Below are 72,089 nucleotides of genomic sequence, written 5' to 3' on the forward strand. Positions count from 1 at the left end.
TAGGCACCCGACACAAAGACATGGATCTCCAAAATCATGGTCAAACCTCTTTCTTCACATCATACCCTCAGCAATGTGGGAGATGAATGTTCCCCCAAGGAAAGATGACACCATCATAGGGCCATCTCTCTGATAGCATGCGCAGCCTCCAAGCAACCTTGTTCCAGGGCCACGTTCTGGGGAGGGACGGTTGGGCTGCCTAGAGCGAACTAAAGCCCAAACACTGTTATGCGGGGAGAGGAAAGTTAGTTCCTAAGACCACAGGTATTAAAGCTGCCTCACAGGGCAGGAATTTAAGCAAAGATCATCTAGTGCCTGTAGAATATTGCAAGCACAACCCAGGGGTCACTGTGCATCCTGAAGCAACGCTGAAACATTAACTAACCATGGAGAAACTGCAGTGAGTTTCCCAATACCCAACATGGAAAAATGCAGCAACATCAAGAGAAATGTCACACAACCAAAAAAACATGCAAGATGCCCATTGCTGCTCAAAACACTCGATAAATAAATCTGTAGGTCAACGAAAATTTTGTGTTATACTAGACCTGGCAGAAACTCAGGTCTGACACATACAGCTACCTAGCAGGGGTCACAAACTGCCCCCCCCCCTTGCAGCTATCACCACCTGTCTAGTAACTGTCATGCTGAAGCTATGAAGACATAAAAAGTGCATCTAGCCAGTCACCCATAAAGCACTGAGCCTTTCTGGCAAATGCGTGAATTCCACTGCCAGGCCAGGAGCCAGCTCTGGCAACCGCAGCCCTTGGATTGACTGATATGGCACCACAAGGTTTGGTCTTTCCTGCAACAAATGGGAAAGCAAGTGCTGTTCCTTGCCTCCTCTGAAGGCTACTAGGAGAGCTTGGTGAATACTTGACTAGTGGTCTGCCAAGAGTGACGGTCGATCCTTGCACCTGCTTACGCCAGAGACCAACTGTGCCAATTGAGAATTGACACTGCCTCCCTGTAAGTGCATAGCCCCATACTCACTGTAGGTCACAGACCTGGGATCACCAAGTGAATACCAGCATTTCACTTATCCACTACCACAGATATGGTGCTGCTCCACCCACACTCCTCACCCAAAGCAGGGGAAGGGGAGTTTTCTTTGCAAACCGAAGCACGGGGGGCCTTCAGAACAACAACATACATGAGAATAGAGAATAACACAGTGAGAACAGTCCTACCGTCTCCCTACTCGCTGCAACCACAAGGTAATATGAGGGGGCATCCACAATCCAACATCTTCACGCAGTGCTCACTCCTTAAGTCATGATGAAAGTGCTGGCCTGTTGACCACGTGCACTGTTCACTTCTTCCATTGCCTATTCCATGTGTTTCGCCCTCTGCAGGTTGAGGGTGAGCCATCCAGGTCCATTCACAAGCCTGATCAGCTCTCATGCTCAGCCCAGGAGGAGTTCTAGGGGTGCCGAATAATCACTACACCTGGGTCTGACCTCTCCGGCCAAGTCCAAACCCATTATTGACTGAGAGGAAAATAATAAACAACATTCTGAAACCCACAATGCAAAGCATCATGGACAAAATCTTAATGAAAACAAGAGTCCACGTTTACCGGCCTCGCACAGTTCAATGACCGGAAGGACAGACAGCAAAACAGGTGGTTTATATGACAGGACATGTGCGTTATAGCCCGGTTATGAGAGGGAAATGTCATAAAGAAAGTTCAGAGAATTTTAGGTAAAGGGCTCTGTTGGAAGGCAGATTTCCCTCATGAGTCACCGTCTGCACCAGCTACAGGACACCCTAAACTCACTCGTTACTCATCCTAAATCTATGACTATCAACTCCACTCTCACAGCTAATCACCTAGCGGAATACCTTTCTACAAATATTTCCAAAATTAGAGACTCTCTACTGACCTTCCTCACACTCCTTCCTCTTGCATGTTACACTCTGCCTACTCTATCATTTCCCTCTGCCTCTATCTCCCACTTCAGTCACACTAATATTGACAAAGTGCTATCTCTACTGATGAAGGTTAGCCCCTTGTGTGCCCCATCTCATCCTCTTGCTCCTCAGCTAGTCAAGCTTATTGCCTCTTTAGTGGCCTCTCACCTCGCTGAACTCTTTGCCCTGTTCATTGACTATGCTTGCTTTCCCTCTCTTTTCAAAACAGCCACAGTCATCCATCTCCTAAAAAAGCAAGGGGCTGACCCAAAACTACTGGGTAACTTTTGCCCTGTGCCTCTCCTTCCGCACTACTCCAAAGTGCTTGAAAGGGTGGTGTTGTACCGTCTTACCAATTTCTTAGACATCCACACCCTCCAAGCCATGCAAGCAGGTGTCCCTTCTTGTCACACCAAGGGAACCTCTCTCATGAATATGTCCAACATCATTGCCTCTGCTAAGTACTCCAACCTATCCTCTATCCTTATTCTCCTTGATCTGTCTACTGCCTTTGACACTATTGATCACTCTGATCTCCTTAATACTCTCTTTTACCTTGGGATTAGTGATTGAGGCCTAGCCTGGATTGAATCCTACATTGAACCTCACCAATTCTCTGTCTCCATGAACAACAACAACTCTCATCTCACTTCTCTATCTGTTGGTGTTCCACAAGGCTTTGCCTTGGGTCCTCTCCTCCTTACCCTCTACACCGCTGCTCTTTGGACACTAATCTCCTCCTTTGGGTTCTTGTACCAACTCTTCACAGACAACTACCAAATACACCCAAACCTTCTTCTCTTTTTCTGAACTCTCCTTTGATCTCTCTATCAAAATTTCCAACTGTCTCTCTGCCATTAAATATTGGATGGCTTTGCACTCTCTGATGTTAAACTCTTCCAAAACTTCCCTGCCAAATGCACTCTCTGATCTCTTCCTCTTCCTCTCCAGTTCTGACCTGACACTCTCCCCTATTCTTCTTCAACTAGAAACCTTGGCATCATCTGTGACCCTTCTCACACCTTCTCTACTTTAATCTCCAAAACTGCAACAGCAGCTGGCCTCAACTTAATAAATATTAGAAAAATCAGTCACCTCATTCCTTTCAACACTGCTAAGCATCTCATAACCACTCTTGTGTTCTCTAAACTGGACTACTGTGCCAGCATTCTCTTTGGTCCCCCAAAATGTGCTTTCTGTCTTCTCAACAAGATCATTAATTTTGCTACCAAGACTCTCTTTGAACTCCCTCACTTCACACCTACTTCACTGGTACCGTCACCAGGCTAGATGGCTGATCATGCAAAACAGGGCCTGATTTAATTGTCTTCTCCTGGTTCACAAATCTATCCACAGCAGGGCCGGCTCATCTAGAATGGGTGTGGGGGGTGTCGACCCACCGGGTCTTCGTCCCCTCTCACCCATTATGGAGGAGCCAGCCCAGTAAAGTGAGAGCACTCCCTCAGCTGTTTTTTTCAGCTGATGGAGTGCTCCTAACTAAAAGGAAAACTTTGTTTCCCTTTCACAGTTAAATGTCCCCAACCTTGAGCCTTGCAAGGTCAATGAGCCATGCAAGACCTTGATTGGTGCATAGTAAAGGCTGGCTGGGGAACTGCACATTTGTATGTGCAATGAGGTGTGCATGTATGCTTGTGTATTGAGTAAGTACATGATGGATGTTCATGTGAATGAAACAGAGTGCTTGGTGTGCATTTTGTGTAAATGTGTGAGTTTGTATGTTTATTATTTAAATATGTGTATCGCTGTTTTTATGCTTGTGTTTGAGTGAGTGTATGATGGATGTCTGTGCGAATGAAACAGAGAGTGCTTGCTGTGTGTATGTTGTGTAAATATGTGCGTTTGCATGTTTATTATTTAAATACGTGTATGGAATGCATGTATGCTTGTGTTATGAGTGAAAGCATGATGAGTGCTTGTTTGAATGAAAGAGTGCTTGCTGTGTGTATGTTGTGTAAATGTGTGTATTTGTATGTTTATTATTTAAATATGCATATGGATCTGTGTATGCTTGTGTTATGAGTGAGGGCATGATGGGTGATCGTGTGAATGAACGAGTACTTGCTGTGTGTATATTGTGTGTGTATGTTGTGTAAATGTGTTTGTATGTTTATTTATTATTTAAATATGTGCATGGATGTGTGTATGCTTGTGTTATGAGTGAGTGCATGATGGATGCTCATGACTGTGAATGACACAGCAAGTGCTTGATGTGTGTGTGTGTGTGTGTGTGTGTGTGTGTGTGTGTGTGTGTGTGTGTGTGTGTGTGTGTGTGTGTGTGTGTGTGCGTGTTTGTGCTAGTCGGAGACGATTTTGGCGAGTGGGAGTATGAGGTTTGTACAACAAAGGCATTTTAAAAATACCTTTGTTGCACAAACCCCCACCCCACCGGCCAAAATCAGCTTTCTGTCTGAGGTGCTATGGGGCCCAGGGGACAGGAATGCTATTTTTTTTACAGGACATCTGTGATAGATGTCTAGTAAAAAAATACCCTACCCGCGCCCCTGGTCCCCCAGCACCTTGCATACACACATAATCCTGTTGATTGTGTATGTGTTTGGTGCTGGGGGACCAGGGACATCTATGATATATGTCTAGTAAAAAATACCATACCTGCCCCACTGGTCCCCAGCACCTTGATACACACATAATCACTTTGAGTGTGTGTGTGTGCATTTGTTGCTGTGAGGCCACAGGGACATGCATGGTATCTTTTACTGGACATCTATAATAGATGTCCAGTAAAATAAAAATACCATCTCTGCCCCCTGCTCCCGCAGTGCCTGGCATACACACATAGCCACATTGATTGCGTGCATGCATGAGGAGCTCGGGACCCAGGGGACAGGCATGTCATTTGTTTACTGGGCATCCATGATAGATGGCCAGTAAAAAAAAAAAACATGCCTTACCCCAGTGCCCCCCAGTGCCTTGCAATCACACATAATTACCATTACCATAATTACCATGACATAATTACATTAATGTCATGGGTATCAGGCAGGTAGTTTGGGCAAGCTGGGTGGAGGCTTGGCAGGCCTGGCACACAAAGAACCCATAACAAATCCCTCCTTTCATTCCTTCCTAGTGTTTGTAGTAACGTCCTGGTTACCACTTCCTGTTGCCAAACAGGAACACTCCTTAATAATCATGGACGAACAAGGATCCCCCTTGCAACTGGTAGTTTTGAGCTGCATGATGGCCTTAATAAGTTCTGGTTCAGAGTTGGGTGAGAAATTAATGCAATCACATGTAATTATGTCACAACGTGCTTCTGGATATTTATTTAGAGTGAGTTTTCTTAGCTCAATACTTTCTTTGATTTCCTCCAGTTTACCCATCATAGCTGTCTGAATATTGGAACACCAAGCCTCGTTTTTCAGCAGTGGTTCTTTATTTGGTCCTTTTCGATTTTCTTGTTCTTTTAAGATTTTAAATTATGATTCTGTCATCAAAAGTCTCTTTCTTGAGCATCAGGATCGCGATTTTATAAATCCTGAATGCTTTTTTGTATATTTCCAAGCTTGCCAAATCCCAACTTTTTCTCCAGGCATAAAAGTACTCAATTTTTTTAGTTTTACGCCCCTAGACTTAAACGATTCACCAGCCACCACTGATCCATAGTAAGGTGCCACTGTATCTATCATTTTCTTTCCAAATCTACAAGCATTCTTGTAATCTCTGCTCTGCCTCCTCAACTACCCTTATGGTTCCTTGCCCTCCCTGTGCTTCCTCTAGCTTCCTCTCCTTTTCTCTTCTTGCTCCACTTGCATGGAATTCTCTTCCTCCAGACATCAGAGAAACCGTCCACAAAGATTTGATCAAAACCAAACTAAAAGCCTACCTCCTGGCCTCTGAGTTACCCTCTTAATTCGCCGCTCATCTGCTTTCTAAAATGTTTACCTCACCCCTAGCCTGCCTCTGTTTCTCACCTCCTCTGCCTCCACTCTAGCACTTCAACCATCACGGTCACATCCCGAGCACATCTGCACTAAACATTTCCAATGTTGGTTGTCCTTAATCTATGTATTTCCACTTATATTTTGTCCCCGGTGACTGTTCCATTCGCTCCCCTCCACAACCATGTCAGAATGTCCCTCAAACTCACCCCATTGTCAGAAGATCACCTCTTCACATCAAATCTGATTTCTTATCTATTGTATGTTTTTTTGTGATCAAAAGAGCGTTGTTCATCCTGTATATAAATAAATAAAATAAATAAATACATGAGTGAATACTGGGATGGAGAAGAGGGACATAGAGGTAATGTCACTCAGCTGAGATGGCTTTAACATGCAATTAAACTTTGTATACTTCTTGAGTCTATGAATCCGCGGTCTATGTAACTAACTCAAACTGATGCAATACAAACACTGACAAGATATTCTCGATTGTGACAAGTATGCGGCAGTCATAGAACCCACCTCCCTTACAATCTTTAGTGTGAACTGTGGCTAGAATTCAGACCATGTTTCTTGTCTTTTGGTACTGAGGAAATTGCTTCGCTTGCATTGGACCTGCAACTATTTGTAACGACCATAATTCATTCTAATTACCGTGGGCCACTGAGATAACACATTCCACCCGGTTTGCAGGATTTCCAACGCAAACACATTAATTCCGTGAGGCATTTATATACTTATCCTCATTATGTCTGAGTGGCACCATAACTCTATAAAATTATACAAATTGCCTTGAAGGTACACAAATTACACTCAAGGCTTTCAGCACCTGGCACCGCTCTCTTAGTTGCACAATATAATCATATTAGTGTCCAAGCCAGTAGGAATGCTGTTTTTTTTTTTTGGTGTAGCCTTCAATAGGCAAAGCTAGATGGCCCAAGCAAGTGTTATTTCAAACAAACGGCATGGCAATTGCGCTCATACATGCAGCTTCACCAGCGAGCAAATGACTGTAGAATGCACCTCTTTATTGCAGATACGGAAGTTCTATTTGTTATTTATTGCTGTGAAGGTTAATGCTTATCATGATATATAAGTGGCTTCCCTGGTGCACATGATGAATATGGTTGCATCATGTACTAGTCTTTAAAATCCACCAAAGAAGGAGATGGACTCTCATGGTATATTAATAGATGTGGTCCATTGAAAGCTGGTACGGCGATAGGGCCCTTCAACTTTTTTAACTGAAAGGGGCCTCGAGCCTCAGGGGGCCCCCAACAACTGGCCCCAGGTTGCAAGTCAGCAGTCTTGTAACACAGAAATATATTACTTTACATATTACTTTGTGAGGGCTTTAAATGTGTGCTTTGCTGTGCTTGGCTTACAAGCTGCATTTGGTAGAGCCCTCCCATCCACCACTTCCCTCAGGGTAATCAGAAGTGTTATCACTTTGTTGCCTTTTAACACCAGTTCCTCCACATAAACCATTTGCTGTCAAAGAAGGATGTATAGCTTTGCAGTGGGCAATTCGTGTTTCAGCTCCCTCATTATAATCAGCAGCTATTAACTCCTGCTCTATTTCTTTGTCTCCATTAAAATGTATGCACCCTGTGGGTGCCTCAGACTATTTTCTGCTCTAAGCATGGGGGGCCCCCGACCATAATGTTGAAATGTAGCCTGTTTGTCGAACCTAGAAGATGTTCTCGGACAACCAGCCTATTGCACTTGGTAGACTTCAGGGTAGCATGTCCATAGTGCCTAGAAAAGTCTACAAAGGTAGCAGGCTTTTTCTTCCCCACAGAAGATCGGCTGACACAGCGACATCAAAGATAAGCTCTATCCAAGCTTAAGGTATGTATAAATGCACCACGTTGGCGGGCATCTGTCGCAGTCACAGCTATCCATCCATGCACTCTAGAATGCAGCTTCGACCATGGCAAATGTGGTCTAACTGGTCACATAATCGCTTCACACTGAAACACCAGACTTGCCTCAACACCTCTGCCATTGGAATACAGCGACAACCTGTGACAAATTTCGATCTAGCTGGGTACATATCAAGTCTCCTGCACTCCTGCACTAGAGTTCTGTCGTGACCTCCCTAAGCACCCTCCCACGTGCCTGACCTCTTGGGTTGCTTACTGGATCCTAGCCATCCCTCCTAAGTCCTAATCCTGGCCAAATGCACACACGCATCTTAAGCCTTCTCTTAGAACTTTCCCATACCTGCACTTCGTCCCAGAGGGTGTTCTTACTACAAAGCGCATTGAGGCCATACAAATGGGAAAATGTGCTATACAAATGAATGCTACAATAAAATGCAATACAAATGAGCCCCTACACATCTTCAGCCTGGCCTGATCAAAAGTACTGCATGAGGTCAATATACCCTTATTGTATACTTTCTTTGTACCCATACAGCAGTCAACACCATTAGATCTCGACTCATAATTAGTTGGTATTTTGAGATACAACATGTTTCTACCGTTGCCACCCGTCTCATGAAAGACCGTGCAGCTGTTCACTGCCTAGCCTTCCCTACTCAATTCACCCTGCATCCCTGGAAGGCCTGGTTAGCCCTACAGTGTAGGGCTGATTGACAGATTGAGAAAGAACACTGGTGTTTAACTGGGATGCATTTGGAAATGTAGAGGAAGAAAAACAAAATTGAGCATAACTAATTGAAACTCCAAATTAATTTCAGTTCAGTGGCTATTAGTCAATAAATCAAAACATTTTTTTTGTTCAACCAATGATAGTTATTACAAAGCATAATACGAATTTAAAAGCCAAATACACATTTTTTTCATAAAACAGATAAAACATACACATATTAAAAAGGGATACATTTTAAGACCCTATGCACGTCTGAGGGAGAGTCATACACACATGCAACCGGTTCTCATCCTGATCCTCCCTGCTTGCTTTAAATGAGCCACTACAAACACAACCTTCTCTTTAACTGACCTAGAGGCCCACTCCATTGCTTCACAAGTGCACCTGAACCCAGTCTTTTTTGTATAGGTTTCGGCCATTTATTCCTAGGGGCCGAGTAACGTGGCCATAAAAACAGGAAATGCGCTGTTGTCTTCCTTAATGCGCCACATGCAAAACATCAGCCGCTCACATTAGATCCCTTCCACTCCCCCACCTTCTCTGCCAAGGGCAATGAGTCAAGACAAAATCTAATATAAAAAACCCTCATATTGGTATTTTTCATTTTATCCAGATATTTTTCCCTACCCATGCACTTACAAATTTGTCATTATGCCAGTTTTCGTCCCATTAATAGTTATATGTTTTTGGTGGCAAGATTCTGCGAAACCCTTAATTATTAGCCTCAGAAAATAGTGTTTGAGAGAGAATTACGGATTCATCTGCACAAAGCAAGATCGGTTCTGATTCAGTGCCCATTTTTGGGGGTAACCTCCCTTACGCTGGAGACATGAAACAACATTATTAATAAAAAAGAATGAATAATGTTGGGGCAAGAACACACCCTTGCCTGACATCTTTAGAAATCACAAAGTCTTTGGTTACCTGACCCTGATGACGTAAACAAACTCTGCCTCTTGTATTGTAGTGAAAGGCCTAATTAGCTCAATCAACACAGTGTCCATACTTTGAGCCCTCATAGTGTGCCATAATATCATCCTATCAACTGTATCAAAAGTAGCTTTAACATAATCTAAACCTTCATATAGGAATGCTTACGAAGTGACACATATTTCATAATCAGGAGCATTAGACAAAAACCCTGTTGAATGGACCCCCCCCCCCCCCAACGAAACCCACCCTTGGCTGGAATGATCATGTTAGCATAAGTCTCCCATTCCAGGATTCTAGCCAATATCACCTTTGAGAAAATGCTCCCTGAAAGTCCAGAAGGGAGATTGCTCTGTAATTGGCAGGGCCATCCCTATTCCCTTTTTTGAATATAGGCACTAGCTCTGCCATTTTCCAAGAGCCAGGGATGGCCCCCAAACCATGTTGTCTCAATTTAAAAGGTCTGTTGGAATTCCATCGGGTCCTGTTTATCTAGGGCCTCCCCAAACTCAATGAGAAAGAAATCGGGAACATAGAATGAAACCGTGTTCGTAATAACCTCCTCCCTTGTTTTGCTCCCCTAGTGTAGGATCAGATTCACCTCTCTTTCTGAGCTACCTAATACCATGCAATTATTTGACTTCCAGGTCTGGCTAGAAATGTTACTATTTAGTCTCGGAACATGGACCTTCATACCCCATGTAATCAAGGCCCAAAAGGACCTAGGGTCCTTATTCAAAATCGCTTGGTCCAGATTTCTCCAGGCTTTTATCAAATGCTGGGTCTTATTATTTTGTATAAGCTCCCTATACTGCCTCCTTACCATACGCAAAAGCAGGTCATAGGTTGGCCTTCTTTTGAAAACCAAGTTGTAAGTATAGAGTGCAAGGGGTATTAAGTGGAAACCCTTGCGATGCATATCCACCTCATTAAAACAAAAGGACTTACAGCAAACAATTTCAGTATTTATTTTCGGTTACATTTATTTCGTACTAATCACATAGAAACCATAACAGTCTTTATAATAATTGTAACATTTGAGAACAGAATAAACAGAGGAAATATATTCTGTTGGCTTGAATAGTGTCATCCAGACATGTCTTTTTCATATGCATCTACTTGCCTTCAATCATGGGTAATTGTCTGCTGCTGTATTTCCTGCAAGACTGGGCATTGCTCCCTATGTCATTACAAATTATATTAGCCATTCATTATTATGAGCAGCAGGGCCACCTTAAGATCCATGTCCTCTAAACACAAACACCCACAAGGCCCTGACTCAACAACTCAGTCATTCCCCACATCTTCCTATCTCTTCAATCCTTTATGAAAAAACAATGCAAACTCTCGTGACCAGTGGATCTACCGCCCCTTCTTCAACACTCTATTTGCACACGGAAACCTAGAGAAATTAGTCTACCAAAACGTTTAAGAACACATTGAGAAGAATAATATGCCTGAATCACTACATAGATTTAGATCAATGAGGCAGAAAATAATGTACACTTTAATGCATATGGGACACACTGGGAAATGAAGTTTACACGGTTACACCAAGTGCATTCAACCATTGGAATATCGCAGTGTCTTTTGACACCACCTGCCACAAAATACTTCTGGAAAAAAGTATGGATACTGGAGAGGAGGAAGCCCCCTCTGCAACATGATATCCTTCTTGTTGAATAGGATAGCGACTACTTACATTTCTACTTTCACATACACCCCCCAACAGCAACTTTGGAGTACCTCAATAGACCACCGTTTCAGCATTTTTTTAAATAGCCAGGTTACTTAGCTCTTGAAAATCATGAACAATTCAGGCACCCCTTTCTACAACTATAGGCCCCCATTTCTACAACTATTTGGTCAATACTCAAACGATCAACATGCTTATGGAAACCTCAAACATAAATGTACCTGGCCTCTGCAAATACCTCCCACGTTGACTCATGGATGAAGACAAAATGACTAAAACTCAAGGGAGGAGCAGTAGAAAGAAGCTGGAGTGGGAGCTGGAAGGTTGGCAGTGGCATAAGCAGAAGCAGCAGCGCACAAGGCTGGCAGTTCACAAGGAAGTGTGACAACAGAAAGGACCCTGGAGCAGAGGAAAGGCAGATTTGACCTGCAGGCTCTCAATTGGTCCTGTGCTCACAAACTCTGGCTGCGGCAGCATTGGAAAAACTAGAGTAAACAGGCAGTCTTTCCAGGTACGACTAAATGCTGTGAATGCAGAAGTAAAGTTGTGCATTCATCCCAAGGCCCAAGTGAGGAAGCAAGGCGCGGGGAACTGGTGTGGGGAAGTCTCTCCTTTGTTTAGGCCAGACCAGAGAAACCCATGCAGCAGAAGGGTGTCAGTCTTAAGAATGCCTGCAGCAGTAATAGTTGAAGAAACCAAGCTGGGAAGCAAAAGCAGCCTGAAGTCACCATTATTGTGGAGTTGGAAAGTTAAGCTCAGTATTCTACTAAATACCATGCCGGTAACAGTAGCCATCTTTCTTATTACTCGCGTGCATATTTGAGCGAGATAAACTTGTTCACAGAAATGCAAAGTCCTATTAACACGGGAAATGTAACACAAAATTATCAAGGCTGAAACATCCGGGTGTTGTAAAAGCGTTTTCTTTTCCCATAGTTAAGCATAACTCACGGATATCAGTAAAGCTACTGAATCTTAATTGACTTTCCCAAGCGTTAGAAGCATAGTTTTCACATCTTGAAAAGTCAAACGAGAAACATTGATTCCTGAGTAGCTTGGAGGCTAGAAGCTGACCGAAAGGTGGGAAGTGGCAGTTCAAAGATAAATTGGAGTTGCATGTGCTTAATTCAATTTTTATTGGAAAACTGATTTCTGGTAACATCCTGAAAAGAATAAAGCAGAATTTGTGAAAGCAGTAGAAGCGAGCAGAGAACAAGTACAGCCCAATCCTATATAGCAAACCCTAGTTCATCATATACAGCTCATTTAAGAACTGAACATTATTGTTTAAGAGTTGTTGAAGCTGTGTTACCTCAGAGACTTCGAACACTAGGGGTGAGAAATGTTTTCCAAGGCTGGAAAGAGTGGCACTACAACCTTGGGATAACCACTAAAGAAACAGTGTCATTGAAGCTGGGGAGGCGGACTGTACACTTATTCAACATAACTGCAGTCGTTAAGTACAAGTCAGAAGAAAAGTCAAAGAGGCTGCCCTTTCCGGTGACACAAGAGAGAATAGTGCCTTGCCAACCGGTAGAGGTTGAAGAGGTTTTTTTGAAGTTGACTAAATATTTTAAAGTTGTAGGAGTAGCAGTATAATTGTGTTTGGTAGCTGCAAAGTGGAAGGAAAGGGAAAGAGGCAGCCCTCTCTTACCGCATAAGAGAGAAGAGTGCCTTACCAACCTGTACAGGTCAAAGACGTCTTGCGGAAGTTGCATAACTTTACAAATTACAGTAGCAGCGGAGCAGCAGAACTGTGGTTGCAAATACAATTGTCAGAACTGTAATAGTTGAATGTAGCAGTGGTCAAAAATCAACTGTGGGGCAAGGGAGCCTGCTCTCACAGAAGTTGCAAATAGAAGAGTTGTTAAGCAGAAGTGGTACTTTTGTCTGCAACTTTGTTCATCTTTTCCTGGAGAAAGGATATCCAGGAATCTCATTGGTACTGTTGTTTTCTTTGCGGCACTTGGAAAGGGGGATCTTTTCATCAAGCAAATAAGAACTGCTACCAGTGGATTTCTATTTGTGTGAACTTTTTGTTTCTTTGGAACTGTTCAAGATGTATCCTGTCCTTGGAAGAATTGACTTTGGAACATTTCATGGGGAACAAGATCTGCCCAGAACAAGTAGAAGTCATCCAAGACACTGGTTGTTTGGTAACCTTTTATTTATGTTATTTTCATGTTTATTTAAATGTTTATGTTGTTTAGTGTGAGGGCTCGTATTGTGAATGCTAAGAGGTGATAACTTAGATTGTAGACTTGGTGGGGAATCCATTATAGAGTAGGTATAGTTAGGGTTTTTGTTTATCTTTTTGTTTAAAATAAAATGTTGAACCTTGAGATTCCTAAACAAAGTCTTGAATCTGGCATTGCTGAACCCTCACAATCCCCAGATAGATCCCAGACAGGAATCACTCTTTTACTCACAAGAGTGAATTAAGCTGACAGCCTGTTCCAAGGCCTATCAGAATATCTGCTAAAGTTTCAACAAAGATTCTAAAATGCATCAGAAATACTTCTAATACTGGAAAGATCAGAACATGTCAGCGGACACTCCACTGTCTCCCAGTGAAATGCAGAATACTATTCCCATCCATTTGATTGACCAAACTTCCCTACAGCAGGTGCCCAGATTTCACCAAGATGAAGCTCATCCTCCATGCTGCTGTAACAACACTATAATCCAGAAACACAGCTCCAGTAGTAGTCCAATGCATCAACATGAATAATTCCTAGTTAACCTAAGGTATACAATTCCCATGCAACTCCACACAATGAAAGGCCAGCTGATCTTTAGAAAATGACTGAAAAGGTGGCTGCTATCAAGACCATAATAAACTAGAATGGAAATGCACCCTCCAAAGACTAAACCCAATTAGGTTGGTACAAAAACAAACTAATCATTAACTCAGTACACCAAACCCCACCTGATCACAATGTGGCAAACAACACCACACATGTGGCCAGACTTAATTGGGTTAGTCTCACCGCTACTTTCTCAAAAACAGTAATGACACATCAACACCACCCCAGTACATAGGGCAGGACTTAGAACAACCAGATAAGGGAGACTGCCACAACTATCTCAGTAACAGCCTTTGTTCTCGCCACATGGACATAGCAGTTGAAATCCTGCCTTCCATTGCATAATTAATGTTTTGCCAGTCTCATGATTGAAACTCTGATCGATCATTCTAGTCCCAAACAACAGAAATAGGAGTCCCCCAGACCTTTACAGATCACAACCACACCAAATTCTCCATAGGATCTAAGCCAAGCACACCAATATGTTCAATACCTACAGTCATGTCCTCCTCCCTATCTCTGACTAACCTGCTCACCCTTTCATCTCTTATCACCTGACACTACATTACACAAGTTCCATGTATACTACAGCCTGCCTGATAGCTGACACCAGCATGGGATGGAAACCATAAAAGAGGTCGACATGTAGAAGAAATCATAAAATATGTGAATTAAATGGTTGTTATGTTATTTGGCATTTATACATGTCATGTTATTTGGCATTTATATAGTGCTCTATATATCATTGATATGACCTCAAAGCGCTGGTAGGTTGAACACCCTCAGGGACCATAGTCCAGGTCAGTTTAGAGAGTAAGGTGTCATAGGGTGCTTGGGTGCACCAGTTATGCGTGTAGCTGATGCAGTGCCTGATGGTAGCTGCATCCTAGCATTAGGTATGGTGATATTGTTATCAGTTGGATGTGTGCAGTCAGGCGGGTGGAGACCAAGACTGGGTTCTAGCTGAGTTAGGCCTGTGTAGGACGCTTATGTGTGCAGCTAGGCTGGTTTGTCTCAGGAATGTAGCTGCATTTTAATTAGAATGATGAGGTGTTCATGGGATAATGTTTGTATGTGAGCAGCTAGGCCGGAACTGATCGAGGGGTGCAGCTTCACTCTAATTGTGTGTTGGTGTAGAGTAGAGAGTAAGCATAGTGATATGGGAGGTGAGTGTTTTTCATGGAGTTATGAACTAAGGAGTTTGCTGTTCTGGATTTCAAGCATGTAATTGCTTGATAGTGACTAAATAAGTGTAATCAGTGGTGTCATTGCTCGGGATCTCATTGAGTATTTGGCTGATGCCCTCGCCCCCGAGGGCGATGCCAGGGAGGAGACCGTGTTGAGCCTGGCTTCCAGGAACATTGCGTTCTGCGATGGAATCAAGCAGAACTTTGGATAATTCACGGAGTATCCCAGATCCGTCAACAGCTGGATGGTCCTTTCCATGTGCCTAACTGCCACTTTCCTTGACTTGGTGCGGATGAGCCAGTCGTCAAGATACATGTAGACCCTGTAGGCATAAATGGGCCTCCACTGGTGCGAGGCACTTCATAAACACTCTGGGTGCCGACTTCAGGCCTAAGGAGAGGGCCTTGAATTGGAAGTGTCTTCCTTGCACCACGAAGCGCAGGAACTTCCAATGATTCCTGTGGATGGGGACATGGATGTAGGCGTCCCCCAGAATGAGCCACCTGTCTCTGGTCTTTTTTTTTACTAAGAAGTATCAGGAGTAACCTTTTCCAGAAATGTCCATGCCATGCTGCATCAGAATCCTGTGCTGCAGCAACTGCTCTCCAGTGGCACAGAGTAGGTCAAGAGGCCATAGGTGCTCGCTTGACAGCTGGGATGACAACAAAGTCACTTCAGCATAGGGGCTGCATTTAAAGAATGCATCTATGTTCCCAAACTACATCATCATATGAATCTACTTGCACATTCGAGTAAGTGCTTCAGCAAGTGCTGTTTTGTCTGTCTTGGCTCCTGGACCCTTTCTTCGCTGAAGAGGACAGTGTGGTATATAATATTGCAGAAAACAGCAATTGCAAATACAAAGAGGCTAAGCCCTGCCCACTTCTACCCACAATCCATATATTCCCAGCGTGTGCATTCGCGCACGCACATGCAAGTAAGTGATTCAGGAAGTGTTGTTTAGGCTGTTTATACTGTGTGGCGTGAAGTGAAATCTCTAAACTGTTTATTAGAACCTCCTTTAGTAAAACGCAATCGCCTTGTGTGCATACTCATAAACCGATTGACTGTTCATTTTTCATCTCTGTTAGTAGATCAAATGTACATGACCATGTACACTTTGAAATAAGGCATACCATCGAAATTAGAAAACTTGAAATTTGAAGTACAATTCAAGCAAACTCCAGTAGAAACTTTGCACACCCTAATACCTGCGAAATCCAGTCTATTGCCCGTGCGCTCCCACACGCAACGGCCAACATCAGAACGTTCTATTCTGTTGATGCACCCAAACCTGCTCAACAGAATGTGAACAGAACGCTGCCCACAGTGATTCCCACGGCAGAATGTTACAGCAAAATAACAACAGGTGAACATTCGAGGATTGACTTGTCAACCCCACCAGACTTGCTGATAGCAGCTGGCTTCATTGAGATTACAACTCAAAACCCTCCCCCATATGTATTACACCTGGAGGAAAGAAACAGCGAGTTGTGTAATCCTCGTAATGATACAGATGACAGGGCCTTGCAACAAGGGCAGTGACTGCCGCCAAAATACACTTTAACCCACTAGTTACCATTGCTCTTAGTGAATTAATGAATAGAGGCTCGCAACGGAACACTGACACTAGTTGTGAAATGATTGACACTCAAAATAGGAATAACTACCCGGTTAAAATTCCGAAGTCCCTGTGTGCCCTTGCAACCTCCGTTCCTCATCCAGTCCCAAATGTTCATTCCAATCTCTCGCAGTCACCAATCATGTTGGAACCCTCTACAAACAACTTGTCAGCTTAGTCTATTTCTTTTGCTCATCCACCCCAAGGAAACAAGCTGACAAGCGACGCAGTCAACAACCAACATGCACACCTTGTAAGAATTAACTCTAACGGCCATGAATACAGCTTTGTTATCACTAACAAAGCTATAAGAAACATTAGACAATAAACTGAATGCTCAGACTATCATGCTTGAAAGTCTTTTGCAATGTAAGTCCTAGAAGACCTCTGCACCGCTACCTTGTACTAAAACCCTTAATCCAATACCCATGGTAAACTTGACATACAATGAGGGAACATTGGGCTAAATATTTTTTAAGCGTTTTAAGCAAATCATACATGCTCAGACCATTCCTCCTTCCTGGCAGAAGTTTAAAATCATAACAATTTTGAAAAAAGGTAATAGCCAATTAGCCAGCAACTATCAGCCGATAGCCCTACTTGATGTCGCAGGCAAATTATTTGCCCAACTAGTTCTCAGAGACTTCAATGAATGGATAACTAGAAACTACTTACAAGACCCACACCAAACAGGATTTGTTTACGGCCTTGGGACAGATATTAATCTGACAACAATAACAGCTATAAAAATGGAAAGCATACAAACAAAGCAACCTATTTATATGGCATACATTGGCTTCAAATTTGTGTTTCACTCCATGTCACAGCATTTGTTAATGGCCAAGCTCACTGAAGCAGTCTGCCCATATTCAATCTTAGCATTCATTCTGCAATTACATTCTAACACAATGGTTCAAATCAGGTTAACATTGGAAGGTAAACTATCTGCCCCCATTACAACTTATCGAGGCTTAAAGCAAGGGTGCATACTGGCCTCAGCTCTGTTCACATTTTTTATATCAGATATGAGACAAAAACGAATTGCTATAGTTTCTGACCCCACACAACTAGGCACAGATCCCATAGCCTGGCTATTTTATGCAGACGACCTTGTTCTACTATCGAAGATCCCAGAGGTCTACACAATTTGTTCACTGCATTAGAAATCTATGTCAGCAAAAATCAACTTAGAATTAATATAGACAAGACAAAAATATTATATTGTAAATCAAAATTGTCGAGAACAGCATGTCCTTTAAAATGGTTTTTATATGGTGAAAGACTTGAAATTGTTAACGAGTACCGATACTTGGGAATCAACATTAACAATCATATTTCAGATCAGTCTTATTTAACTGAGCTCAAAAGCAAAATAACAACTGCCACCTCGCAAGCTAGAATAATCCATGCTAAGTATGGGAGATTTTCATGCTCACCATTGATAACTTTCTACATGCAACAAGTAGCTCCAATCTTGTATTGCAGCTAAACCAAAATCTATAGATCAGAAGCGCATTGGCTAAAACTCAAAGGCTCTTTCTGAAAACAGGTACTCGCCTTACCGAAATCTGAGCCCGTGTGTACACCCAGATACGAGCTAGGCCTACTATCACTGTTCATTATGTATGCTTGGAAATTGTGTTGATTGTATAGGAAATGCTTATTAAGTGATAAACCAGGCACAATGTTACATACTCTGTCAAACTACTTGAATTGCTTGAAACACACCTTTGCACTACAATGGAAGAAGCAGATCACCACAGTTATGATTGCAGCCAATATCGCAGAAGAATTGCTGTTAACAAATCCCTCAAGCAAAAATAAATTATGGCAATACGATTGGATATGTTCAATTGAATCATGTAAGACATGCAAATCATTTAAAGATACTCCATTTATTCCGAAAAATCATTGAACCATAGAATTGTATCTAATGACATTTCCAAATCCAGCGTATAGAAAGGCCTTCTTACACTTTCAATTGAATTTGTGGAAAACTAGAGAAATTCTAGCAAGATGAAAAATAATTCCTAAAAGCAGTAATACCTGTAGATTTAGCTGCAATTCAGAACAGTGTGAAAACTTGAAGAACCTATTGACTAAATGCCCCATTCTACTGAATCAACAACTTTGATATTTGAACCCCATTTTATAGATTTTAGTATAATGACAGCATAAACCTTCTGTAACAAATTTTCTAAAGAAGAATAACAATGATCAGAATTGCAACTGTCAAGTTTCTCACGTCTCTAAATTTGGAATAATTCAAGAAATGCATACCAAGTGATAGAAATTCAATTTTAACAACAATCATTTTTTTATTAAGTGTCTTTTTATATCGATTTTATAGTGATTCTACAGCAAAGACTGCATTGGTTCAAAAGACACAGTTATTTAATTGTATTACTCATGTATTGTATGATTTTATGTATTCCTATTGATCAATAACTTATTGAAAGGTTGATTAATTATTTCAAGCATAACAATCCAAAAATAAAAGATAAACAATAATAATATTTATAAGAAATCACCATCCCGGTGGCAGTTTTATCTTTAAGCATAAGCCATACCTAAGTTTGGGGTATGGTGGCTGGATGTTCATATACTTATTAAAGCCACCCCTGATCTACGTCATACTTCTGTCAACACTGTGAGCAGACTATGCATGTTTTCCGTAGACCTGTTGTCTCTGATGTACCCAGCAGGAGGCTAGTCAGTGGGGGCTGCCTCTCTTTTGATCCTTTCGAAGGTCTGATAACACCTTTCTCCAACAAGAGAGCCCCTCAGCAGGAGCTGTTCTTGGAAAAAGGAATGAAAGGGTACAGCCTGCTCAAACAGACTAGCCTCACACAAGGGTGTTGCATGCCGAAAGTTATTTGTTTCTGTAGGTCTGTAAAGAGGGGGGGTTAGTACAGATCGAGAGAGGCTAGCACAGTTGGGAACGGGTTTCAATGTCTTCTATCTCTACTGTCCTTATCCTTCCTTCCTTTCTCCTTCACTTCTGTTAGCAGAAAACATTTTGGGTCTGATGTGAGAAGGAAAAGACCACTTATCATTAAGACAGAGATTGGGCCACTTAATGCAGGCTTCCTTTTGTCCAATCACTGCAGACCTTTGCCTACAAAAGAGTGGGTCTCCCACTCCTTTTGGACTTAAGGAAGATTGCGTTTGGACCTCTTTTGGGAGAGTTGATCTTTCCAAAGCGTGGAGCCATGGAGGAGAAGAAGGAGTGTTTCAAGGCAGAGGTAAGCTCTGCTCCCTACTCACTCCCAGGACACATAGTGGTTGACACGTGCTGAGGCCAAGGGCCTGCCACTCGGCACCAAACCTACATAGGCTCAGAACCCCTGAAGTGTGCCTCACAGCCGCTAAAGAGCCATATCAGCTAGGATCTCTTTTCTAACATTCAAAACTGGTTGAACTACAATGGAAACCAGAGGGACCCATTGGTGCTTCTTGTGGCACTATATTGTGGCACTATATCGAACTTCAAATGACCGCTGCTTTTCACTCAATCCAAGTCGCTCCACATCATGCCAAGTGAAGCATGTCACCTGTTCGGCTCAAATACCCAAGGTCACTACATCGGGTCAATGGACCACAACTTAAACAATCAGTTAACATTGTGTTGAACCAGCAGACCCTCAAACCGATCATGGTAAACCATCCTAACTGCATGAGCCAAAAACCACACCTGACCGCAACAAACTCCCACTTCAAACCAACTAGATGCCAGCTGGCCACTTGAACAAGCAAGACTTTCCGCACCCAAACCTGGTTCTACTTGCACCGCAGAACAGCTCGTAGCCTGATTCGGACTGCCAAACATTGAATTAAGTTGGCAAATCTGGAAAAATATCAGCAAACACAATCACTGTTACTGCCGTTTGGTCCTGTGGATTTACTCCAGGATTACAAGTGTTGCTTGGCAGTGTAAGTCCCATGTTTTTCACTCAAAGAACTTCATGGGGATTTCGGCAGAATAACCACTAGTGGTAATTACCGCTAGAGGTAATTCTGCTGACAGCAATAGCAATTCCACCAATTCTGCTGGTCATTAGCAGTAAAATGGAGGATTTACCTCCAGCATTTTGCCAGAGAAAATCCCCCACCTTACCTCCAAAGTTGTAGTTGGTGGTGCGGTAATGCAGCAATGTAGTGGTAACTGAGTTACCACTGCATTACCACCATTTTCCCTCGTGCCTCTGTACTAATAATGAGATCCTTTCAACTGACCTTGTCCACCTGGCCAACCTTTTGGAGCGCTTGAAACTGGTTAAGTCCTTTTTTAACCTTTTTCCTTTTTCCACTAAGAACATATCCTTTTTGAATTCCCTATTGAATTTCCTTGCTATTACTCCTCCCTGCTGAAAACCCAGAGTGTAACAGCGGTACATTTTTATAGTTACATGTGCAAAGGTGTCTTTAATTAAAATATATATATATATATCTTTATAGAACCTTGATTGGACGTTCCTTTTATTTTGGACTGCATTTACATTGCTGTTTGGGATGATACTGGATCACACTAATAAATAATAATAATAATAATAATAATAATAATAATAATAATAATAATAATAATAATAATAATAATAATAATAATAATAATAATAATAATATATTAATAATAACACTCACACCCCTTCTAAGAGCATGGCCTTCACTCAAGCCATGTTATCACTAAAGGCAAATGCTGTATATGTCTAGGCTATGCAAATGTAACCTTCATGATTGGGATCACTGTTGGTTTGTAGAAGAGTGTGGGCTGAGTCCTCATTCTTGTACTACCGCAGAGCAGACGTCAATCGGTCACAATGGTGCTTATCTGCAGAGAGTATACATGCTTCCTTGTATCTATGGTAGTTGTAAAAGCATTATGAACTTTCCCTTGGGGAAGCTACAAGATCTTTTTGTGAAGTTTAATATTGCGCTTTAATTTCCTTTAACAAACAGAAGATGTGTTTTTGTTGAGAGCAAATATGAACAGAAATGTAAAATATAATAGTGACGTTACAAAATGTGTTTTCCTAATTATTGTATTCTATGTTCTAAAGGTGGTGGGGCAATTGTCAAATGCAGCGCCTCCCAATGTTGTAAATACAACACATGATTGAAAGTTTGTTTAAGCATTGTTTATAGTAGGCAAGTAAATAACTTCACAACACTAAAGGTACAATAAATTAAGGATGCTCATCTGCCATTGATTGAAAAGAGCACAGAATGTACTCACAAAATGCTGCAGCCTGACTACTATACTCGAGCAAAATATTTCAGACCTAAGCCAAAACATACAAATATTAGTCATTTTATTGAATCAACTTCAGAACTTTATCAGTAGTTCGGGTGAAATGATTTGGGTTGTTCACAGTAAAATAATGTAAATAGGACTGGCATGCCTGCATTACAGGTTCAGTCTTGTTAGGCAGAGGACAAGGCCGGAGCTTGCTAGAGAAATTGAGGGCATAGGCTTTAGATGAGGGGCAGATAGAAAATTGAAATAGGATTTAGTTGACAGACAGGTAAGAAATTGAAATAAGATAAAGCATCTTTGTGTCACTTTGCTAATTCTGACTTCAGCAAATCTCAGTGATCAGTCCACCCTGTATGACCAATGTATCTCACATTTCTTGTCAGTGTGAGGAGAACGCCCACATATTTATTTAGAGGCAGGAAGATTAAATTATAGTTGTAAGTGACTGCACCTTCTTTGAATGATAAATACTGTTGGAAATTGTTGAGAGGACGTTGTTTAATTATTGGTAGGCAGGAGGCCATTATATTCAAGGGATGTAAGTGAGTTTGGTGACTTTAAAGGGATGGTCTAGTAAACATTTTTATTTCAAAAATAGATAGGCCACATAAAGAAAAATACTAGCATCCTCCCTTTTAAAACTTCCTATGTAAAATTTTGAGCTATTCAAGCTCAAACTTCGAAAAAGCAAGCACAGGGGCGCAGCCATTTTGTGAAATGGAGGCCCTCCTGTGCTGGCTTTTGCTTTTGCGGCACTAATGAAGGAAAAGCCAGCCAGCTGTAGTAAACAAAGTCTACCGCTGGGTGGCTTTCCCTTCATTAGTGCCGGGACTCGGAGGACGCGGACCGGAGACCAGAGCAGGAAAGCTGCAGCTGAATCTCGGTAAGTGCTATTTATTTTTTTTACAAAAAGTAAGCACTAGCTGCGTTCTTTTTTCTATGTTTTCCGGGCTGGAGGAGCCCGGAAAACTTAGAAATAAAACAGCTGCTTTAAAAACGTTGTATTTATGTTTGCGGTCGCTTTTGAAGCGACCGCAAACATAAATACAACGTTATTGTGTTGGAAAACGCTGCGGTTTTAAAACCGCAGCGTTTTCCAACACAACCGCGTGTGTTTCTGCCTGCTGTGGCTATCACTTTGGGTCTCCGGTGCTCCCGGAGCACCGGAGACCCAAAGTGAAAGCCACAGCAGGCAGAAACACACGCGGTTATGTTTACATGCTGCGTAGTGTTTCTACCTGCAGCTGATTTCCCATTTGGGGCTCTCGGGCTTCCTGTGGGGAGCCCGAGAGCCCCAAATGGGAAATGCTAAATGCTGCGTTGTCTGCCTAAATCTGCTTTCCCATTTGGGGCTCTCGGGCTCCCAGGCAGACACAACGCGGTTGTTTTCCGCAATGCCGCGTTGTGTCTGCCTGAATCTGCTTTTCCATTTGAGGCTCTCGAGCTCCCCGTGGGGAGCCCGAGAGCCCCAAATGGTAAAGCAGATTCAGGCATACACAACACGGTTGTGTTGGAAAACGCTGCGGTTTTAAAACCGCAGCGTTTTCCAACACAATAACGTTGTATTTATGTTTGCGGTCGCTTCAAAAGCGACCGCAAACATAAATACAACGTTTTTAAAGCTGCGGTTTTATTTCTAAGTTTTCCGGGCTCCTCCAGCCCAGAAAACTTAGAAAAAAAAACGCAGCTAGTGCTTTTTTTTGTAAAAAAAATAAATAGCACTTACCGAGATTCAGCTGCAGCTTTCCTGCTCTGGTCTCCGGTCCGCGTCCTCTGAGTCCCGGCACTAATGAAGGGAAAGCCACCCAGCGGTAGACTTTGTTTACTACAGCTGGCTGGCTTTTCCTTCATTAGTGCCGCAAAAGCAAAAGCCAGCACAGGAGGGCCTCCATTTCACAAAATGGCTGTGCCCCTGTGCTTGCTTTTTCGAATTTTGAGCTTGAATAGCTCACAATTTTACATAGGAAGTTTTAAAACGGAGGATGGTAGTATTTTTTTTTTATGTGGCCTATCTATTTTTGAAATAAATTTTTTTACTAGACCATCCCTTTAAGTTGCCAAAGCAAACAATAGTTGCAGAGAAAAAGTCTTATTTTTCTTGGCCTTGGATTATGGTTTTTACTTTTGATTAGGTGGATGTTCCGTTCCAGTGATTGTGCCGCGCCATATTTAGAATTAGGCATATTGCACTTTATTGGCACTTAGCAACACTTTAAACACATTTGCACATTGTACCATTGTTTTAAAACAATATATTTTTTAGCCAAATACCTGGTTTGCCTCATTTGATCCTTTTTGATGGTAGATGTGATGGTTGAATTTATTTGTATGTACACTATTGTGATGTGTTTGATATTTTGTTGCTGAATAAAAATATCAATATGACAATGGTCATGTCGAGGAATGTTCACGATTGAACGTTCAGGGATGGCGTCCCAGCTAAAATGTAATTAGGTCTTTACTGTGCATTATTAGTTAATGCAATGTATCCATATGGCTTCATCTATGCAGACAAGTTGTTATTGTATATATATGTTTCTTGGTAGGCAGGTGAAGATCATATTTAGTGCCTGCAAGTGAGTGTGCTGTGATGTAGCTGCCATCACAAAGACTAGTTGCAGGGATCCATTCTTACATTTCTTTGTAGAGAGGTGGATATTTTACATGCAAGACCAAATTCTAGTTATTAGAAGGTGCAGACACAAGGGTTATAATTCTTGGGAAGCTGGAGGAGATGTTTGTCATCTGTAACTAAGTGTATTATTATGAGGGGGCATTAGGCACACAATTCAGCATTCCCATCTCATATTTCTGTTACAAAAGGGGCCTCAGTCTGAGAGTTATTTCGGTAATTCAGTGGTAATTCCAATGAACTACCTCAAAAACGAGTTACTGTTTCCACCTCTTGGTCCTGTGGGTTTACCACAGGATTACAACTGGTGGTAGGGTGGTGTTAGACCCCATTTTGGATTCCATAAAACAGCATGGAGTTTTTTGTGAAATGAATGCCATTCGTAATTCTGCTGTAGTAATTCCGCTGATGTTTGGCTTTAAAGTGGATGATTTATCTCCAGCAGGAGGCTCATGCACTTCAACAACAAACTTGGGATTTGGCCGAGAGGATGAAAGGCAGTAATTCTGTTACCGCCGAAAACAATTGCAGTAGTGGAATTACAATCACTGTTTTACTGTTCCACCAAATTCGGAATGAGACACAATATAATAAACTCAAAGGTATACATTGTAGAATGAAGCAGATATATCTTATATTAAATTGTTCATGTCAAATAATGAAATCTGTTTATGGTGTAAGGAAACAATCATGTTGTGTTTGAACTAGTGATACTATAAACTGATAAATTACTCTATTTTATACAATGAAAAGGAGTATACTAGTAAGTGAGGTTATTATTATTTTATATTCTGAGATGGTTAAGCTCACCACAGAAAACAATATGATTTATGTTGAAAATGAAAACAATTACTTAATGTTGTAATCCTTGAGGAGCGTTATCCAGTGTGCATATATCCTGTACTGAAATGCACTTACTGACAACTACAAATACAAATAATTTTTATTGATGTAATTCTATATCACATTGATTGTAAAAATGCAAATTCTGTTGACTGGAACCAGATATCTGTTTCTATTAACTGAATAGAATAGAGCATAGAGAATACAACTTGTAAGATTAAAATTGGAGAAATTGAGGCCACAGATACTCAACTAAACCATTAGGTGCCAAAGTGGTGCCTTTCTTTATGGCGCAGGAAGAAAACTCTACCCGAAGTATTAGAAGCTTTGTTGTTAGAACAATTTATTAATTCCTTATTAGCTACACAGAGCGAGAGTGCAAGCCGGTAAGTGATGCGCTCGAGGAGGCTCTGTGGAAACTAGGACAAATCCAGAGGAACTGAGTTATTCTTCCTGACCACTGCTCAGACTGGAAAGTCGACCGAACCCTGAACACATACTAGAGGTGCCGGCAAGGGCAGAGAGTGGCGCGAGAGGCAGAGAAACATCCAACTTGAAGTTGGGAATGCCATGAAAGCACAAGTGAGCCAAGGTCAAGGTTTGGGATATCAAAGCACTGTTGGGTGAAAGAACAAAAGCCCTATACAGTGGGACAGGGGTCTGTGACCTTCTGTACAAACTTGCCAGAGACCAAAAAGGGAAACCAGAGAGGCATTACAAGTTGAGCCTTTGTAGAAAAATATACCAAGTGTTTGCAAAGCCAAGTGTTTGAAATAAACTGCATAGCCATTGATGTCCTGGCAGTAGAATATACCAGAAAAAGCCAAGTGTTTGAAAGAAACTGCACAAATCATGGGAGGAGAGAATACCAGGCAAAGTGAAATGTTTGAAAGAAATTGCATATAAATCCTGGCAGGAGCGTATAGAAGGAAAAGCCAAGTATTTGCAAGAACATGGAAGAGTGTGCATCCAAGACCTGGCAGTAGAGTGAAGAGGGAGACACACAAGTGGCCCTCGTTATACCCATCCCACTCTCAGCCCGACGACAGAGGAACAAGAGATGTACATCACTTCTAGGCCCTCCCTGACCATCAGTGATGTATAGCAGGTGTGAGAAGTGCTACTCACACAGACAACCGTTCAGACCATACCTGGATGACAGTATTGAAGAGATCCAGCTGTCAACAATTGAACAAGTTGACTGACAGCAACCTCGAAGAACACCAGTGACATCAGGGCTGACATCATGACATAGATACATTAGTCATAGCGCACATAGATATCCCTACATGAAGTTAAATAGACATTTAGCTTTATTTGCTAATAGACACGAAGAATATGCTAATGACTCACATAGAGGACTAACCACACACACATATATCTTTTGCCATGTGGAAACTGCAAAATGAATAAGTATATATATGAACTGCTTGCTTACTCTTAACTGCAACTAAGATGGGGGGCCATGCGAATAAAGATGGAAGTCATAGAGACATTGGAGTGAATGGGAAAAGCAAGACGAACTCAAGAACACAGAGAAAGACTGAGAGGCTGAACCCGATGAAACATGCAGACCAGGCTTCCAGCATGTACACCGTGCACAGCCTCAAAAAGGACACTGAGAGAAGGAAGTGAACAGAAGAGATAGGACACCTGCAGGGAACGCAAGCCAAAAATCTTCATAATTCCAAGCAAAAGAGCTCCATGTTGTGATCTGAACTTACAAGACAGAGCCTATATGCACAGAGGCTGAGAGCATTACCGGGACAGAAAAGAGAGAGTATGACATGAGCGTTTACAGCCATCAAAGACATAGGGAAGCATGACAGTGGAGTAAAATTAACACAGATTCCGTTGCTAGAAAAGAGTGGTGGATGACCACAATATATTCCATGGCAACAGATGGACAAGGATAAATTGAGGTGCAAGTTGCCTTCATTGACAGCAGGAGTGGGGAAATGGATATGTGATTTAGAACGATTGACGACAGGGACAACACTGGCAGTGGGCGACATGGAGAGCTTCCTCACAGCCATTCTTGGGGAGGCAGCCGGCGACATTTGGAAACAGGCAGAGTATCCTGGAGTGACAGCACGGTGCACGATTGTGCACCATTTAATAACTGCCGAGCAGCTGTATGACAGGCTCTAAGAGTACAGTACCAAGACACATCTGCCATAAGCGTAATTATGGCACACAAAATGTGTGAGGAAGAAGACCTACTTCAATATATTCATGCAATTCAAGAACGTTGGCGTCTCAAGATGATAGAGCAGTGGGATAAAATGGTAGGGTTATTCTATCTATAATTATCTATAATTAAGCTATTGGTTACCATAGAAGGTACAGAAGCAACTAAAGAAATTAGTGGGAATGGAAGGAAAACAATGGTCAGAAATTCAGCTGACTATATTGCATTATTGCTGACTAATGCAGGAGAACGCTTGAAAGAAACATGAGGAAAGAAAGCAGGAAGAAGCAAAATTTGTGCAGAAGGAGCTATCAAAGTACACAATGGAAGGGGCGATGTTGACGAGAGTAGAGACAGTAGAAACTAAGAGCACCCACAATCGACACCAGGTGGCAGGGGAAAGCTTCACAGGAAGAGGAGATGCCAAGTATTGGCCACGAGGAAGGGGAGGAATGCCCCAGGGAAGAGGGTTTGGACACCTAATGCAGCAAGGTGGAGACGGGCTCAACGGAGGACAGCAGAGACCCGTGGGAGGTCCACCACAATGCTGCACATGCGGTAGAATGTGTCACATACTGTGAATGTGCAGGAGCAGGGGTGGAGTACAGCAGAATGGAGGGATGACATACCAGCCAACATACTGGACAGACCAGCCAGACTATTATGCCCAAGATCACATGCAGATGCAGACATATATCCCCCAAATTGCACCAACACCAGGTGCACATGTATAGACACAACAGCCTATGGTGTACACACCAAAAACACAATAATATACAGTCACCCCAACCAACACAGGAAGCACCGGCACAGTAGAACGTTGTAACCATGAGACATGCAGACTATACAATGCAGACTCCCATACAGAAACTAGGGGGTTTGAGCGTAGTGGGAGGGCAACCCCTTCACGGGGACGGGATGACTCTATATCCACAATAGGACAGACCACAGACGGACCTGATGTGTTCAATCCTATGCGTTACACCCGACCTGAAAGAGGAACCACATGTAGGGGTGAAGATAGGTGACAAGGCATTTTTCTTTCTCGTAGATACAGGGCCATCCAGATTCGGTATAAGGGAATGGAGATTCCCAATGTCAGGCATTGCCATTAATGCCCAGGGATTCTCCGGGGTTACAAATTTGGTTCCTTTCACTGATGAGCTTCCAATTTCTGTAGGGGAACATGACCTTACCAAAAGACTGATATGTTTGGGATATTTCTTCTCTGTGAAAGATAGTGAGCTAAAGCCTCTGGGTAAGGCTCTTGTAACCAGGACTCATATCTGGCAGAGAGTCTCCCAGGACCCCCCTTGTTATCTGCATATTTCACGTAACTTTGTGTCTCACCCTAAATTACTAGGGTAATCCTGACGTGGACCCCTTGCTCACTATTCTTAGAGAGGCACAGCTACACCTTACTGATGAGGTTCAACCAGCCCGAAACACGTGTCTGGGGTTGCTGTTGGTAATCTTGTTCAGAGGAGAATTGCCTAGCATTTCGGTGCTGGACTGCCCCAGGGCAGGACAAAGACTGATATGTTTGGGATATTTCTTCTATGTGAAAGATAGTGAGCTAAAGTCTCTGGGTAAGGCTCTTGTAACCAGGACTCATGTCTGGCAGAGAGTCTCCCATGACCCCCCTTGTTATCTGCATATTTCAAGTAACTTTGGGTCTCACGCTAAGTTACAAGGGTAACCCAGACGTGGACCGCTTGCTCACCATTCTTAGAGAGGCACAGCTACACCCTACTGATGAGTTTCACCACACCGAAACACGTGTCTGGGGTTGCTGTTGCTACTCTTGTTCAGAGGAGAATTGCCTAGCATTTCGGTGCTGTACTGCCCCATGGCAGGACAAGGACTGATATGTTTGGGATATCCCTTCTCTGTGAAAGATAGTGAGCTAAAGACTCTGGGTAAGGTTCTTGTAATCAGGACTCATTTATGGCAGAGAGTCTCCCAGGACCCCCCACCCTCTTGTTATCTGCATATTTCAAGTAACTTTGGGTCTCACCCTAAATTACTAGGGTAATCCAGACGTAGACCCCTTGCTCACTATTCTTAGAGAGGCACAGCTACACCCTACTGATGAGGTTCAACCAGAACGAAACACATGTTCGGGGTTGCTGTTGGTACTCTTGTTCAGAGGAGAATTGCCTAGCATTTCGGTCCTGGACTGCCCCAGGGCAGGACAAAGACTGATATGTTTGGGATATTTCTTCGCTGTGAAAGATAGTGAGCTAAAGCCTCTGGGTACGGCTCTTGTAACCAGGACTCATGTTGGGCAGAGAGTCTCCCAGGAACACCCTTGTTATCTGCATATTTCAAGTAACTTTGTGTCTCACCCTAAATTACTAGGGTAATCCTGACATGGACCCCTTGCTCACTATTCTTAGAGAGGCACAGCTACACCCTACTGATGAGGTTCAACCAGACCGAAAACCAAGTATCTGGGGTTGCTGTTGGTAATCTTGTTCAGAGGAGAATTGCCTAGCATTTCGGTGCTGCACTGCCCCAGGGCAGGACAAAGACTGATATGTTTGGGATATTTCTTCTCTGTGAAAGATAGTGAGCTAAAGACACTAAGGTAAGGCTCTTGTTACCAGGACTCATGTCTGGCAGAGAGTATCCCAAGACCCCCCTTGTTATCTGCATTTTTCAAGTAACTTTGGGTCTCACGCTAAGTTACTAGGGTAATCCAGAAGTGGACCCCTTGCTCAGTATTCTTAGAGAGGCACAGCTACACCCTACTGATGAGGTTCAACCACACCGAACACAGTCTACATTCGCAAGTTCACGGACCGGAGGAAGCACCTCGAGATCCGGACACCTGACAACTCTGGGCACACACGCACCTCGCGTAGAGAGGTGAGGGATAGGTCACTACCCAACCAGCAAACCAGCTCCTTCTTTGCCGCGGAGCTATCGAGTTACTCTGAACACTGTTAAGGTTAGAATTACCTCTGCCTAGTTTGCCAACTAAGGAGGGTGTGAGGGATAATTCAGTTCACTCCATTAATATTAAGGGTCTCTTCATAGGAACCAATTTTATGAATGATGGCATACAAATGTATTTGTAATCCCTCTAGAAACATGCACTGAACCGACATTCTACTCTGTTTTTCTCCAGAAGTTCTTCTTGGGAGAGTCTTCTCGAGGTATAACTGACTACACACACAGAGAGCTACGCACAATCGATCCTACCTACAGGGTGTGTCCAAAGACCAAAGATAAAGGTGCTATTGGCACTATAAAAGAGGTATTTTGTTTATAATTATTAGAGTTGCAACTCTTAAAGTGATAATTGGCTTAAAGATGAGCTTCAGGAACTGAAATCACGAATTTATAGAACTTTTGGAAACAAATAGTATCATTGGCCCTGAAGATGGACTGGTGTAAATTCGAAACGCGTTGGAAATACATTGAAATATCCTGATGCTACTTTGGATTGGTGACTTTGAACCACAGAACTTTATTATATTATTTGATTTTGTTATTATCACATACAGGGAAAAGGGACTTTGCAAATGCAAATGTATGTGAAAATCTGTGTGTGAAACAAAACACTTACAAATTGTGAATGTACTAAAACAAATTTTGTGAGACAAACCAACTATGGTGGGACTTTGATTATGTTCACTAAAAAAGGTTTTGTAAAATTATACACTTTGGTTGATTAAAATAACCCACTTAGGGTTTTCTGACTCTCTATGGTGTAAATTATTGTATGAAGGAATTGTTTGTTACATTTTGTGAACTGAATTAAGTGCATGACAAACAATTAGTTGTCAAACTATAAGTTAACTAGAGGTTATACACCTATCTTAACTTCATTGAACATTTGTATTTTGAAATCCTAATATAAGCCTTTATAATAATGCGCTAAACTTTGAACAGCAAGCAGTGGGACCTGTATTAGACCCCACATGCCGGCAACATTAATGTTTTTTTGGATTGAACTCTCCTTGGAGTGCACTAAGGGTTGGCATGTAGCAATACATGCCCTCTTCCCTAGTTGTTCAACCACACCGAAACACGTGTCTGGGGTTGCTGTTGGTACTCTTGTTCAGAGGAGAATTGCCTACCATTTCGGTGCTGGACTGCCCCAGGGCAGGACAAGGACTGATATGTTTGGGATATCCCTTCTCTGTGAAAGATAGTGAGCTAAAGACTCTGGGTAATGCTCTTGTAACCAGGACTCATGTCTGGCAGAGAGTCTGCCAGGACGCCCCTTGTTATCTGCATATTTCAAGTAACTTTGGGTCTCACCCTAAGTTACTAGGGTAATCCAGATGTAGACCCCTTGCTCACTATTCTTAGAGAGGCACAGCTACACCCTACTGATGAGGTTCAACCAGACTGAAACACGTGTCTGGGGTTGTTGTTGGTACTCTTGTTCAGAGGAGAATTGCCTAGCATTTCGGTGCTGGACTGCCCCAGGGCAGGACAAAGACTGATATGTTTGGGATATTTCTTCTCTGTGAAAGATAGTGAGCTAAAGTCTCTGGATAACGCTCTTGTAACCAGGACTCATGTCTGGCAGAGAGTCTCCCAGGACGCCCCTTGTTATCTGCATATTTCAAGTAACTTTGGGTCTCACCCTATGTTACTAGGGTAATCCAGACGTGGACCCCTTGCTCACTATTCTGAGAGAGGCACATCTACACCCTACTGATGAGGTGCAACCAGACCGAAACACGTGTCTAGGGTTGCTGTTGGTACTCTTGTTCAGAGGAGAATTGCCTAGCATTTCGGTGCTGGACTGCCCCAGGGCAGGACAAAGACTGATATGTTTGGGATATTTCTTCTCTGTGAAAGATAGTGAGCTAAAGTCTCTGGATAACGCTCTTGTAACCAGGACTCATGTCTGGCAGAGAGTCTCCCAGGACGCCCCTTGTTATCTGCATATTTCAAGTAACTTTGGGTCTCACCCTAAGTTACTAGGGTAATCCAGACGTAGACCCCTTGCTCACTATTCTTAGAGAGGCACAGCTACACCCTACTGATGAGGTTCAACCAGACCGAAACACGTGTCTGGGGTTGTTGTTGGTACTCTTGTTCAGAGGAGAATTGCCTAGCATTTCGGTGCTGGACTGCCACAGGGCAGGACAAGGACTGATATGTTTGGGATATCCCTTCTCTGTGAAAGATAGTGAGCTAAAGACTCTGGGTAAGGTTCTTGTAATCAGGACTCACGTATGGCAGAGAGTCTCCCAGGACCCCCCCCCCTTGTTATCTGCATATTTCAAGTAACTTTGGGTCTCACCCTAAGTTACTAGGGTAATCCAGACGTGGACCCCTTGTTCACTATTCATAGAGAGGCCCAGCTACACCCTACTGATGAGGTTCAACCAGACCGAAACACATGTCTGGGGTTGCTGTTGGTACTCTTGTTCAGAGGAGAATTGCCTAGCATTTCGGTCCTGGACTGCCCCGTGGCAGGACAAAGACTGACATGTTTGGGATATTTCTTCTCTGTGAAAGATAGTGAGCTAAAGACTCTGGGTAAGGCTCTTTTAATCAGGACTCAAGTCTGTCAGAGAGTCTCCCAAGACACCCCTTGTTATCTGCATATTTCAAGTAACTTTGGGTCTCACCCTAAGTTAGTATGGTAATCCAGACATGGACCCCTTGCTCACTAGTCTTAGAGAGTGTCAGAGCTACACCCTACTGATGAGGTTCAACCACACTGGAACACGTGTCTCGGATTGCTTTTGGTAGTCTTGTTCAGAGGAGAATTGCCTAGCATTTCGGTGCTGGACTGCCCCAGGGCAGGACAAAGACTGATATGTTTGGGATATTTCTTCGCTGTGAAAGATAGTGAGCTAAAGCCTCTGGGTAAGGCTCTTTTCACCAGGACTCATGTCGGTCAGAGAGTCTCCCAGGACCCCCCTTGTTATCTGCATATTTCAAGTAACTTTGTGTCTCACCCTAAATTACTAGGGTATCCTGACATGGACCCCTTACTAACTATTTTTAGAGAGGCACAGCTACACCCTACTGATGAGGTACAACCAGACCGAAAAACACGTGTCTGGGGTTGCTGTTGGTAATCTTGTTCAGAGGAGAATTGCCTAGCATTTTGGTGCTGCACTGCCCCAGGGCAGGACAAAGACTGATATGTTTGGGATATTTCTTCTCTGTGAAAGATAGTGAGCTAAAGACACTAAGGTAAGGCTCTTGTTACCAGGACTCATGTCTGGCAGAGAGTATCCCAGGAACCCCCTTGTTATCTGCATTTTTCAAGTAACTTTGGGTCTCACGCTAAGTTACTAGGGTAATCCAGACGTGGACCCCTTGCTCACTATTCTTAGAGAGGCACAGCTACACCCTACTGATGAGGTTCAACCACACCGAACACAGTCTACATTCGCAAGTTCACGTACCGGAGGAAGCACCTTGAGATCCGGACACCTGACGACTCTGGGCACACACGCACCTCGCGTAGTGAGGTGAGGGATAGGTCATTACCCAACCAGCAAACCAGCTCCTTCTTTGCCACGGAGCTATCGAGTTACTCTGAACACTGTTAAGGTTAGAATTACCACTGCCTAGTTTGCCAACTAAGGAGGGTGTGAGGGATGATTCAGTTCACTCCATTAATATTAAGGGTCTCTTTATAGGAACCAATTTTATAAATGATGGCATACAAATGTATTTGTAATCCCTCTAGAAACATGCACTGAACCGATATTCTACTCTGTTTTTTCTCCAGAAGTTCTTGGGAGAGTCTTCTCGAGGTATAACTGACTACACACACAGAGAGCTACGCACAATCGATCCTACCTACAGGGTGTGTCCAAAGACCAAAGATAAAGGTGCTATTGGCACTATAAAAGAGGTACTTAGTTTATAATTATTAGAGTTGCAACAATGACACTGATAGTAGAATACATTCTATGTTTTTTGCTTCAGGAACTGAAATCACAAATTTATAGAACTTTTGGAAACAAATAGTATCATTGGCCCTGAAGATGGACTGCCGTAAAGTCGAAACACGTTGGAAATACATTGAAATATCCTGATGCTACTTTGGATTGGTAACTTTGAACCAAAGAACTTTATCATATTATTTGATTTTGTTATTATCACATACAGGGAAAAGGGACTTTGCAAATGCAAATTTATGTGAAAATCTATGTGTGAAACAAAACACTTACAAATTGTGAATGTACTAAAACAAATTTTGTGAGACAAACCAACTATGGTGGGACTTTGATTATGTTCACTAAAAAATGTTTTGTAAAATTATACACTTTGGTTGATTAAAATAACCCACTTAGGGTTTTCTGACTCTCTATGGTGTAAATTATTGTATGAAGGAATTGTTCGTTACATTTTGTGAACTGAATTAAGTGCATGACAAACAATTAGTTGTCAAACTATAAGTTAACTAGAGGTTATACACCTATCTTAACTTCATTGAACATTTGTATTTTGAAATTCTAATATAAGCCTTTATAATAATGCGCTAAACTTTGAACAGCAAGCAGTGGGACCTGTATTAGACCCCACATGCCGGCAACATTAATGTTTTTGGGATAGAACTCCCCTTGGAGTGCACTAAGGGTTGGCATGTAGCAATACATGCCCTCTTCCCTAGTTGTTCAACCACACCGAAACACGTGTCTGGGGTTGCTGTTGGTACTCTTGTTCAGAGGAGAATTGCCTACCATTTTGGTGCTGGACTGCCCCAGGGCAGACTCTCTGACAGACTTGAGTCCTGATTAAAAGAGCCTTACCCAGAGTCTTTAGCTCACTATCTTTCACAGAGATAGTGAGCTAAAGTCTCTGGGTAATGCTCTTGTAACCAGGACTCATGTCTGGCAGAGAGTCTCCCAGGACGCCCCTTGTTACCTGCATATTTCAAGTAACTTTGGATCTCACCCTAAGTTACTAGGGTAATCCAGACGTAGACCCCTTGCTCACTATTCTTAGAGAGGCACAGCTACACCCTACTGATGAGGTTCAACCAGACCGAAACACGTGTCTGGGGTTGCTGTTGGTACTCTTGTTCAGTGGAGAATTGCATAGCATTTTGTGGGCAGACTGTACAGAAGGGGCGCCAGTAAACCCTTAGTTTTTCAATATGGAGTGTAAGTACTTTTTGCATGGCTTCCAGGGATACAGGGTAAGCTGCATCATATACCCAATGATTTTTTGTTCCAACCAGATGTACCCTTGACAAGAAGGAAAGACAAGTGTTCCGACTAGACCTAGAGATGGTTATAGTGAGGGACAAGAGGATAGTACTGCACAGAACTGATGATACAGAACCGATGATACTGGACGGGCATAGAGAACAGTAATCGCAGTAGGAGAAGGGCACAAACTAACTGACATGACAGGCAAGGAATTGTTTTGAGTCGACTATTCAGACCTTTAGACAGTGTTTTTTATGAGCATTACTTATTGAGTGAGTAGGGATAAGCAAGTGTTTTGAGCACAAGGGTTTCCTCAATTTTTTAAGGGGGCTGTGGTATGTGAGGAGAGATACAGCAGAAAAGAAAAGTACATATATCACTAGCTACCCACCTCTAACACACCGAAAGGTGGCTACTTGTCAGAAATGTACCTCACAGTAGGAATTCCATAGGATTATATCTGCCACCATAGACAAAGAAATGTGTTTAGCATATTTTAATTATTATATCAAACAACATGGTAAAACAACATAAAAAACCTATTTCCAGCGTTCGTAAAGCTCGTCAGTAAAGTCCAACGCCCCGTCATAGAAACTCGGTACACTACAGAAATTTCTCTGCAGGACTTGAAACAATAATCCCTGCCTTACACACAAAGTGGTAAATATGATTGATTCATATATCAAAATGTAACTATTGTTGGTTCAATATGTTACTTGTTTCAACAAAAATCTAAATAAATTTACGTATTGATTTACAGCTTGAATTCTTAAGACGGACTGGTCTGCCGCCTCAATTAAATTGATTCATGAAATCGCTTTGCCCATCACACCAAAAGAAATCACTTTTAAGGTTAGCAACCTGGCTACTTGTTTTGTATGCACACAAACACCACCATCACCGTTTTTATCATGTTTGAGTAAAACAATTTTTATTTATCTTTTTAGGTCACTACACTGACACATAGGCGCCATGTTGCCAGTGTAACGTGTTTCTTTAACCTATCGCGTCCTAAAGACGGGGCGTTGGACTTTACTGACAAGCTTTAAACTGCAACAGTGTTGTCCTTCTCCCTAGAAACATATTCAAATGTTGACGCTATTATACCATGTTGTTGTATAATTGAAAATGCGATCAAAATACACCATTACTAACATCACGCAAATTGTACATTGCAAATGTTTTGGTGTCTGCTTCTTCCGCCTATTTGTGTTTCTACAAATAACGAACTCTGGAAATAGGTTTTTTATGTTGTTTTACCATGTTGTTTGATATAATAATTAAAATATGCTAAACACATTTGTTTGTCTATGGTGGGAGATATAATCCTATGAAATTCCTACTGTGAGGTAAATTTCTGACAAGTAGCCACCTTTCGGTGTGTTAGAGGTGGGTAGCTAGTGGTATATGTACGTTTTTTTCTTATTGAGTGAGTATCAATTTTAGGGAAGCACCGCAGAGAATGGCCTTATTGAAAAAGGCACCACTGCCATTTCTTGAGGAAGATCTAGCACGAGTAACAAGTGTTTTATGGACCAACAGCCCATAAGGCATTGGCCTGCTAAAGGCAATAGGAGCTGTTAAATTCAAGCTTATGCCACTACCTATATTACCAATTGCAAACCAATATTCTTAGTCCAGGGAGGCAGATGAAGGAATTCTTGTGACAATTTCTGTGTTAGAACTGCATGGAATCTTGGTGCCTTCAGAATGATATGATATGATGATAGTTTATTGATATAGCGCATATACACAATGTGTTTCAAAACGCTTCAAGGCAAGGAAGGGAACAAGGGAAAATACAATTACATTCTTACAGGCCATAAACAGTAAGGATGTGAAATTAACTATCAAACTCGGCCTGACTACATTTCAGATAGTGCAAGAGCTAAGACATAGATAAGGAAGGGAGGGGGAGAGTGGGAAGGAAATGGAAACAGACAGACGACTACCGTACTAGGCCTGACGGCATGTCTGGTAGAGCCGGAGAAAAACAAGAGGTGAGGGAGAGGGGCACAGAAAGGTAGGGGAGGAACAAAACAAGCAACTATCATACTAGGCCTGACGACATTTCAGATAGTGCTGGAGGGGGCGTGGGGACAAAAAAAACAGTAAGGGGATGGGGGAGGACACAGACAAGGTTGCTATCATACTAGGTCCAGGGACACTTCTGACAGAGTACGTGCATAGAAGAAAGTAAGGAGAGGAGATAGGAAAAAGGGAGAAGGGAAAGGAGGCGAGAACAGAGAGTTAGCAGTCAAAAGAGTGGAGAAGCAAGAGGGGAGAGTGAATACAATTGCAGAAGTCAGTAGTAACACATAATGTTGCAAGCCAGGATACAAGATGAAGAGGGGAACAGCATGATTCAGGGCCACCATAAGTACAAGATGCAAAGGAAGTTCATCATGAGAGTTGAGAAAGGGTGACGCACCCTGAAAGAATGAAGTCCATAAAAGTCAAATCCAGCATTGGCCACAAGATGGTGATGGTGAAATCACAATGTAATCACAATGTAACACAGCTGTGTACCTGGAGAAGAAGGCAACGGGGATTGTGGTGTTTTTTCAGCGCTTGCCCCCTTTGAACCATATTGTTGAAGCATAGTTTCTGTTAGTTCCCAATCTAGCGGCAATACTATGTAGCATTCTGCCAAAAGCTACCCATTTTACGGTAATTGATTTGAATAATTCTTTCTTCTCCACTTCATGAGGAATCACAGGATCTGACATCCTTTCTATATAGAAATGAAAAGTGTAAACACACAAGACTTCCTCAGGGGTACTGTGAATCAGCCTCTATATTTAACAGGGTCGTCCAAATCGACCTAGTGAACATACATCTGAAAAGAACATTCATTGAGTACGTAGATGATATCCCGGTCTGTCGCAAAATAGAAGAACAGTGTTGAAACGATTCAGTACAGCTGCTGACACTGTTAGCAGAAAAAAGTTAGAAGGTGGACAAAGCGAAATGGCAATATGTACAAAGGTGTTGTACATTGGAGAGTTTATATCACAAGAAGGTAGGAAGGTGACTCCAGAAAGAGCGGATGCGATCTTTAGAACAGCACCGCCTAGGACAGTAAGGGAAATGCAGGTGTTTGATTACAGCACATAAACAAGATCTCTTTTAAGCGGGCTCATGAAGGCCCCGAGGGGGACGGCAACCTGATATGGACACAGGAGATGACTGAATCATTTGAAGTGTTAGGGATTCCCGATTAAAGTAAAGAATTTGATTTGTTTTCACACTCCAATGGAGTAGTAATGACGGTGATGCTCACATATAAAACGACCTTAGGGCACAAACCAATGGTTTACTATAGTGTATATTTAGATCCAGAATTGAGAGGACACTACCCTTGTGATCAAGCATTACCTGCTGCCACATTTGCAATAGAGACATCTGAGAATATCACAATGGGTTGTAGTATCACACTTTACATTGAGCATGCCCTTTTTTCTATCCTTGAAAAGCCCAAGAGCACATTGACCACGCAGAGAGAATCTGGATATGAAGTAATAATCTCAAATCCAGTGATAAAGATGTATAGCTGAACCAGTTGTGGACGGACACTATGTACATGACTGTACTATGTATACAGAACATTATGACAACATCCCAGGGCAGGAGAGAATGCCATCGAAGGAGGAGAGATACTTTTTATTGACGGGTCTTCAACTATAGACCATGCGACAGGGGAGAGACATACTGGGACCATAATATTAAAAATAAAACTGTATGGGACTGTCGACATAGTGGCCACCGCAAGATTGCCTTCACATTTTAGAGTACAAGGGGCAGAACTATTGGCACTTATAATGCCATTGGAAGCACACGAGGATGAGGAGATCACTGTGTACTCCGACTCCACCTACTTGATGTCCACAGTACACGCCATCTGTTGTGTTGGAAAAGGAGGGGCGATAGACGTGCTGACAGCACACCGGTGCAGCAAGAACCCCTATTGGCCAGACCTATAGACGTGCTACAGCTCCCATCAGCCATAGCGGTCGTGAAGTGCCAGGCACACACGAGGGGGAGGACATGATCTCCCATGGCAACAAAGTCACAGACACAAAAGAGAAGCGAGCAGCATACTTTACAGAAATAAATGAGTTTGATACCCCATACAACACGCGCATACACATGGGTAACATGATATTGAGAGAAGGGTATAGTTCAATGTCCGTTATCTAAATAGTCTCATTTCTGGAGCAAGCACCCATAGAAGAGAAGGAGTTATGGATAAAGAGAGGATGTTCAATATCCCCTACAGATGCATTATGGCGGCAGGAGGGCACAGAAAATCTGGTGATTCCCACAACATTGCTGCAGATTATGCTCATGCAGCTTCACTATCCCACTCACCTTAGTAAGGATGTTCTTACTACACATATTAGGGAAGATTGGCTCTGTCCCAATCTGGCGGAATATATCACCACTTTTATGGATACTTGCATGGTATGTAAAAAATGTCATGTGGGTCACATGTTGTGCGTAGTGTGAGGAGCAATACCACACCCTAATAGGCCCTTCAAACATCTCCACGCAGACTATTTAAACATGATTCAAGTGTGTCAAGGGTATAAGTATCTTGGTCATATGCCCTTTTGCTTGCTGGATCGAAGCTAATAATGCTCACACCCCTATGCCCACAGTGAGGTGAAATTCCACGTTTGAGATGTATTCCCATGATGGTGTGTGTGCAAAGTCCTGCGTTCATACAATGGGCCTCACTTTGTAAACTAACATTTCAGTGCATCACAGCTCTTGTGGGGAATAAGCATAGGTTTTCCTGTGCTTTTCACCGGCAACAAATGGGATTTGTGAAAACCTCAATGGCTTGCTGAAAAACATTTGTTTTTTTTAAAAAGCAACATAAAAGAAGGGATGGCTACACTGCCTGCCTTTAGTCCTGTTCAAAGAAATGTGCATTCAACTTGGATCCAACCACCATTTAACCCCTCATGAGGTGGTGATAAGACGACACATGTGACTTCCGCTTGCCCCTCCGACTAGAGTGTTGCCAGATGCCCAAAATAAAGACACTGCCCTAGGTGATGAAATGCACGAATAGCTCACTTAAATGATGGCTAGTGCTTCTTTTATATCTCGACAGCTTCAATCCCTGCAGGGGAGCTCAAAGAAGGATGAGGAAGATAATGCACAAGTAACAGACTCTGAACTGGTTAAGCAACCACCTCTTTATCCGGGGAACAAGTGTATCTCCGTAATTTCATGAGGTCCTGATACAATCCCTGGTTTGAGGGCCCCTACTCTGTAGGACAAGCAACAGACCGGCAGTCAAGCTTGTGGGAAAAAAGGCATGGAACTATCTTGGAGATGTCAAGCCCTGCAGAGATGAGACAGAGCTCGCACAACACGTAGACAATTTGATGTAAGAAAAAGAGCAAGAAGAAGAAGAAACACTTCAGAAAATACAAACTCAAACAAAGACTAGAGCTGGATAAGAACAAATTGAAAGGTTAAATTAGGCACACTGTTCTTTCCTCAAACTAGGTACTCATTGTAAACATTTGGACTGATTCTGGGTAATGATTCTATACCTGCACACACTTTGAGAAGCACTTTTCTGAACTTATAGCCATATCCGGACAAATCACACCACCTAAGGTGTTCTTTTATGCTTTTCTTCTATATGTGACACACACTTATCCCACATGGACCCAAGGAGATACACCTGTCATAGCATTTCTTATTAGTGCCAAAGTCTGGTTAGTTTCGAACTATTTTTTTTCTGCACTTGCTCAGTATTACCGCAGGAGAGCTTTACTAACCCAACCCCCAACACAGGAATGGTGATGCATCTCAACACCTTTTTCAAATGGTCTCATGAACTCAATGGACAATATAAAAGACATCAGGCATTACAGAACATGGACACTGTGGCAAGATCTATTGTGTTGATATTTATTGCTGCCTGCCGTCTCTATTTACCCTTGTGCGCTACAAAAGGTTGTATTGTCTCATGCGCTGCTTTGGTACCTGTTAACTTTTATTTAATGTATTTATTTGTATTGATTCATAAAAAGAACCTTTACAAAAACAAAACATTCTCATAAGAACATTTGCAAAAAGTCAACATTTCTTAATCTTAAACCCTGACTACCGGAATTGCTGTAAAATACACTTTAAAGTACATAAAATCAGTAAACGTACATAAAATCAGTAGCCATACAACTTAATTTCCTATAGGAATACATTCCAATAATCAAAAAACAAACAAACAATTCATTTCGAAATCCTCATAAAATTCATAAAATGTCATACAATCGTAGATTTCATATAATTTTGTGTGTATTCCTTGTAGGTTACTTGATAATCCCTATGCATTCATATTTCTTTATATTCATTTACGTGGGCACTTATTTTATGTGTTCAATTGTTCGGATATTGCTTTCCAAATTTGGTATAGTGCCATCTGCACAGATTCCAGTTCAGTATTTAGACAATAGACCCGAAACTCATCACTTATTATGGCCTCGTAGCTTCTAACAAGCTGGCCCAGCTTTGTCATGTAAGTGCATCCCATCATAGGACAAAGTGTGAGAACATGTCTTGGTGATTCGATATTTTCCTGTGACTTACAAATGCAACATGTTCTTTGTTCCACAGGGATCTTATAGTAGGCATCTTGCAGTGCTAACAATGGCAACTGGTTTGTTCACAATTTCACCATAAAACTACAGACTGCTGAACTAGGGCATTTCAAAAGCCAGTGCTGGGTTTTGCGATAACAATGCCCGATACCCAACACGAATTTGAAAATATGCAAGATCATACCACTGAACCCCACGTTGTATTACGGTTGGACAACAAAACAATACATTTCCCTTCCTTTGGCTTCCTGACTTAACAAGTGTTTTTCAGCAGTGCACATTCCATCTTTACCATTTGTGCCATGCTGAAAGAAGCCACGCAGCCATTCTGCTTCCACGTTTAATGACATTGCAGAAACGCAACAATTTTCAGTTCATCTCATCTGAGCCCATTTTGCACTAATTTGTTAATGACAGGTTACAAGTTATTTAGAAGGGGTGTTAGATGATTAGCTCATGTCAGTATTTATTTACATGGTGCAAACCGGACAGATGATATGTTACCCTGAATTAGACCATTTTTAAATCTGTGGGATTGCCAGAATGTGTGCATTTCATCTGTAATGTGCACCGGCCATTCATGAAGTTTGTATTTTCTACATGAACCTCCTACCACTACTTATTAGTGACCCCTGTGTCCCTACATATTCCCTCCTTTTTTCTACAGCTGAAATTCCCTGGTCATCACTGCAGGAGAAAACAAAACAAACTTTAAAATGTATGCGTTGCCCGCCAACTGAAATCTTTCCTTCCCCATTGTCATCAAAACCAGGATAAACAACTTCATCTTAATGGTGAGAACAATTAGCCACCCCACAATCTGTATTACCAGAACTACCAAGATGACCAAACCTCTTTCAACCCATGTCCCCCAATTGAATGTATCCCCCTCTATCAAACCCAGACAGCTCACAGTAATATTATCTTTCTTCAGATTCATTCTAATTGCATGCACCTTCTTATGTTTCAGCAGAAACTCCACATCTGGATCAATGGTAAATGTATTTTTCTGCAGAAACTCCATGTTCTCTACCTTGCCCTCCCATAAATCACCATCACCATGAAACAGAGTCAACCCACCTACCAATGCTATTGTATCCTTTAGGACAGACATGTAAAACACACTATGCTTCAACTGTTTTACAATAAAAGCTCATGAATGGTTAAGATGAGTAATGGTATAATCTTTCATGGATGTACTCACCAACTACTTATACTTAATGAACTTAGCGTGGCCCAGCTCCACGGAATTACTAATGACCACTTCACACACCCCAGATACTTCAGGATCTGATTTCAACCCACAAATAGCATATGCTGCATCAGGCATATATAATTCTGCTCTTTCAATTTCACACAAGTATCCAAATTTGGAATCAGATAAACATCAGGTTCCCAGGATTGAAACGCTATCATCTCCGGAGTTTTAATCTGAATGCATTTTCTGCCCTGCTAAAAACCTACATTATGCACCAACTTGGTTTGATAAATCATTTCTGCAGCAATGTATGGAACGCATAATAAGAAACCATCGTTTCCATATTTATGTAGCTGAGAGAGAGAGTGAGGGGTCAGATGTTCAGAGACTGGCAGATCAGAGGTTCAGAAACTTCTTGGCAGACAGTGGGCTGAGTTTGGGGAGGCAGGCAGTAGACTGGGGAGCAGAGATCCTGTTGTACAAGTCGTGTCCTTCTTGTGGGCTGCCCGCGTGTGCTGAGGTTGGGATACTTCTTGTTGCTGCCAAGCTAACAAAGAGGGGTTCTCCAGAGATAGCAGTGCAAGAATCTCGCCAGCTTCCTATAAACCAGTCAAGTGAGGTGGATGCCTGAATAAATGCATTTTCATAGTCAATCAGGGCCGGCAGGTTTCGTTTGCTGCCAACTGCATCGAAGTACAAGGTTGGCAGCATGATAAAAACATGGCACAAGGGTGTCTATTAATGCAAACTGTATCATATGATATTATGTAGATATTCTCTTCTTGTACCCAAGTTTATACTGCATGACATGTTTCTGAACAGATGCAAATAACTGTGTATATATAACTAAGACAATTTGGGTTGAGTTCTCTGTGCAGAAATGCCCTCAGGGAAGAGCCCAATATACTTCGGCTGCTAAGGCATTTTACTACAGCTGGTAAAACCTAAAGTGAATTTTGGTGATCATAGTAAGTAGGTTAGAAATATGTGCTGCATGTGTATCTGATGACTCATTCATGATGGAAATGTTTTGAGGTTTGGCTGCTAGAGCATAGCTCAGCATCATAGATAAGTTGCTGAGGGAAAACAGAGACACTGTCAAATATAAGTGTAATAAGTCAGGTAACTTTATTTTGGGATGCCCACGGATGAAATACAGGTGTTAGGGTATATTCTTATGGGAGCATTACCACTCTACATAGGGAAGACACTAATGCATTACAACCACAAAATATATCACCATTTTACCACATTAACAAAATGCTACAAGAATAGGTGTATCTCCTCCAGAAAATATCTCTAACAAAAAGACAGTGTTGGGTTTTAAGATAAGAATGCCTAAAACCAAATATGAATTTGAAATCATGCAATATTTTCAGGTGCAGGTAATTATTTATCCAGTCCCACTGCTCCACTTTATTTTTGTAACACCTTCAGCTCCTCAAACTTAGTATCCCATACCCCATTAAAAGTCGGGTGTCCATTTTATGTTAGTGAAACACTCCTCATTCAGTTTTACATAATTGTTGGAGCTGCCTGTTTCATAGGTGAAACTCATAAATTGCAACAATTGGTATATAGGCAAGCCTCTTGATTTACTATATTGTGAACCCTGAATATAAGTTCTTGACTCCTAAGGGAAACTAATCCCAGTTCTAAATGTAGATAGGCCATTGGTGTGGTATGGGATAGATTCAAGAGCGTCCTCCAAAATTGTCCTTCCAACATATTTAACCATGTCAGGTCTCTCATGGATAATGCTGTCAAGACCATAGAGGATGGCTGGTGAAAATCTCTGTTTGTACAACTTAAGAATACCTTCTAGTGAATAGCCAGCTGTTTGTTTTGTGAATTCATTATTAGACAGGTTAATTGTCTGGCCTTTCTTTTGTTGCCCTCTACAATAGCCCCATAGTCTCAGTCAGCCAACAACTACACTCCCAGGTATGGGTAACTAGTGACATAGTCCACCTTGTTGGAGTCAGTGTCATGATTCCTGCCCCTCATGTCCCCAGCCCTCCAAGGTGTCAGGCTGGAGCCAGGCCACGATCACCTACATGGCCCTCAAGGGCCTCTCCATCCCTCCAAAGACCCACTTGGAGTCAGACTTGGCGCTTGTGTCATCAGAATCACTCACTCCCATAGGATAACATTGGGGATTGGACTTGTAGTGCATTGATGGGGACAAGATGGATGCCCCCACATATTTCGGTTCCCAGAACTGCATGTGCAGTCTAGTCTTTTGGGTGTGGTGCAGCCCAGAGACACCTGGGATACCCAGAGACTATTTAAGCCACGCCCAGGCTGAGAAACATGCTTTGTGTTTTCTGCACCTGCAGCGTGACACTCACCGTGTTTGGATCAGTCTCCAGTAGGCCTGCATCTTTCTTTTGTGCTCAGCTCCTGCAAGAACAAGAACACTGTTAGGAACAGCCTTATCTTGCGGCGCTTCTGCCCATCATTCATCGCTTCTTCTGTTCTGCGGGCATATTCGGCGGTGTCATTCCCATCCCGGCACGCCGCTTCCTAAGGAAAAGGGAAAAGAACAGAAAAAAGGCATTAGTAAGCATTCAGCAAATCTTCGCTTATTTTTAAAGACTGTACAAGCTTCAAACGCTTACCTGAATCCCAGCCGCTCTGGGGGAACTCTGTTTCCGGAACTTCTCATTCACCTGCAAGAGGGAAAAAACACTCCAGGTTAGCGTGGAAACATCCAGAGGCGCTGTATACCGCGCTTACTCACCTCATTTCTTCTTCATAACCGGCATCCACGCTGAAAACGTGGCGGCACCTAAAAGACACAGAAAAAGAACTCAGTTCAATACAAATACTAAAGGGTTGCATCGCGCATCGTGCTCTCACTCACCTTCAGTGCTACTCATCTCAGCAGCACGTCGCCATCCCCGCACGCCGGCCATCATCTAAGGAAGGAAAGGAATGAAGTTAGAGAACTGTTCAAAAGACTCATTATACTTACCTGTCAGACTCTTGCCAGTGAAGTAACTAGGCAGCAACGAGCCCGCATCAATCAATCCGCCCCTGCACTGAAAACAGGACGGAGAGCACACTTTCCAAGAAAACAAGGCCCAGTCTCCAGTCGAGTAGACTCTAGGGAAGGGTTTGAGGTCGTAAGAGGTCAGAACAGGCTGAGTGACTTCCCAGTGGATATCAGGTGAGCGTTACAGTCAGTCTGCAAGATGACCCTTGCTATCTTACAGTCCAATACTACCTTCCTTTGTGTCTTGCTCATATTAATGACTAGGTCATTCTGGTTTGCATATTTGATCAGTATCTTACATTTATTTGTTACGTCCCTTATCGTACGGTTGCACGACTACTTCATCAGCGTACAATAAACTTGCTATATGTCTAGAGCCAATCTTAACAGGACATCCATCCCCAGCTAAAAGCCTTAAGGGCATATCCACCAAATAGAGGCAAAATATTAGAGGGGCAAAGACACAGCCTTGTACCCCCCCTATTTACCTTCACTGGAGTCGTCATAGATCCTAGGTTGTTCAACCACACTTGTGCTCTGTTACTAGAGTGGAAATTAAATTAAATCGCCAATATCCATTCGGGTCAGCCCGATGTGTGCAACTTCTGCAACTTCTGCCATAGCCTGGCACGATTCACTGTATCGAATGTTGCACTGAGATCCACGCAAATCAGATATAAAACAGTGTCCCCCTTTTTAGCAGCCTGACTAATCAGTGTATCCAGGAACCTGATGCTGTATGTGGTCAGAGAACCAGGGCGGAAACCAGTTTGCGTGAAATTCGGAATTTTGTTTTGATTTCCACAGAGCTGCAGGGCTTGCAGTACAAATGTATAGAACAATTTGCATGAAACGTCTAACAGAGATAATAATCTATAATTCTCTTGGCTTTCTCTGTGAAATCTTTTCAAACAATATTTTCAGCACCAGTGCCCATGCACCGGGATCAGCTCTTAGTAGAGAATTTGACAGTCCATTAGGTCTCGGTGCTCTTGTAGCATTCAATTTTGTAATGGTAGTATATATGTCGAAACGAAAATGGGCCCTAGGTTTGGAACCGTCCTGGCTAAGCTCTGTCCGTTTTTTGGTGCCCTTTTGGTGCAAGGTCACAGGATGGTTTTAAGTGGTCAAGCCCACACCTCCTTCTTGGTATGATGGGGGGGATTTCCATGATACCTTGTGATTTTTCACACTGTTTGCCTTTAGTTAACAGTGTGGGCTTTATTTAATTCCGGTGTGGGCTTATGTGCCCAATTGTGGTCAGCCAACACATGTTTCGACCCCAGGGGTCTTTATCAAGGCTATTAGTAGTCGTCTCTTCCCTTGTGGGGTCCTGCGTCTGAATTAAGTGGGTCCTGTATATCACAGCTGGGCTCGTCATGGGCCCTGATTTGCGGTCTGGTGTTGCACTGTTGCATCCTCGGTCTGTTGGGCAATGTCAAACCGCAAATCAGGGCCCATGTGATTGTACATTGTCTTCAATTAAGTGGCCTATATCTACAGTTTTTCGCAACTTTGCTTCTAGAATATTCTACGGCAGCAGACACATACTTCAACTGGAATTTCAGAAGAGGTAGTTTGAAAATGTGCTTTTGTTTGTATGTTGTTGCAAAGAAAGGTAATTGTTGGGAACTGTTGGTCACTACTTTGTGAGTTAGTTGTGTTTTCTAGTTCTACTTCATTACCAAAATATCTATTGTGTAGGTTGTTTAGTTGTATCAGGATTTATTGTGGTGTTCCACTTACTAGAGTTTCTTGATTTTTTATAATTCTAGAGCTTGACTTTTAGCATGGAAAGTTTATGCACAAAAGTGTACATTGTAGAATGATATGCTGCTAAAATGCGATGAAAGGTGCTTTTACAGAATGCTCCTGAAATGCAGCCTAAAGAATGTTCTTATAGTCTGGTGCACACTGGACAGGAGTTCATGTTATGTATAGTTTTGATTCACTTTTGCATATTGAGCTGCACAACTATTAGAAGACTGGATAAACTGCCTGAACATGAGGATTATTTGGTGCAATATTTGTTTGGGAAGATTTTTGAATTCAAGTTTATTTTTTCATAACAGTTTCTCCTGCAATCTCATAGCCTCTACTGCATGTAGCGATGGCAATTGGGTGCTTCTCCATTGAAATATGATTGTGTGCAAGTAGTGTAATACCATTCCCTGGCACAAAAGTTACATCAGTTATCTATATATTACACATTTTTCTTTTTTGCTTTGTTTTTTTTATAAATATTCTTAATGTTTTCATTTTGTTTTAAACTTTGACAATAGTTTGCTTTTTAGTTTGAATGTGCTGTTGCTTCTAAGACGAGTTTTCTTTGGTAATTCGCAAGTGAGGTACATACTTTTCAGATTCTTTATGAGAACATCTCACCTGCACAAGAACAACTTTTGAGAATCTAGCCCTCAAAGTTGAAGGTGCATCTGAACTGTTGAGCTTAGGTGAGCAGGTTAGATGGATGGTTTTTGCATGTGGTATGTGGATGGCTCGGCTCTGTGACTGCTTAAATACAGCCAATCAGAGTCTTCTACAGAGATAAGTGAAGAAAGAGAAGAAGGAATGCCCTGTATCACTTCACCGATGTCTGCAGACACATGTGGTTGTTCGCAGATAGATCACACATGCCATCTAGGCACTCTGGAGTTTTCACTCCCTGCAGGGAAAGAGGAATGTGGCACTCACAATGCTGCTGTCCGCAGATGTTGGAAGGCTCAGCCAATCGGGTGCTCTGTTTGTGGAGGAGGAGTTGGACTGGATAGAAAAAGACAGCAAGTGCTCCATTTCTTTTTCTGCATTCTGAAAGCTTGAACCTCAACAAGAAGACTGCTTGGATCATTGGTGATTCATGTGTTTATTTGTTGGTGATGTATGTAAAGCAGCTTGATATCTCAAATAATTTAATTTTCAAATTTTGGAGGTGCTATTATATTGAGTTTGTGATATGAAGTAAAATTAAGTCTTATCAATGTGTCAGGACCATCAAAAAATCATTTTTCATTGTGGAGGAAATCATTTAGGGAATGTTACTAGAATATCTTTGTTGTTTGCCATGAAATATGCATTTGAAATTTTGATGAATCTTTTTCCACAAACCACCTTTTATATTTTCTCGAATTATACAAAGACAAGTGTGGAAAGGTCTGAAGTATTTTCTCCACAAATTTACAAAAGCCAGGCGTAACATAAATAGAGTCATTTGTGCATTTCTCCAAGATTCTGGTATTGCATCTTTCAAAAATGTCAACAGTCTACATGAATATTTTTTGAAAAGATGGAGTACATATTGCAAATCAAAGAAATTAACATTTTATGTGTAATATTCAGAATGAAGCACATCTGTGTTTTTGGGAAAGAAGCAGATAACATGCTGAAAAGCCTCTCGTAAGAGCATCATTTAAGAGTGTTAAAAATATGGACTGTAATTGGTGTTACTTCCATTCTATGTTTTTTGATCATCTATTCCATGGACATTACCACATGTCCAAGGACAACACTGAGAGTTGTAGACAGAGGGGCACATTCATTGAATTATTCTACTTTTTAACCAGAAATGGTGGTTCTTGTGGAATCTTTCTTTGTTTTGTATAGGTTTTTTAAACATTTTTTGCAGGACCAACACCATCTACCAGAAAAGGAAGAGAAGGACAACTAATACCATGGCAGCAGTGATGGCCGATTCTCCTCCACAGCGGCCACCACCACCCCCAAATGTAAGACCTGGGAAGAACAGGCGCACAGGGGAAAATGAGATGCAAGTGGGAGAGAAGCATATTGATGCAGTATAAAAAGTCACTGAGATGTCAGGCAGTGACAAAAAGAATGTTGAGTGTGGCTGTTCTTTATGACGATTGCAGTGGCGGCTGGTAATTTATTTCGATAGAGGGGCGCATATCTTATTCCCAACTGAGTGTGCGTAACTGAGCATAGCGAGGGAGAGCCAACCTAGCAGGGGAGGTTTGTGGGACTTTCCCCAATAAAAATGTTTCTATAATGGGTAAACATTGTGCATTTGACAGCACACTTTTTATGAAAAATTGGTTAAACAATCATTCACTTGACAATGTGCTCTTAAAGGTAACATGAAAAAAACCAATGGCTGCCAGGATACCAGCAGTAAACCGGAGCATTTTTCAAAACATTATTTGGATGCCTTTGTTCACTACAATATGCTAGCATTGTCAATATAAAATGCATTGTCATATTGCTCATTCCACAAACAAATATGGAGTCCTGTTTCAACAATGTAAGCCAGCTTTCCCATTGTAAAACAAATGTTCATGCAGTGTGTTGCCCCACCCATGTTGCCCCACCCATGTCACATGCCATATTCAGGTCCCATTATTTACCCTTTCACTTTCAGGGCACAATCATACCACATGTCACACTCATTTCTAAGTTCTACCCTATTCCCCTCTCAGGGCCCAGCTCCGATCCAAATAGTTTCCAAATAGTTTCCAGTGCCTAGTTCTTCTCCCATGTTGCTTTCGGGGCTTAGGTATGTCTCCATGTTATTCTCAATGAACCTCTAGACTCACACGGATACTCACATGCATACACAAACATGCTCTTGGCACACACATACACACATTCCCCCCCCAAAAACACCACATGCCCAGAACCCCTTACGCACATGTTAATCCCCTTACCATATTCCTAACTTGTGGCTTGTAGTCTCGGAGGACATACAGATGGTTGAATTTGTGAGAGAGTCAGGCATGCATTGGGTTATACTCCATTTAAAAATAGATGCTGTGAAAACTATGCTCCTGGGCGTTTCTGCGGCTTTAGTACCAATGGCGTTTGAACCGAGGAAATGTGCAACAGTGCCCAGGCCTCGACTAGATTGAATAAAGGAAAAATCATCAATCAGCAAGCATCAATAAATCCTGGTGTATAGCTCCAAAGAAGCAGGGGGCGCCCTTTCATTTGGAAAGAAAAACTCTATGGTTTGGAATGGGCTAATAAAGATTCCAAGCACCTAGTCCAAAAAATGGCCTGCTAAAAGTAATGTTTTCAAATGGCATCGTCCAAGGTAGGAAAGGTTTTGAAGAGACTGAGCGATTTTCACCATTGATTGAGGAAGATGATTGGTCCTGTGGAGTTGTTGCCGTAGAAGCCACCAACCACAAACAGATTGAGATTGGTGATGGTGATGGTGATGTGGTGGTGGTGTCTTGGAATGCCAGGGGGTTCTGTCACTTGTTTAATGATAACCAATTTGGCATGGCTTTTTATGATATCTTGTGCCTACAGGAAACCCGGTTGCGACATAGTCTGATGTGTGATGGTTTATCAGTACACTTAAATCCTGCGATAAAAGGTGAAAGGGGTAGACCCTATTCGGATTTGGTAACTTTGATAAGAAATGGGCAGTGTTGGTCTCTGATAGAGACCAAAAATCCGAGCTCATTCATTCAAATGTTGGTATTGAATTCTGCCCAGGGTAAAACTCAAGACGTCAAGGTTATGGTGCTATTTAATTTATATTGGAACCCGGCAATGATTGCTGGAATTACTTTCGTTGACTGTGTAATAGACTTGATGGACGAGATCTATACTCGATTCTGTGATCCACTTTTTATTAATTGTGGGGATTTAAATATAAGATGCATGGATGATGTGGGCAAACCCCTGCCTCTTCATAAATTCACCATTTCTTCCACTCAAGAAAGGGCGACTTTGTGGATGTGTGAATTGAGAAACAGGGAAGTATACATGCTGAATAGCCAGACAAGGGGGGGGGGCATTCTGGGAAGAGCAACCTAGGCATGGGGTCTTTCTAAAACCTGCTTAGATACTTTTTTTGTTGTCTCAGAGGTACTTGCTCACAGGATAGAAGTGCTTTCAGAGTTGTCCATGAAGAATAGTGACCATAGTCTCTTGAGGATAACATTGAAGAACTGGAAGAGAAGAATGGAATCAGTCTACTGTAGTAATCTTTACACTAACCAGGCGAGAAATAGAATATGTATCGAGCCACGTGATGTATCTGTAATTCTTACTAGTTATAAGGAGAATTTAGATAGCAGAAGATCTGGCTTAGATTATGAATCTATTCTCTTGCCTCTTGCTGTTTGCAGAGGTTAATAGACAAAGAAAAAAACAATGTTCACCCTTAACATGTGTATAATGTAGAGCTGGTAAATCAGAGGAAATTATTGTGCACTGACATCAGAAATTTAAGGTGACAACTGGGGGGCTAATAACTTCGCAAATTAGAGAAAGCAAACACAAACACAAAAATTGGGAAATTGGTTAATTTTATTTAAAATGATAAGATGCCAACAAGAGGCTGAGAGGATGCTCAGTGCAATTTGTGAGTTATTGAAGAGGGTTGGGTTAACCACTTTAGAACTCTTTTTGCTCCTAAGTGCACCAACAAAAGGGAGTGGACACGAGTTTCACGGATGAATGGTCTTTTTTGTTTGAACCAGATACCTTTGACGGTTAATTATCAGTTTATACTCCCCACAGGCTCCCAGTCCTGATGGGCTTACTAATAATATGCTTAAGCAGGCCCCAGAGTTATGGGCACATTTTATTGTGCTACTGTTTAAGCAGGTGGTGAGGGCAACGGATAGTCCAACCTCCTGGAGGACAGCAATAGTAATTCCGATATTCAAGAAAGGAGACAGGGTGAACCCTACAAACTACTGCCCAATAGCCCTTTTCGACATCCTGTGCAAACATTTTGCCTCAGTGCTACTAAAGCATTTGGCTAAATGGGCAAATGCAGCTGGCCGTTTTGATCCCTGTCAAGCAGGGTTTCTTAAAGGGGTTGGGACTAACTTGAAATTATATCTATTAAATATTTTAAAGCTTTGAGATATCAAGGGCAGTACAAAACTGCTTCTGGCCCCTATAGACCTGGAACAAGCCTTTTTATAGTATAAGCAGAGAGAAGCTTTGGAGGAAATTGGCTGCTTGAAATTGTCCGAGAGACTTGCTGAATGCAATTAAAGTCCTCTACTCAGTCACAATGATGCAAGTTCGATTAAACTCACTGGGATTGCTACCGGAACAAATCAAGACCCAAAGGGGTCTCAAGCAAGGTTGCCCTCTGTCTCCTGCTTTATTTAACGTATACTTTTCGAATATGAACAACACACTCGACAAAGCGAAGGCTTTTCCTCCAAAAATCAATGAAAAACAGTGCCTTTGATTCTCTAAGCAGACATGTGGTGCTTATAGACCAAACACTGATAGGGCTACAATGCACTTTGGCTTCATTACATGATTATTTGTCAGCTAATGATTTAAGGATAAATGTAAAAAAGTCACAAATATTGACTTTCGCTTCGCTGAGAGGAAAGCAACATGCAATATTTAAATGGCACGTGCGCCTTGAACACCTGGAACACATCCAGAGAATGCTTTACCTGGTAATCTATATGAATAGAAGTTTAAATGAGAACCTGTGGGTCTTGGAACAACAATCAAAGATGCAGAGCCTTGCAGCTCAAGGGCTTGCCATGCATATGAGATTTGGCAAGTTTACCATGCTCCCATATTGACCTTCTATAAACAGAAGGTGGTCCCTGTCTTGATTTATGGAGTAGAGGCTGGTCTAAATTTGCCATTGCAAATTTGGGATGTTTTGGAAGGCACCTTTTGGAGGAGGGTTCTTTGCCTGCCCAGGTGCTTTCCAATTGCATCAATTAGACATGAATTGGACCACCAATCCCTATACTCAATAACCATCTGGAAGACTTTGACATTTGCCCAAAAATGTGCCATGGCGGACTGCCTACCTCCATTCCAAATTTAAGAAATTTAGGTAACAATGAAAGTGTCTGGCTTCTTGACACTTGGCCATTGAAATGCTTAAATTGCTTAAGGGCCCTAGAAACTTCCATGGAGCTTTTAATAACAAACCCTGACACAGTTAAAGATAAACTGGGTCACCAAGATTGGATTGACACACAAATAAAGAGACAGAGTTATAAATTGACCTTGGATCTCGGATTAGAGAGCCAAACCCTTAATGCTGCACCTAAATACTTATTCAAATTCCCTAGCCCTTATAACCGCAATCAATTCCTACGTCTATGCCTGAATCTATATCTTACTAAAGAAGTGATGTTTAGGAGCAGCCAAGGGTTGTGTAAAGACACTGGTTGTAGATTTTGTTTAGAAGATGGAATTTTCGAGTCTCTGAAAAACGTAATAACCAATTGCCCATCATTAACCTCCTTGAGAACATTATAGTAGGGTGACTTGTAGAGAATGTCAAAACCCTAACCAGGGAATCGTGGAATATTTTTCTTTTTAATGGGCAAAAACTTGTGTATTTTTGCTGGAGTCACATTTTTAGACAAAGTTTTTAAAGTGAAATATTGAGTTTTAAGGCTTGTACTTTTGAGGATGATGCTAAATTTGTGTTCCTCGGATTGGAATAATTATGTTTTAATCTGTTTACGACTTGTGTTTTAAGCTGTTCTATATGTGAAAGGTTTGTAATAAACCAAACATTACATTTAAAAAAAAAGAGAAGCTGTCATTTAATCTCAAATGAAGTGGCAACAGATGCAGATCAAACACACTGTTGGAACACTCTGCAAAATATAAAATACATTGTTTTCCACTATCTTGAGCACTGACATAGAGGCACCACTGAGACGAGTTACATGTTCAATTATTAAACCATGCAGGGAAGTGAATGGATCAGTCACATACATCAGGGCAAGCAGACTCAATCAGGAGGAGGCACATTTTTCAGGACGCACCAACCAAACAGAGCAAACTGAACTCCCCATTAGTGCTGCCCACCATAAAACGATTAACAGTCAGCAGGATCCCCCACACCTTCCTTGAAAGCCCAAGCAGCAAGCACTTTCATTGTCTATACAATAGATGTGCGTTGGTCTGCTTACTTCCTTCATTTCGTTATTTAGTGTTGTTATAAATAGTTTGAGCACAAGGCCGCAATGTACCGATGCTCTCCTGCTCAAGTTTTCTGTGATGGATTCAGATCCTTTTGCGTGCTTAGACAGGAGTCACTATTACGCATTTCCATCATGACGCTTCCTGTCAGTCAAGCTGCTCCATCTTTCTTGGAAGAAACTTCTGGTACCCCACGAGTTTTAATTAGGCATAATAACTGGCAACGTTATCTGCGTGAAACTAGCAACGTTATTTGCGTAGGAGTCACACAGATAACGTTGCTGCTAATGTGTCTACAATGAAGGGCCAGTGCCCAAACTTTACAATATTTGATACGACACACTGCAGTGTTGTTTCACCTAGCTAGCGTAGGTGTGGGCATTTATGCTGATTTCAGAAGGAATGTCTTTCTTAAAAGGACTTAGCCTGATGAAAAGATGAAAATGTGGATAGTGATATTGGGCCTCATTCCGACTTGGGCGGTAAGGGTTAACGGTCACCGGTAATGATGCCGGTGCCGGAAAACCCTTACTGCCCAATTCCGAGGTCCCTTAGCAGGAACCGCAAAGGACGTGTGGTCTGACCACACGTTCTCTGCGGTTCCCGTTAAGGGACCTTGGAGCTAATAACGGTACTGCAATTTGCGGTACCGTTATTTGCGCCTTCCCCATTCCCATTGAGCGGTATGGGGACTCAAATGGGAATGGGGAATGGTCTACAGAATGGGGACTTACCGGGTCCTCCAGGATCGGAATGATCCGGTAAGTCCCCATTCTGCCAGACCAGACCCGGACCCGGTTTGGGAGGCAGCCATGGTGCTAATAGCACCATGGCCACCGCCCAACTTGGAATGACCCCTCTACTCTCTCTCTTAGCTCTTTAGCTGGAGAGTCTCTGCCCCATCTGCCCCTATAGACCAGCCACATCTTGATGGTTGGAGGTCTGCCAAAAGCTCAAGCTGTCCGAGTGCTTTGCACCAAGTGTGGAGCCATACTCAGTCTCGTTCAAAAATGGCAGTACTCTTTTGGCACGATATCCGCTGCCACGCCTGCATGCCCTGTGCAGCCACCTTATGAAAGGGTATTCCTTTCACAGGATTTCAGACCTCTTTTGCAACACCATCTTCCACCTCTACCCATGCTCAAAATACCTTAGTTGGGCAGATAGTTCCTCCTGCCACATCATAGGATATTCAAGAAGCAATTGACCCTTACCATCAAAGGGCAACTGTCCTTTCCATGTACTGTAGACCATGCCAATTCTGTAGCGCCTTTAATGGCAGCAGTAAAGGCATATGAATAGAATTCCCCACTCCCATAATTTCAACATCAGAAGTGCCCCAGGTCTGTCCTCTTTCTCCTGACCGTTTCATATTCATGGGTGTCGTCAGATGTGGGCTCTTTGTGAAACAGATTCACAATAAATAATAGACAATGGTTTCCTGAAAACAGCTATTTAAGAAGGGTTTCTCATCTCTAGCTCTAATAGTGCAGTATGCAGGACTTAAGCTTTACTTATTGCTTGAAAATACAACCAAAATGCACAATAGCCATTGAATATACATTTCAAATAGCACATTTCCACTTACTCTAACATCAATTTCCATAGGGTTTGAATGGCACCAAATACCACAGGTATTCCTCTAACCACACACCTGAAAAGGCCTCTGAGGGACCTCCATGTGCAAAATATCCTCTGAAATGGTTTTGAAAATTGCTCCACCATCCTGTAGGTCAAGAAAATAGATTGTTTATTTAAATAACACAAACTGGCAAAGCCAAATGTGTTGGCTTTTGTGTATGAATGGGATAGGCGTTTTCCAGCAACTGCTATAATGGAACACTTGGCCATAAATTGGCAACATCTCGAAAATGCGTACGCACATGTCAACATTGTGGGCTTTGCCAATGCTTATTTATAACAGAACCTCAGGTCAAGGCAGAGATGTAAATTAAGTGGCTCAAGGTGTTCTTGCTAGATCGAAGAGATCCTAGGAGGATGTGTTTTTTTGCAGGGTTTTTGCAGGGAGAGGATATAGTGGCCATAGGGATTATCATGGCAATGGGTAGCCAATGGGTTGCTAAATAACCAATCAATGCCCACAAGCTGAGTGTTCATCCTCTCATATCATCTCCCTCGTAGCCGTACACCAGTGCAATATTTTGACTTATAGGTGAAACGAAGCACCACCTAATAGCAAAAACTAAAAAGGATGAAATAGGTAGGTTTGTGTTCATTCATACAGTATGTCCTTAAAAACATCCTGCTTATAAAAAGAAGAATCCACGTTCCCTCTTCATCCCTCTTCCTCGTCCCAGTCCTTATCTAATGAGGTACTTCACATCAGGGACTGGAAACTAAGGGTATGTGGAAATGAAATACTCTGCAAGGGTCTGTTAGCTCCACAGGTAAGGAAATAACCCATTTTGTACCACAACACACCCTGTTTTTTTCTGTCGTTGAGCAGGAAATGGACCTAAGTGGGTACGACCGGCGTTGAACACTGGTAACTATGGGAGCCTAGTGTCCCCACCTATTGCAGGTTCTGCAACTTGTACTGGCTTAGCTAGGTCCCAAATGCTAGTGACACAGGGTTTGCAGTGGATGCCAGTGCTTAGTTCCCCCTGTCACTGGCTACCTACTGGTACGCTGCTGTCATGATGCCTGCCCCTGGGCATCCAGACCAAGTCCATCAACCCAGGAAGCAGGCATCATGTCATCTCGAGCAAGCCCAGCAACCCCTGTCAGGGGCCTTCTGGGTACAGTCCTGGCGCCTATGGCGCCAGGCTCATATGAGACATTAGTCCTGGCGCCATAGGCGCCAGGCTCATATGTTTAAACTTACCTGATGCAGACCATGCTGCAAGGAATCCAAGCCCTTGTGAGGCTTGGAAGGGACGAATTTACCTAGGGAACTATTTTGTTACTTGGGCGTGGTTGTGGAGGAATACGTGGTTGTGGAGGAATACGTGGTTGTGGAGGAATACTTACCTGGAACTACTTTGGAGGCTATTTAAACCACACGCGAAGAGCAGCACATGCTTCGCGTTATTCTGCATCCTGCAGCGTGACGCTCACTGTGCCTGCAGTCAGCATCCAGCATCCTGCCACGCACGCTTCGATCCCAGAGCACCTAGAAAGGAGGAGAAAGAAGAAGAAAGGTTAGAACAAGAACATTACTGGATTTCTTACCTGATTTCGGATTCAACTCATCTTTGAACCAGAAAAAGACTTCATTTTAAACGCATCGCTTCGCCAGCAGCAGCGCCGCTCCATACTTACCGCTCCTCGCAGCACCACCACGGTCCGGCGCTGTCTCCATCACTTGGTTACCGCATTCCAGCACCTAAGGGGGAACAAGGAAAAAACGACAAGGTGAGCCAAGGGAACAAACAAGGACAATCTCTTTCCATCATATATTTACCTGATTTTACCACCGGAGGTATTAATCACCAGCACGCCAAATCCTCTTTCGCCGCACCTGCATGAAAAGAGAAAGCAGCAAGTTTAACCTTGGCAACTTTTACCGGACAGTGTTGGATAACACAGACTCTTACCTGATCGCTTTCAGCTGCCACAAGACGACCTTCTTTTGGATCTAAGCTGCAACAGAAAACAAAGGAATTGGACAGAGTGACTACTCAGACATTGTGAACTCTTTAGAACTCTTCCAATATCTTCAAGCCAGTGAAGTAACTGGCCATCAACGCGCCCCTGCATTCCTCGCAGGATGGAGAGCTCATCATTCAAAACTATAAGGTGAGCTTTGTGAAAGGGAATATCGGAAGTGATAAGTGGGAACGCAGTGAGGTGCTAATACTCAAATCCACGGGTGGCTAATTCCCTTTCCCCGTCTTTAGGTGACTAATTCCACGGGTCTAGCAGACAAAGCTAGATGGGCCTGTCCAGTCAGTCATCTCTGCACTACGCATTACACTGGTGGAGACCGTGGGAGTCCAGTTCCGTCCGACACCCCTGTCGGAGCCAGGTGAGCGTAACAGAATGCGAAGCCTTCCTACAAATCCTCACCCGGGTGTCATGGAGACCTCAGAGACTGACCAATTGGCCCAATTATTAGGAGAATTCAGGGCGGAAGTACATGCCGCTCGCCAAGAAACTAATACCCTCAGGAGAGAGCTGATTGTTTCTAAGGAACGCACTGATGACCTTGCTAGACAATTATTGCAAAACCAAGCAGGGCAAACCCCTCTACCGGGACTCGGGGGGATGCCAACCCCTGTTACATCAAGCAACCCTGTGCAAGTGATTCTACCAGGAAATATCCCTTTAGCCCCGTCAGAACGTTTTGCGGGGGATCCGAAAAGATTTGCCGTGTTTATGAACCAATGCCGTTTGCACTTTTTATGCAGACCCGGAGCCTTTCCAAACGATCAAGCTAAAGTAGCCTTCGTATTATCCTATCTCAGCGGTAGTGCAGCGGATTGGTCAATCCCATTAGTCAATCAGGATGACCCTATTCGGGATTTTCAGGGTTTTCAAATGAGCATGGAAAGACTATTTGCCCAACACTACCAAGGACAGGCCCTGGATAACAAACTTTTGTCCCTACGACAGGGTAACCAGGATCTGCTAACCTACATCGCAACCTTTAATAGGCTGGTGGTGGAAACTGGATGGCCCGAGGAAAAAAGGGTTACATTATTTCATCGTGGCTTTCGAGGAGAACTTAAAGATGTTTTGGCTCAAGTCGTGAACCCACCGCAAGACTGTGCTGACTACATAGACTTAGTGGTCCAGTTAGATCACAGACTTCAAAATCGAAAGGCTGATCGATCCAAGTTCGAGAACCGGGTGTTGGTTAAACCCAATGCTAACCCCAAAGGAACAGAGGCCTCTGAACCCATGCAAATCGGAGGAGTTAAAGGACCCTTGACGCAAAAGGAAAGGGAAAAGAGGCGGCAAATGCAATTATGTCTATACTGTGGAACTTCGGGACATTTTCTACGGGATTGCCCTGTAAAACCACCTAAGAAAATGGTAGGAGCGGCTGATAAAAGCCACAAGGAGCCTGACTCGGGAAACGACCACGGCCGACAAGCGTAGAGGTCCGCTTGCCGTGCTTGAAGAAGGATACTCAGACCTCGCATTTCATCATACCAATGCTCATTATGGATCCAAGGCAGCCATCACGTATGCACGCAGTAAGGGCATACATTGATAGCTGGGCCATAGGAAACTATTTGGACCACGAATTGGCTTCTAGGATGAATATACCTCTCTGCAAAAAGATCACTTCAGATGTCATCACCACAGTCGATGGAACTGAAATTGCCTCTGGGCCGGTAACCCATTCCACCGCTCAGAGGACACTATTGGGTCAGGATGGGCATCGAGAGACGATTGTGTTTGATTTAATCAAAGCCCCGCAGTTTCAGATAATACTGGGGATACCATGGTTGGAAACACATAATCCTTCTATTGATTGGCGAGAAAAGAGAATAACCTTCCCGGATTGTGCACATACCTGTTATCTAAAACAAACCTTGAACAAGGACCTGGCCACCGTCGCTACTCCAGCCATGCAGTTACCTCAAGAATATCAGGAATTCCAGGATGTTTTCCAAAAGGAGCAGGCAAACACCTTACCACCTCACCGTTCATACGACTGTCAAATTGATCTCATCCCTGGTGCACAACCTCCATGCAGTAGGATCTACGCCCTTACGGAACCCGAGAACCTTCACCTACGACAATACTTGGACCAATACCTTGCCAATGGCTTCACTCGTCCATCCAAGTCCCCTGTATCTTCAGCTTTGTTCTTCGTGCCAAAAAGGGAAGGTGACCTTAGAGCGTGCATAGACTACCGCGCATTAAATCAGATCACGGTTAAAAACCGATACCCATTGTCTCTGATCCCCGAGTTACTGGACCAAGTAAAGGACGCTTGCATCTACACAAAATTAGATCTTCGAGGGGCATTTGATCTGGTACGTGTAAAGAAAGGCGACGAATGGAAGACTGCTTTTCGCACGAATTACGGATTATTCGAATACCAGGTGATGCCCTTCGGGTTGTGCAATGCACCAGCAGCCTTCCAGTACTTTATGAACGATGTCCTTCGTGAACTCATTGACGTCCGTGTTGTTGTATACATAGACGATATCCTAGTGTACTCCACTTCTGAATCAGACCATGTGGAGCACGTTCGTGCAGTCCTCGAGAAACTACGCCAGCACAAGTTATATGCAAAATTGGAAAAATGCGTTTTTCATACTACAGAAGTTGAATTTCTTGGATTTATCTTGACTCCAAAAGGAGTTTGAATGGACTCTGGAAAGGTGGACGCCATTCTCAAGTGGCCATCACCCAGTTCAGTTAAAGGAGTACAACGCATGCTCGGGTTTGCTCATTTCTACCGCAGATTCATTCCAGATTTCTCGCACGTTGTACATCCTATCACAGCACTTTTGCAAAAAAACAAATGCTTCTTGTGGACTGAAGAAGCTGTGAATGCCTTCCAAGAACTGAAAACTAAATACACATCTGCACCGGTATTAAAGCATCCTCGCCCTGACCTTCCATATATAGTTGAAACCGACGCATCCAGTCTAGCCATGGGAGCAGTTCTGTCCCAGAAGGATCCTGAAACCGTTCAACTTCACCCAGTAGCATTTTGGTCCAGAAAGTTCTCGCCACCCAAGTTAAACTATGCGGTTACCGATAAGGAGTTATTAGCCATCAAATCTGCCTTCAAGGCTTGGCGGCACTATCTTCTCGGCGCCAGGCATACCATTACTGTAATCACTGATCACCGAAACGTGCAGTATTTAAAGACAGCCAAGGCCCAATCGTCTCGCCAACTTCGATGGGCATTGTTCTTTGCCGAGTTCGATTTTGTGATCACTTATCGACCAGGCTGTCGAAATGGCAAGGCAGATGCCTTATCCCGAATAGGAATGGGAGAAGCATATTCGAACCCGGAACCGGTGCCTATAATTTCAGAACAAAGAATTCTTGGCATAACTATTTCACAAACACTAGAGGATATTCAGGTAAAGATCCAACAACTCTTCGATCCAACAGCCCTGCAGGACTGGGTAAAGAAAGGCTCAGACTACTCAGTCATCAATGAGATAACTTATTATCAAGGACGACTATTTCTACCGCTCCAGGAACTACAAGAACTAGTAACCTCCAATTATCATGACACCCTGATGGAAGGGCACCCAGGTATCGCGAAAACTGAAGCTAAAATTAAGAGACAATTCTGGTGGCCTACCTGGCGAAAAGACGTAAAGTCATTTGTAATGTCGTGTGGCATTGCGCTCAAAACAAAAGTCAGAAGAAAAAGCCAGCTGGCCTTTTACAGCCTTTGGATATTCCACCTACACCATGGCACCCCTTATCGTTAGAGTTTATTACAGACTTACCTCCATGTAATGGATTTAACACCATTCTGGTTATTGTGGATCTTTTTTCCAAGATGGCCCACTTTAATCCTTTAAAAGCATTACCTTCTGCTTCAATTCTGGCCAAGGAGTTCTCGAAAACATTGTTCGAATACATGGATTTCCCTCTGTATTGGTCTCTGACCGAGGTAGTCAATTCATTTCACATTTTTGGAAGAAATGTTGTCAATTAGCACAAATCGACGTGAGGTTGTCAACCAGTCACCACCCCCAGACCGATGGTCAAACAGAGAGGACCAACCAGACTCTTGAACAGTACCTGCATTGTATGTTAAACCAGACTGAAAGTAATTGGAAGGACATTCTATGGATTGCCGAATATGCATACAATAACTCTGTACATTCTGGAACTGGACAAAGCCCCTTTTATACCATATACGGGCAACATCTTCGAACCTCAGAACTTGACTCACCTCAACACTTAGAAATACCCGCAGTGAACCATCTGCACGCTACTATTACACAAGCCTTCAAGGAAGCAACTGAACATTTGAAACAGGCAAAAGAAAGGTACAAGAAAAATGCTGATCAGCATCGAAGTGATGCTCCACAATCCCAAATTGGGGATCAAGTTTGGTTGCCCACAAGACACATACCTCTAAAGGGAAAGCAGACCTTTAACCGTAAATATTTGGGACCTTACCCTGTTAAGGCCATTATCAACCCAGTGGCCGTCAAATTGGAATTACCTGCTAGTATGCGAATTCACCCTGTCTTCCATGTGTCACTTCTGAAGCCAGTACAACCTGGGACAAGACTAACCAAGCCACCTGAGCCCGTCCTGATAGACGGGGAACCCGAATTCGAAGTAAAAAGTATCCTGGACTCCAAAATGGTTAAGTCAAGACTTTTTTATTTAATCGACTGGAAAGGTTACGGACCACAAGAAAGGTCATGGGAACCTAGTGACCACGTTCATGCACCTAGGTTGGTGAGAAGATTCCACTGGAATTTCCCAGACAAACCAAGGCCACGGGGAGGAACGACTCTAGGAGGGGCCTTGGGGGAGAGTGCTGTCATGATGCCTGCCCCTGGGCATCCAGACCAAGTCCATCAACCCAGGAAGCAGGCATCATGTCATCTGGAGAAAACCCAGCAACCCCTGTTAGGGGCCATCTGGGTACAGTCCTGGCGCCTGTGGCGCCAGTTTCATATGGGACATCAGTCCTGGCGCCTATCGCCAGGCTCATATGTTTAAACTTTCCTGATGCAGACCATGCTGCAAGGAATCCAAGCCCTTGTGAGGCTTGGAAGGGACTACTTTACCTAGGGAACTATTTTGTTACTTGGGTGTGGTTGTGGAGGAATATGTGGTTGTGGAGGAATACTTACCTGGAACTACTTTGGGGGCTATTTAAACCACACCCGAAGAGCAGCACATGCTTTGCGTTATTCTGCATCCTGCAGCGTGACGCTCACCGTGCCTGCAGTCAGCATCCAGCATCCTGCCACGCCCACTTCGATCCCAGAGCACCTAGAAAGGAGGAGAAAGAAGAAGAAAGGTTAGAACAAGAACATCACTGGATTTCTTACCTGATTTCGGATTCAACTCATCTTTGAACCAGAAAAAGACTTAATTTTAATCGCATCGCTTTGCCAACAGCAGCGCCGCTCCATACTTACCGCTCCTCGCAGCACCACCACGGTCCGGCGCTGTCTCCATCACTTGGTTACCACATTCCAGCACCTAAGGGGGAACAAGGAAAAAACGACAAGGTGAGCCAGGGGAACAAACAAGGACAATCTCTTTCCATCATATATTTACCTGATTTTACCGCCGAAGGTATTAATCACAAGCACACCAAATCCTCTTTCGCCGCACCTGCATGAAAAGAGAAAGCAGCAAGTTTAACCTTGGCAACTTTTACCGGACAGTGTTGGATAACACAGACTCTTACCTGATCGCTTTCAGCTGCCACAAGATGACCTTCTTTTGGATCTAAGCTTCAACAGAAAACAAAGGAATTTGACAGAGTGGTTACTCAGACATTGTGAACTCTTTAGAACTATTCCAATATCTTCAAACCAGTGAAGTAACTGGCCATCAACGCGCCCTGCATTCCTTGCAGGATGGAGAGCTCATCATTCAAAACTATAAGGTGAGCTGTGTGAAAGGGAATTCCACGGGTCTAGCAGACGAAGCTAGGTGGGCCAGTCCAGTCAGTCATCTCTGCACTACGCATTACACTGGTGGAGATTGTGGGAGTCCAGTTCCGTCGGACACCCCTGTGGGAGCCAGGTGAGCGTAACAGCTGCTGTAAGGCCGCCAGCTGCTTGCCTTTCTTTGACTCCAGCTTGAAGAAGGGACTTCATGGCCTGCAATGTGCCGCCCTACCAGGCAGGTCCCTCCTTCAACACCGCTTTCCCAGGAGTGGCTACGGCAGCCCATTGCTCTTGATGGAATGTGCTGTAGCCTGCCTCACATTGGCCAATGGGTTGGTCTGGGTGGGCCTGATCCCTCCTGTTGGCCCCCTGCCTTGCCCGCCCAAGTTAGGAGGGACTACGGTAAGGGGCTGAGAGCGTTCCAAGTGTCACCTTAGCTAAGGTTCATCCAGAACAGATGTGGAGTCTCTCTTCCTATTTAAAACTAGTGAGTACTCCTATGGAAATGTGTGATGTTGGTGCTCCAGGTTCCTCTCCAGAAGAAGATAAAGGAGCAGATGTTGGGGGAGACCCAAGAGTAGATCTCCTTCCTACATCATTCTTCCTCAGATCCAAGGATCCATCATTTTTTCAGCTGCTGAATTGAAGGACCTCATTAAAAAAACTGCAAATGCTACCTTTGTTGCTCAGCTCCCTCTGTCTTGTCCTCCACCTCAGGCTCCAACCGTGGATCTGAGCCTCAACCAGTGGAGACTCCTGAGGGTAGGATTGCTTAGAAAATAATGAACCTGAGTGAGACATGACTGGGAAATTTCTGAGGAAAGATTGTGGATGAGGTCACAGACCATCTCTTGCTGAATCGGGATCTAATGAAGAAGAATTTTTTTACAGGTAGAGGAATTGACGTAGGATGTCTACAGCCATTACCTTATGACCCCACGGGAGAGACTGCCATTTCTACATGCGTAATATTATCCACAGTGAATGGATGTATCCAGAAAGGGCAGCTACATTTAGGGGGTAGATTGCACTTTATCCCATCTCAATACAGAGTTCCTGATATGCTCAAGATTAACTTATCTTTCCTTTTTTTGTGGGACATACATCAGTTGCCACTCAGGACGAGGCTCCTTCTAACCCCATAGGTAACAAGGCAGAGAGTGCCCTGAATAGAGCATATGGGGCCCCGATGTAGCCATCAGAACAAACGTATATTTGGGCTATGCCACACAATTCCTGCTGAAGGGCTTCCAACTTCTGGTCTCCCTCTTAGAGGAAGGAGTGGACTGTGCTGAAGTTCTTGGGATCCTGTGGAAGGAAATTATGTTCTGTTTCGGCATCTCCCATGTCCTCTTCAGAGTCATCACCCTCCAGAAGGTATTGTAAGTTAAGCCTTGGAGACAGTTTTGTCTTCATATATTGAAGGGGAAAGCCTTGCAAAGAGCCATTCTGCTTCACCTGCCTTTGCTTGGGCAACTTCTGTTTGGCTCACATTTAGGCAAACTGGTTAAGGAACAAGTTATCTTCCACTTTCAGGCCAAAGACATCTACACCACAACAGGGGAGTTTACAGATATCATTCCTGGGGGACATATCAGACGAGCCGGGTCACTCAGAGAAGTTGATTCCAGAGCAGGAGTACCATTAAGTCTTTCCCCACCACAGAAAGACGGTACTGCCCCTCCTCCGTCTTGACTGCAGCAAGGCCTCTGGTAAGTCCATCTCCTCTCAGGCTGACCTGTCCAGGGTTCAGGGGTCACCTGCAGAATTTTTACCCTTTTTGAGAAAAGAGCCCTTCTGATGCCTGGGTCCCGGACTTGGTTCAGGTGTCTTTCTGCATAGAGTAACTTTCATCCAGACTCAGGGTTGGTGGTCGCCCCTTGGTACTGGTAAAGAGTTTGGCTCGGAGTAGCGGCAGAGTAGCAGTCTTTGGCAGTGACTGCAGCTACTCTTTTCCTGCATCTACAGACTTTAGTCTATCTTCAGTTTCCAGTGTGTGGGTAGAGACTACTTAAAAACTCCACTTCCCTGTGGAGCGGCTGTGGAGTAGTGGCAGAGTAGCAGTCTTTGGCAGTGACTGCAGCTACTCTTTTCCTGCATCTACAGACTACAGTCTATCCTCAGTTTCCAGTGTGTGGGGGTGGAGACTACTTAAAAACTCCACTTCCCCACGGAGCGGCCGCAGAGTAGTGACAGAGTAGCGGCAGAGTAGCCGCAGATTAGCTGTCTTTGGCAGTGACTGCAGCTACTCTTTTCCTGCACCTACAGACTTCAGTCTATCTTCAGTTTCCAGTGTGTGGGGTGAAGACTGCTTAAAAACTCAACTTCACCACAGAGAGGCCACGGAGTAGCAGCAGAGTAGCAGTCTTTGGCGGTCTATGGCTGCTATGAATGCCATGGACTCCACGGACGCTGCTGTGCTCAGCCCCACCGCCCAGGAGAGAGGTCGCTGACTGAGGAGCTTGCATCCCAGTGCTGACGAGAAGAAGAAACTCCTCAGCGGCAGTGGGAAAGCCGACCGCTTACCAACCATGTCGAAGGGCACGGAAGATTGCATTGACCCGGACGGAGGCGTCCCGAGGCCTTCTGGTGCATGTTCTGCAGCTTTCATGACGTCGGGTCCGGCATCCACCTCGACCCTGCGGTCCCAGCCACCCTCGCCGCAATCCATTACTGTCTCGGCAGCCCCCCACCAAGCACAACATAGCTGTCATGAGATCGCACAGGGCGCAGACGAAATCGGCGACAGCTCCAACAATCTCAGGTGTCTGCCCGCCCCCCCTGAAAACCACCCAAACAGCCCAAGACGTACCTGTTGCAGCGGTCGTCTTGTCTGCTTCACCAACCATTGGTGGTTTGGGGCTGTGCCCCTCCCCTGCGACCGCTGACTCTGTGCCGTCTGTCGGAGGAGGGACGATGCAGAGCCGTGGAGGAGTGGGAGGGGCCGGCGTGGCTCTGCAGGCTGCAGAGGGAGAGAGCATTCCAGGTAGCGCCGGCAGGCCAAAAACAACAAAGTCTCTGAAACGGGAGCGGAGCAACTTACTGCAAGTGCCTCAACAGCAGAGGAGGACGCTTTCAGACCTAACGACATACAAAGCAAGAAAACACCAGAAAACAGTCTGCCTGTCGAGGCTTTAGATTACATGCAAGAAGGTCGGCTACAACATTCCCAACCTTTTGTGGTGAGCATTAAAATGCACCCCATACCACAAAAATGGAAGGCGCCATCTGCACAATCAAAAGAGGCTGCTCAGCTTGGACTACCCTTGATTAATGTACCAGACACATATGGGGAATGGGAAGACCCGGATGACCTGAGCTGTAACCCAGACCACCCTCCAACGAGTACAGCCACTCCAACCAAAGGCGAAGGCCCTCGCCCCAAGAATAGCAAAAGATCCCTACGGACCAAACATCATGGGCAGCCCAGTTGTGCGGCCCTACCGCCTACACAGGTGGGCTGACAAAAAAGGCAACAAACTCTTTCCTTCTAGTAAAACGCTCAACCAGGAAAATACTAAAACCCAAAGAAACCCCCAAACTTGTGGAAACCAAACTCTCTCTAACCCACACCTTAAAAGACTTCTTTGGGAAACAATGCAAAAGAAAATATGACAATATTTGCGAAATCAGCGACAGCGAAATGCTGGAAGTCGTGTTTAGCTCAGAGGAGCCCTACCACTTAATGATAACAAACCTTAACTCGCCTGTCTCTCTGCACCAAGTCGAACCATTGCAAACGGAAACTCACCCTGAGTCAGAACTGACAGGGGTAAAGTCTAAAAATCCAGAGACACCGGACCTGCCACACCATCAAGAAGCACCAACAACAGGCAATGAATCAACTCAGGAAAAACGACAGACCAGTGGCGTCACTGCTCCACATGACAAGCAGTTGCCTAGTGGTGTCTCCTTTCACCTGGCGTGCCCAGAATCATCCTTGAACAAACCAGCTGCCTTGGCAAACACCTGTCCACCTCTAACAGGACTTTGGGAAGATAAACCCCTTGGAGTCACTCCGGGCCCAAACACAGTGAAGGAGAAACGGTTGAGTCGCCATGAATGCTCGGACTCTGCCGTGGAGCAAGGTCATGGAGCATATCCTACATCTACCGTCCCCCATAATGAACCCAAAGAAAAGGAATACCTGGTCCTTGTATGCAAAATGCCCCCACATGCCAGAACATCCAAAAAAGACTCCCTGACATAAATGGCATCGACCCCCTTAAGAGCTAGAAGGTTTAGCAAACTACCAGAAACACCTTTGAGAGCCAGAAGACTCAACAAACTAGAAGAATCCATACCAGCTGACTCGCCAAAGAAAAAACAGGACATTTTGACAATAATGTCAGCTGTAACGATGTCCCACGCTCCCTTCACAAAACTGTACGAGTCGATAAACGACACTTTAAAAGACCATAGCACAATCTCAGCAATGATGCACTCCAAACTCCTCTATTTGGATGGCTACATTGCTGCCATGGAAAAACAATCAGAAAAAGCTCAACCACTAACAGCACGACAGGATACTCCAGAAGACCAGAGGCAAGCAACCCTAACAACTTCCCAAGTGGTAGGGTGCCAGAGCTCGTGCAACTGGAATAAACCCAAGCAAGTACCATCTAACACGTCAACCAGTCTTGGGATGAGCGAAAACCTGCTCACCAACTCACCCCAAAAAAAGTTTAAAGCATCTGAGAAAACTACTAACCCCTCAAGAGAAACCAAAGATAGAGGTAAAAAAAACAGTCAACCAGAAATGAAGCGACCGTCAAACTGCATGTATGAAGGTAACGAGCTAAAACTGATAGCCGACCTTCAAAAACCTAACACTAAGGAAAATGAATCCATGCCGAATAAAGACTTCCCAATCTTGGCAGAACACAAAACAACACAAGTCGAAACTCTGAGGATGGAGAAACAATTGGTCTTCCACCTACCACCGCCGGAAAAGAGGCCGGTTGCAAAGTCACATACGAAGCCGGGCCAGCAAGCAAGGCCAGAGATGAGCCACAACCCCAGCGGCACGGATCCCAAACACACCAAGGAGAAACATCCATCTGTTTGCATCGACCTGGTGGAGCCAACTAGCCCTCTGGACACATCAAAAACAACAGAGGACCTTCTGATGGAGGAAGCCTTACTAAATTAATGGACCTAATCTTGGCTACGGACTACAAAGAAAAGTAGACAAAAGCACAGAACAGAAAAGTAAAATGAAAAAATTCTTGTAAAAGCCTTGAGGGTTAATCAAGTATAAATAAAAAAAAAAGAGTTTGGGCCTCATTACAGGTCGGGCGGGCCGGAATTAACAGTGGCGGTAAACCCGCTGCCACTGTTAATTCCGGACCGCCCGATCCCAAGTCCTGCAGGCGGGAGGTGATGTTCCCGCCAGGTCTGACCTGGCGGGTTTAACACCGCCCGCCTGCAGGCGGACGTGGAAACACCAGCACCATCACGAGATGGTGCCGGTGTTTCCACTTCCTCATTCCCATTGGGAATGTTGATTTACTGCATTCCGCCTCCGGAATTCCCGGGACACCAAGGTCGTAATTCCCTGGTATTTCCGGGAGTCACGGAGGCGGAATGGTAATACGAGTCTGGCAGTAACCAAGCGGTTTTACCACCTCGGTTACCGCCAGACTCGTAATGAGGCCCTTTGGCTCTTCAGGAAGGTATCTGAGACTTACCCAACAACGGGGCATTAACTCCAGTGCTGCACAAAGTGGAGAATACTTGTTATTTTTCATTCGTTCTTTGTGCAGAAACCATCAGGGTTTCGGGACCGATATTAGACCTCAAAATAGTGAATGGCTTTATCAAGAACATTCCATTATGGGTGGACAATTTCAGTCCATTATTTCCCTAGTGGCACCAGGATACTTGATGAATTCAGTAGACCTGAAGGACGCTTATTTCCATATGCTGATCCAGCCCTATAGAAATTCTTTCGATTTGCTGTGAAAGGTCTACAGCTTCAGTTTCAGGTTCTACAATTTGGACTCTGATCAGACCCATAGGTGTTCTCCAAGGAGCTGCCCCCCCTTGTTGGCCTCCTTCACCAGAGGTAAGTTGCACTACATCCATAACTGGCAGACTGATTAATACATGCACTAGAGGGGCTCCTATGCTACAGTGTCTGACAAGTCAAAGTTACCAAGCTGTCACTGGGTTTTTCATTCCCTAGGTGAATCACCTTTTAGACTATTGTTAAGCATTCTCCCGGGATTATAGCTTTAAGGTGACAATGTCTACAGATATGGCCAGGGAGATGGATTGGTGGATGTTGTACTCCAATCTACCAGTGGGATTTCCTCTTGTGCCTACCATGCTGGTTGTTCTCATGACAGATGCCAGCCTGAGGGTGCAGGGGAGCCACATGTGACCAACAGATCACCCATGGCAGGTGGTCATCTAACGACAGCTACAGTTCCTCCACTTTGAGAACACTGTCAGGGATTTGGTAGCATCTCCTCAGCCTGTGCCAACACTTCTGAGGGAGGGTTCTTCTGGTATAGATAGTCAACCAGGTTGTGTTGATCTACTTCAACAGACAGAGGAGGAGAAGTTCCTATTCCCTGCAGGTGGTTGCATCACAGATCATGGATTAGACAGAGACAGACCTGCTCTGATAACAGCAGCTTACCTTTTGGGAGTCCTGAATACCAGAGTGGATGTCCTCAGCCACCAGTTTCCCTCCTCAGTGGAGTAATCCTTCAGTCCAGACCTTCCATCTGGTCTGCACCGAACAAGGGATTGCTGTTGATACTCTTGTTCAGAGGCGAATTGCCTAGCATTTCGGTGCTGGACCACACATTTGGGTGGGACCAGACTGATATGCAAATGGTTATTTCTTCTATGTGAAAGGTACAGTGAGCTAAACATGGTTGTAGACCCTCTCGATTGGGCACATTGTTAGAGAACAGGTTATTTGGCCATGTTCGCTCTCTGTAGATGGGCTGGCAGACCTTTTTTTTATTTACTTTTAGGAACTTGGGGTTTCACTCAGGGTAATCTAGAATGGACCCCACATTTTCCAATAGGTCAATTAATAATCCTGCTTCACCTGTCAGAGATTCC

Source organism: Ambystoma mexicanum, chromosome 4p (assembly GCF_040938575.1).
Source record: "Ambystoma mexicanum isolate Mex_15411 chromosome 4p, UKY_AmexF1_1, whole genome shotgun sequence".
NCBI classification, from domain to species: Eukaryota; Metazoa; Chordata; class Amphibia; order Caudata; family Ambystomatidae; genus Ambystoma; species Ambystoma mexicanum.